The sequence below is a fragment of the Mytilus galloprovincialis genome, chromosome 8 (assembly GCF_965363235.1).
Source record: "Mytilus galloprovincialis chromosome 8, xbMytGall1.hap1.1, whole genome shotgun sequence".
Lineage (NCBI taxonomy): Eukaryota > Metazoa > Mollusca > Bivalvia > Mytilida > Mytilidae > Mytilus > Mytilus galloprovincialis.
The window spans coordinates 88,550,330-88,622,418 of NC_134845.1; the positions used below are offsets into that span (position 1 = coordinate 88,550,330).

Below are 72,089 nucleotides of genomic sequence, written 5' to 3' on the forward strand. Positions count from 1 at the left end.
AAAGAAGAAGATGTTGATGTTCAAACGAAGGTATTGGGAGACAAACGTAATTTTTTTTTATATTTGTAACATGAATGGTAAATTTTCCTTTGATCTTCTAGTGAGTTATATAACTTCTGTAATTTTTAGAGGAGTGGGAAATCAGATATAGTATCACGCCACTATTTGATTAACGTATCGAAAAGTGCTGTAAAGTTTTATTGGTCAGGATTTAATCTTTGACATGTGTCATAACCCATTAATGTTACAAATTATATATAGACACGCTTTACTCATTAACATATTTAATTCGTTAAAGGCGTGCTATATATATAACTTGTAGCATTACCCGTCATATGTTTTTTTCATGTTTCCTCCAAAAAATTTGAGTCTTTTTCATATATAATTTTTACTGTATACACATGATATTTCGACAATTTAACCTGCACCCACAAACAATTAAAAACAAATTAGTACCCCTTTTTGAAAATATAAAATTTGAATACCATGGTCAGTCAGTTCAAGGAACTATTAAGTACAAATATAAACAAGCATATGTGAGAGAAAAGACAGCTGGTTGCACGAACACACATTGAATTGAGACAAGAGCAAGTGGCGCGTGCATAACATGAAAAACAGAAAAAAAATATCCAGTGGCAAATATCTGACACATATTAAATCAGTGACAGAGTATGTTGAAACAGGTAGACACTGTTATGATAATTCAATCCATATACTTTGAAGTAAATATATTCACTACAGTACCTGTTTGTGAACTAGCATTATGATAACATATATTGTATTCAAAGAAGGTTTTGAAACACTTCATGATCAATTGCGGTTATTGAGGACCAAATTTTGAAGGCTGATATCTTTGAAGAAATGCTCAGACTGATCTGAAATTGACAGAATTTCTGATTTAAAAGATGATGAATTGATTACCCAATACAATGAAAAAATATTATAACAAATAGGGAGAGGGGGAATGACTAATGTGTCCCTTAATCAATTATGCCATCAGATTCAGCATTTTGTCAATTTTGTGCGTTGTTTATTTTTTTTAAAATAGACTATGTGCAAATAAAATGTTAGAATTGTGACTTTCAATTTTTACCCCTTCCATCAAAGATTGCAAACAGAGTTGTATTTGACCAACATAACTATAGTAATTTTGAATACAATAATGATTCAAGATTTAGACACAAATTTGAAAGATAAATCGATATTTTTTACTATATTATTTATTCAGAAGTTGTGTAACTAACTTTTTGGAGTAGTATATATATCGTCTGCTTTACATGTACATGTATAACCTTTGCGGCATTTTTATGTTAATGCCAGATCTTCCATTGCTGCTCTTTAATTTTTCAAACTGGCTTTTTCTAGACTCGGGAAAGATTAAGATAAAATTGAGATTGAAAATGGGGAATGTGTCGTGTTGACCAAAGAGCAGAAAACAGCCCAAGGCCACCAATGGGTCTTCAACACAGCGAAAAAATCCCGCACCCGGAGGCTGGTTTCAGCTGGCCCCTTAAAAAAATGCGGACTAGTTCAGTGAAATGGACGTCACACTAAACTCCGAAACATATAAAAGAACTAAAATTAAAAAAACATTCACTAACAAAGGCCAGAGGCTCCTGACTTGGGACAGGCGCAAAAATGCGGCGGGGTTAAACATGTTTTGTAAGAAGTAAACCCTCCCCCGATACCTCTAGCCAATGTAGAGCTTATCGTATTGTATAGACGTCTGTCTATAATTGGTAGAACTCGTATGTTTACCTCTTAGAAAAGTTGTCTTTTTAGTAATTTTGTGCCTTTGGATTATCATCTGAATTATTGCTTGATTGTTGTCTGCTTAACGTTCAGTGACAAACATTACATGCATAGTCAGGACGATTTATCCCATCGACTTGACGTTCAGTGGCAAATATTACATGCATGGTCAGGAAAATTTATCTCATCGACTTGACGTTCAGTGGCAACTATTACATGCATGGTCAGGACAATTTATCTCATCATTTTGACGTTCAGTGGCAAATGTAACCTGCATGATCAGAACGATTTATCGCGTCGACTTGACGTTCAGTGGCATATATTACATGCATGATCTGGATGAATTATCTCATCGGCTGGACGTTCAGTATGCAAATATTACATGCATGATCAGGACGATTTATCTTATCGACTTTACGTTCAGTGGCAAATATTACAACATGATCAGGACGATTTATCTCATCGACTTGACGTTCAGTGACAAATATTGCATTCATGATCAGAACGATTTATCTCGTCGGCTTGACGTTCAGTTGAAAATGTTATATGCATGCTCAGGACGATTTATCTCATCGACTTGAACCATCATATTCGCATGCCCTAAAATACATTTTTGTTTTGTTTATCTATATCAATTGAATAAGTCAATATCATAGGCTGGACAAGCATTCTGTTATTAATTAAACAGAGGAAAGTTCACAATGGGAAAGTTAAAATCCTCACGTTTGTCATAGATATGAGTTTTGTCCAATTCTGCCAGTCTTGCTATGAATTAAGGTAGATGCCATCATGGGGTGTCTACATTATAATCCATAGAATTTCTTAATAATTTTCCAAAATGTAGTTTATATATCCTGCTTGTTTAAGAACATTAATAAAAAGAATAGGTCACCGGACTTATTTTCACACTACATGTACAAGAAATGTGCGTGTATGCATGTATTGTAAACGTATCAAGTATAAAGGAGGAGATGCGCTAAGCTTTTCTTAGCAAAAGATGAAGTTTTAAAATATCTTGTTTACATTCTGTATGTGCCTTCGGACGCATGCGCATGAAATTTATAACGTCTTGTTTTCATTTATAACAGCACTGGGTCGATACCCCTGCTGGTGGACTATCAGTCCCCGAGGTTATCACCAGCTCAGTAGTCGGTACTTTGGTACTAACATAATTTGGCTTTCAAATATTCAGATTCGAGCGTTCCTGATGAAGGTAAATCCAGAAAAGCGCTTCGGACGCATGAAATTTATAACGTGTTGTTTTTTTGGTTTTTTTTTTTGTAACGACACAATCAATTGTGCCCACATATATGTATTAGCTATGCACACTGAAATATAAAAATGTATACAAAATACCGAACTCCAATGTAAATATAAAAAGGTGAAACTGACAAAACAAAACCATTTTGCAAATACTCGATTATATTATTCAGCGGAACTCATGGAAAACAACTATCTTATATTCTTGACTTGTTACTGTAACAGATAATTCCGAAAAATGGTGGGTTGAACATAGTTTTACAGGTAGCTAAACCTTCCAATGTAAGAAAAATGAATACGGCTACTTCATTCTTCGTTTTAGTATAATTGATTTGCTTACACTTTGTAATATAAGTAGAGGAAATCAATTTCACAAATTCTTCAATGAGAAAAAATAAATAAACTAAATCTATTAATATTAATTTTTCAGCTTTGACACCACAACCATTACGTAAGTATACTCTCTCGAAATAGGTTGGGGTCCGAGTGGGGGAGGAGGAGGGGGTATATTAAAGGTATTTAAAGCAACAGTTTCAAGTCCCAGACTTTATTCAATAATTATACTAGTTATAGTCATTAATTTCATTACGGAAATGATGAGGATAGTTTTAGACGCGTTGTAGTATTTCTATACAAATATGCTTATCTATTTGGTTTTACATTATCCGGGTTTGAAAGTATGATTTCTTCTACTGTGTTTCACAGTTGTTTGTAAATCTTTAACTATTAGATAAGTTATTGCATCAATAATAAATATGCAAAAGATAACGAAAAATGCAGTTATTTACCACCTCTTTCAAAAACAGTATGATGCTAAAATAAAACATAAAAAGACAAGCGAAAAATAAAAATATCATGACCAATTCCTTTTTGGGGAATATAGGTAATTTATTTCAAGAGTACTCCTTTAATGAAAAATTAGAAATAACGCTTTGATATTGTAATGTATCTATACACATAGGACAATAAATTTGATTTGCCCTATTGTTTATACTTCAATGGACTTAAACATGGAACCATTTTTTTTTTCTTCCGCTTTAATACAGGGGATATTTCTTTTCCAAAATCAACTTTAAAATTTGTTTCTCTATACAAATAAAATGTTCTACCGTCACTTTGTCATACATTGAATCACCTTGTGTTCTTTTGCAGCTGCAGCATTATTGAGAAAAGCTGAAGTGGTGAGGGGAAGTGAATAAAAGACGGCAAAGTATTGCAAGAAACTTTAGAAAAGCTCTTCAAGGAACTTATCATCTTTCCGTTGATTTTATAAGTCGTAAACCATAAAATCACTTAGAACCTAAATACGTATAATGTTGTGAGCTATCATTTGGTCATCTGTTAAAGGATATGAATCTTCGGCGGATCAAAAAGGGGGGATGGGGTTCCGGAGGTTGAAGCCCACTTTTTTTCTTCAATTTGTTTTTTAATTTTAATTTGTATTTTGTGGACCTTTAAAATCGAAGTTATGAAACAGGAAATGTATAAAAATATGCATTGAACACTTACTAAGCGGTCATATATCAGTTAAAAACGAAAATTTATAAAAATAAGAAGATGTGGTATGACTGCCCATGAGACAACTCTCCACCAGAGACCAAATAACATAGACGTTTAGTCTGGCATCGTTACATTATTTCAGCACAACTTCAAACAGACAAAATTACACAAAAAAATCTTCCTAATACCCACGACAAATATATTTATCGCACATCGGATAAATTATGACGTTATGATTGGTTTAACGCCGTCACGTGGTGACCCCCTATGGATCCGTATGGGGTCAGTAGCAAACTCCGAAACAGTGGTAACGTCTTCCTTGCAGTAGGCTATGTCTATGGAAGCACTCTCAACACAACAATGAACAATATATTATATCAAATCTGAACAAAGACATCACATACACGAACAAATCATAATGACAACATATACAATTATTCATTTCAAAACTACATGTACGTCATAGTTGACTTGAAGAATATTTCAATTAATTTACTTGAAATTATTGATAATATACTAGGTAATAAATGTTGATAAATGAGCACATATGTAGTGCATACAGTACATTAGATTCAGTATATGTACAAACTGATAAATACATCTCTAATACTTGAGTTCATAAATAAGTAATAGTAGTATACAGGCAGTCAATTCGTTCACAGGCGCGGATCCAGCCATCATGCAAAGAGAGGTGCCAACACCCGGAACACCATAAAATGTTCACATAATAAAAAAAAAAAAAAATACGTTCAAACCTATGATTGCGTTGGATAAAAACCGCAATTTTATACGTGTGCATGTAAAACAAATTTCGTTGTAGAAGGGTCTAAAAACAGCACAAACAACATTTTCCAAAAGACCAAAAAAGTGAAAAAGTCTATTTAAACAAAACGCATTTGACTAACAGGTCGAACAACTGGTGTTCTTAAACCCTGCTGACAGCCATTGGCGATTGCCAAATAAAATTGATCACGAGATGTAACAAAATGGATCTTAATATAAATTTAATACTAAACAGAAAACGATAAACTTGTGACCAAGATGTCATGCCACAAACACAAGGTGTCAATATTTTTTTTGTACACCAGATCTAGATTTCGACAATATATATATATATAAATAACAAGTCTAAAAGGGTACAACATCACCAAAAACACAATAAAACGAACAATATGTTAGATATTTATGATAACAGATATCCTTCCTCGGTAATTGCACAATGACAAATGAAACATGTCAATTCAAATTAAGACTCTATCAAAATCTTGAAATTTATACAATTTGAGCGAACGCTGGAACAATTTTTAAAATTTCCAAACACGGCGCAAAGACTACAAAGATATGCCAAAATAAAATTTACGATGTGAACTGGCCCAACTCTAAATTCCCAAAGGTGGTGACAGTTGAGATGTTAAACAACTGCGTGGGAATACAGTCCCAATAAACAGTCCTGACAGATCTAAGTTGGTATAATATTTAATATATGACAACGGTAGAGCAATTAATATTGCAACAGAGACTGCGTTTTAAACATCCCAAAAATATAGTAATTAGATGATAAGAAAAATTAGTAATAAATTTTTACTAAGGTTAAGTAATAGAACGTGGCTGCGTATTTACACATCCCTGCCAACTGTAATTAAAACTAGTATAATTCAAAACTTCCTGAAAAGAGTAAGAGTCCAGTACGGAAGCCGGAGTTACTGGACACAAGTGATGGCAGGAAATTAGTGATGGTAGGGAAAATGAGTTCTATGTTTTTTCGTTAATGCCTTCAATGGGAAACTGTCCTGATCTTTCTTATCCAAAAACTTTCCCGAGCAAGTCTGTCGGCCTTTGACCAGTCCTCGTTGTGATCTATGATGGTGATGAAAAGTGTTTTAAGATCAGCATGTGACGACTTACGGGGAGGTCGGGCTTGCAGGTGTAGTCACTACGATGACCATTCATGCGCTGCTTATCCAACGCAATCATAGGTTTGAACGTAGTTTTCAATTTAGACTCGTTTATATTTTTTCGTTTGGGCTTGTACCATATTTTCCCTCCGGTTTATATGATCCGTTCATCCTATATTGACTCTTAAAATTCAAGAGTCGATCTGAAATTGAGGGTAAATTATATGGCCTTCCAAATACCGTTTCGATCCATAACATCACTGAAGAAACATATATTGTCGAAATCTAGATCTGGTGTACAAAAAAAATATTGACACCTTGTGTTTGTGGCATGACATCTTGGTCACAAGTTTATCGTTTTCTGTTTAGTATTAAATTTATATTAAGATCCATTTTGTTACATCTCGTGATCAATTTTATTTGGCAATCGCCAATGGCAGTCAGCAGGGTTTAAGAACATTAGTTGTTCGACCTGTCAGTCAAATGCGTTTTGTTTAAATATACTTTTACACTTTTTTGGTCTTTTGGAAAATGTTGTTTGTGCTGTTTTTAGACCCTTCTACAACGAAATTTGTTTTACATGCACACGTATAAAAGTTGCGGTTTTTATCCAACGCAATCATAGGTTTGAACGTAGTTTTCAATTTAGACTCGTTTATATTTTTTCGTTTGGGCTTGTATCATATTTTCCCTCCGGTTTATATGATCCGTTCATCCTATATTGACTCTTAAAATTCAAGAGTCGATCTGAAATTGAGGGTAAATTATATGGCCTTCCAAATACCGTTTCGATCCCTAACAAGACTGAAGAGACATATATTGTCGAAATTCCAGATCTGGTGTACAAAAAAAATATTGACACCTTGTATTTGTGGCATGACATCTTGGTCACAAGTTTATCGTTTTCTGTTTAGTATTAAATTTATATTAAGATCCATATTTTTACATCTCGTGATCAATTTTATTTGGCAATCGCCAATGGCAGTCAGCAGGGTTTAAGAACATCAGTTGTTCGACCTGTTAGTCAAATGCGTTTTGTTTAAATATACTTTTTCACTTTTTTGGTCTTTTGGAAAATGTTGTTTGTGCTGTTTTTAGACACTTCTACAACGAAATTTGTTTTACATGTGTTATATTTCTTATTTTGCAAATTCGATCCACACGTATAAACATTGCTGTTTTTATCCAACGCAATCATAGGTTTGAACGTAGTTTTCAATTTAGACTCGTGTATATATGTATATTACATTAATTTTTAGGATCCTTTACTATAGATAATTTAGCTGATCTGTAACAATAACATCTTCATGCCTTATATATCATGTACTGTAGTACGCCGCTAGATTAAAACTGACGAGGAAAGGTAACACACGGCCAGCGAAAGCTCTTTTTATGAGAGCCCAGGTGGTCGTGTGGTCTAGCGGGACGGCTGCAGTGCTGGCGATTTGGTGTCACGATATCACAGTAGCATGGGTTCGAATCCCGGCGAGGGAAGAACCAAAAATTTGCGAAAGCAAATTTACAGTTCTAACATTGTTGGGTTGATGTTTAGACGAGTTGTATATGTTACAGGGAATTTGTGTAATCAGTGGTTTTGTAAAATCACTGAAATTTCAGGGAATTTGTAAAATCACTGAACTGATTAGTGATTTTATAAAATCCCTGATTTTGACTAGTGATTTTACAAAATCCCTGAAATAATTAAGATCTTTTTTTGAATCCACTGATTAAATTCAGGGAATTTGTAAAATACATTCATTCATTTTTATTAAGAATTTCTGTGAAAAAAGACTACAACAGTAACACTGAATAAGTTGAGGTTAATCTAGTCTTTATTTTAATATTAAGTGAGCGATTTTCATGCACAAAACAACTGACATACTGTAGAAAAATGGCTCAGGCACAAATGTCTTGAAATCAAGAGCAAACATACACAGAAAAGTTACTTCAAATAATTGAGGTAAAATTAAAGTGCAACATATGGAACCAGGGAAAATATGATAAACATTTTGGAATATTTTGTCAATGAGCCACAGAAAGAAGACAAAACAAGCTCTTATCACTACCGTGTTTGAAAGAAAGTTACTGTTTGTTATAGTTTTTCTGTATATTTACTGTAGAAAATAAAACCAATTATATCAATTATTTTAAATCAAATATAAAAACTGAACATTAGGTTGATTGCTGTCATTAGAGAAGAAAAACACATATGTAAGGTATAAGAAATTTAGTGGTTTAGGGTATGTGATCCAGTGGCAAATATTACATGCATCAGATCAAGAGCATCTTATTGCTGCATGAAAATTGATTTATAAAAAGCAAATAAGTGTTGTATAATTAATTTGCTGCCTACAAAATAACATTTATATTCATAAAATAATAATAAAAAAAGAAAACAGAAAATATTGGTAATAATACTTTGTTTTGTACTTGCATGTTTATGAATAGGTTAATCTAACCAAGCAAAAATAAACAAAGTTTAACCTGGCTACTTTGGTCATTTATCAGACACATGTATTCTATCACAAAGTGGTATAACTTTGAATAAGTTTCTTAAATGTCTCAACTCTTTTAATTCAAATAACATAAATATTTTGTTGATAAATGAAGGTATGAAGTTCTTCAATGTAGAGATTTGAAAAAAATTGTTAAAAACGATATTCATCAGATGAAGATGTTTTAAAAATATTATGTATGTCTTGAAGACATGTACAGCATAGTTAAGAAAATTCACATATCAATAGCTTATAGTGGTAGGGATGTCACCCAAACTTGTCTTGCAAAAATAAGTAAATTCAGAGTGGTCTAAATACCCGTTTATATGCCTTATAGTCATTATCATTATACACAAGTTCTAGCTCATAGTGTTTATTAAACAAATATATTTCTAAATCATTAGTGATCATTCATTTGGTCTATCTTTATATTAAGAAAAACACACTTCTAATAGCATGTTATACTTTATTGTAATCAGGGGTTTTACAAAATCCCTAGCTCTATTTTCAGTGATTTTGTAAAACATTATTATTCGTTGGATACCATTTTTTTTTTATTTCATTGATACAGAGGAAACCATGAATTTAAAAGTTTAATGAGTTACAAATTTTCTATAGGAAATATAAAGACTTTTACAAAACGACCGAATCAAATATCCACGAAAATGAAAATATTCCTCATTCCGCAATCCAGGAAAACAGATACCCACAGACATAAATAAATCCACAATAGATGATCTCCCATCCAGACCCTCTACATTGCATGAATTAGCAACACGTAATAATCAATTTTAATTTCGTCCTATTTTTGGAATTTAACATGGGATAATTTATTTGAAAATGTTTTACCTTCTCATTTTATGTCTCTTACCAAGGTACAAACAGGGAAAAAAAATGCTAAACCCCTTTATCATCGAACATTTGGCTCCTTTATAAAACAATCATTAGAGCTGAGGGCAGAAGTCTTACTTTTCTCGATGTGTTCAATTCTTATAGAATTGTAATTTTTTTGCTATATTATGTTTGTTTTTGTTTTTTTGTCACAAAGTAATGATGTTTATATGACAATAAAGGTATTAGAGTAGAGGCAGCTAAACACATGTGGCCTGGAGATATTTTAGCTATTCAGAAACTTACCAAAGATCTTCCTAAAGGAGGAAAGCCGTTCATTTACCACGAAGTAATTGATCAAAATGACAGTGCAATTAAGGTGAATGAATATTATCCAAATGGTCGTGTCACAGAATTTAGATTCTGTCAGAAAATTGCACAAGGAGCACGTTACTTTGGAGAATTGGGCGGAGTCTACGATCCAGGATGGGGCATGGCTGATTCTGACCACGTCTTCGTTTTTGTTGACAACCATGACAACCAATGAGGTCATGGAGGCGGTGGAAATAGAGTCACGCATAAAACTTCACGTGATTACAAAATAGCGGTTGCTTTTATGTTAGCAAATGACTATGGATTTCCTCGAATAATGAGTAGCTATTACTTTGGTGACGATTCTTCACCCCATAACTCGGATTATAGTATTAAAGATGTCACAATAGAAAAAACGGTTTGTGTGGGAATGGTTGGGTATGTGAACACCGATGGAATCCGATTGGAAACATGGTTGCCTTCCGAAATGCTGTTGCCGGAACATCGAAAATGCACTGGAAGGACCAAATGGTCAGGTTTCCTTTGCCAGAGGGAACAAAGGATTTTTCGCCATGGCCAAACAGGGACATATGGACGAGACCTTACAAACTGGACTCCTAACTGGGAAATTTTGCGATCTTATAACTGACTTCAAGAAGAAGATAACAGTCGATGGAAGCGGAAATGCCCATATTGTTATTGACAACAGTGAGGAACCAATACTTGCCTTTATCGTTGGTATGATTAATTACTAGTAATTTTAAATCTGGATATGACTGGCCATTAACATGTCGAAGACAAACATAATAAGCGAACAATTAGACTAAAATGTATGTCTTACAATAAGAGCAAGACACACATTGGTACGTAACAAAACAAAGATAAAGAATTCATCCTGTAAAACATTACCCCAAAAATATTTCAAACGTGGCCACATACTTAACTAGGAATGATCAGATAATTATAACATACATGACAAAGTTTAGCTACATGTAAGTAATAGATATACATGTAAGGTAAGTATGCGCAATGGAGATAAACACAGTCAAGTATTTGAATAGTAACAGTACATTTTTGAGGTAAATTAATCATGATTTATCAACAAATTTGTATATAGGTGCAGATAATACTGAACCAATATATGACAAATTTAGTTATTTTTGTAAAACCTATGAAACGTAATTAAAGTGTATTGCTAGGTGTATTCTCCCGTATATTTTGCCAGGTGGACCATCTACTCATTCAAATACAGGTGTTCACTCCGGTACATCAAATACTAACAGTTCTGGTACCGGCAGCGGTACTGGTAGTGGCACCGGAAGCGGAATCGGAACTGGAATAGTTTCTCCAACAAACGGACCAGTTCCGAAAGGATTTCATAGAACCATAATTCTTTTCGAGGGACGAACAGCTCCTGGACAGGATTTGTTTATAAGAGGTGGAATAGACGAGGATCACAGGCAAGGTGAGTCAAATATTGATATATGGAGATGTGGTTAGAGTATGAGACAACTCTTCATCCAAGTCACAATTTGTAAAAGTAAACAATTATAGGTCAAATAAAATTGAGAATTGAAATGGGGGGGGGGGGGGGGGAGATATGTCAAAAAAACAAAAAACGACCTAAGAGCAGACAACAGAAAATTTTAGAGGCCCCAAAATGACTCTGTATTAACTAGTACTAGTGTAAAACCATTCAAACGGAGAGGCCAACGGTCTAATCTTTTAAAAAAGTTTCGAAAAAAAAATGTTCCGAAAAAATATTTTTCACTTCAAAGCCATTTCTCAGAATTGACCTTTGTCGTTGAAATTATACATCAGTGATCGTTTAATTAATGGACTATAAAATAATATGATGCAGTGTTGCCATATGTTGGTCCTATTGAAACTGATCATGGATATCTTTCCATTCGTTTCACGAACATAAGAAGAACGCAGTATACGAATTACAATTCTCCGTTACAGCCATTTTTTCTTCAATAAAGCACCGACGACAGCTAATTCAATTATATAACTATCTGATGGAAAGTGTCAGAGAGTAGATTTAATGATTGAAGTTAAGTCAAATAATATCTCCTGCAAGTGTTTGTCTTCATTTTGCAGGATGCCAACATACAGCTGCGGCCAGCGCATGCGCAATTCCAATAAAAAGTCATGATTTGGGATCCAGTGATCACTTTGCCAAATACAATGCCTGGAGACAAGGGGATTCTTACTTAGACTGGTATGGAGCAGAACCAGGACAAGGAGATTATCATGGTCAAACTCCACAAGGAACACCGGCTGTTTGGACTACAAACCAATCCGGAAAACCCGGATACAATGAACTCAACACGTAATTATAAACTAGTTTGCATCTTTCACCCTAGCTTCATTCGATTGAGTGATAGCTATTAATTAAACGTCCAATGGAAAATATTTCTTAATAATGACTTTTTTTCAATGTTTTTCATTGAGGAACCATTTTTGGAAAATTCTTATTAATTCAAATTATTTAAAGCATACTCGAGATATTGTACGATTTCTAAAGGGAGAGTGAATACTAGTTAGTCATAGTGATTACTTTAAGTCACTGGAACTCATTTCATTGCAATTTTCCAGTTTATAAATGCAACATAAAATTTTCTGTTATTTTATAATTAACGAAAACATATGATACAACTGCAAACAATTCAATCAACAACTTCGATTGCTTTTTATTAAAGGGAAACCACTCTAAATAGAGAGACCACGCCCACTGGTCATTTAAAACTTGTACAAGTCCGTTAACGATCGGTTTTCTTAACCGTTTCTTTCTGTTAAAGACCGATGGAAAACAATTGTTTGTTTGGGTAATACATGTTATAAGCCTTAATATGTTTAAACCATCTATGCAATCTAGAGCCTTTGAATATAGTTATTAAGATGCAGGCTTGACACAATGGTACCAGTGCTACCAGAAAGGTTTGTCCTGCAACCAAGATATATATACCTTCTGAAAATGACGGCGTAGGATATATATATGCTTGAAATTATGGACCATACCCCATTGATGGCCTTTGGCTGTTGTCTGCTCTTATATCGGGTTGTTGTCTCTTTGAAATATTCCCCATTTTCATTCTCAATTTTATATTTATTCTATAGATACGGAGAACATTTCTGGTTAGTAGATATTGAAATGGACTGCGACAAAACTGAAAATGGATGGTTTGAGGTCAAAGCCGTCATCAATAATAACTGGGAGAACAATGTTCCCGGAAACTCGTGTCACTATGGAAACGTTCCATATAGAAGCCAAAACCACTGGGCAAGATGTGGAATGAAAAACGTGCTTCATTTTAGTGCAGTCAACTGTGAAATATCTGAAAAACCAACAAGTTAAATTAAATGAACATAATACAAATTAAATTATGTTTCCTTTTTATGCTATCTATAAAACCAAGCAAATCAAACTAGGCTTTGGGAATCAGGTTGCAAAGTACAATTAAAGACTAAAAAGCAGTACACAAAAATGCGAGGACAGGCCTCAGGTGTCAAACGTTTTAAACAAAAATTAGGAGATATGGTATGGTTGCTAATGAGACATCTATCAACAAGAGTAAACATGGAGTTGTAGTACTATAACTATAGGCTATCATATGGCCTTCAAAAATGGTCAAAACTCAAACCGAGTAGTGGCTATAATTGTGAAACACAAAATAAAGGCCTAATTTGTAAAAGAATAATTTACGAAAAACAAATATGGCAGACATGACTCATTCAACCACTGTACTACAAATATACAGACTCCTAACTTGGCAGAAGCATACATATAATGTCGGCAGGTTAAAACTGTTTGTGATCGCTGAATCCTCTCGTACTTTGGACAGTGGTGTTTAATACATTAGATAAGAATAAACCTTTATTTAAGATTACCTCAATTTTAGACAAACAAGTGTACTGGTATTAATTCACTTTTCGTGTCACTTACTGGAACGTTCAATATAATGAATCAATCAAAGAGGGTCTGAATGGGGTTTACAGAATAGAGAATAATGGACGAAAAGAGCAAAACAACGGAAAACATAAGAAAAAATGGAGTGCGCAATTATAAAGAATAAAGAATAATGGGCAAAATGAATAGAGAAAAGAGAAGATGGTAAAAAAATAAAGAATAAATAAATGATGCCACTCAATCAATCTTGAGTGGCATTTAGAAACAAAGGACTAGCTACCCTGAGAAATAACAACACATATCACAAGTGGTCTGAAACAGGTGGTTAGTTCAGGCATATTCAGTCCGTCTACACTTGAGATACCTGTCCTTTAAAAATCGCCGACTAATTAATTGATTTAAATGCCATTTGCGTAAAATGTAAACATGTCTGTATTAAGGAGTAAAAAGAACATTTGGTCTTTTTGGAGTTAGAATCATATGTCTGGGTATGTTGTGTGTTTAACTTACCTTGAGACCAAGCATGTAAGAACGTGCCTCAGAAGGTCGATCAAGTAAAAAGGCATTGTTCATACTTATTTTACATTAACATGACTGTTCTCTTCCTAGTCATTCATTCAAATTTTCGCTATATAAACGTTCAAAGGTTGTCAATTTATCAAATGAGTGTTGAATGCCCTTTCCGTATAGTCTCTTTCTATGCATTAGAGTTTCTTGAATAGCTTTTGTTTACACTAGAAGAGACTAAAAAAAAGAGGGGGGGACAAACATAATAAACATCTACAAATCACTCTATATCTTTTGATAAATTTGATGACGCTAAACTATATCATATAAATGATACTAACAATGTCATATCGAAATCGCGGGGACACTATGCAATAAAGACACATCAAATGTCATGACACATGTGCATTTAACAAAACAATTCGAACATTGATTACAAAATCAAAGCATACAACAACACGGTTATTAGTCTTAAAACGGGAAGTAATTAATAAAAAGTGCGCCGGTAGTGAAATCTTGTCCTGTGTACATGTACTAGCCACACTATATACTGATTTGTCATTGGTCAACCGCAGTAAGAAGTCAAATTAGTAAGGGATACAATTGTGTCAATAAACATAAAACTCGTGCCAAAGTATGAAAAGAAAGAAATGGTAGTCTACATGTAAATTTGACAGCAGCAAGGCGACAAAGCATTTAAGCAGTGGAACATGAAAAATCCTTTTTTCATCAAAACAGGAAATTAGTTGTACATGAAGGGTAAACCTGTCCTATTTCTTCTATAAATAGACAGTGGTCAAGTTTATTGAATTAAATTGATAATGGAAATTGGGAATGGCAACCCGATCAAATAGCAGAAACTAGCTGAAGTCTACCAATGGGTCTTCATCGCAGAGAAATATCCGCAACCGGAGCGGCGTGCTTCAGCTGGCTCGTATAGTTTGGTGAGACGTCCTTATCACTGAACTACAAATGTAGTACACATTTTTGTTTAGAAGCCAGCTGCTGCACGCTTCCGAGTGCGGGATTTTTTTACAGTGTTGAAGACCCATTGATATAGCCTTCGGTAGTTTTCTGATCTTTGGTCTGGTTGTGTCTCTTTGACACATTCCCAATTTCCAATCTCAATTTTACATACATGAGAGCATTCGTAGTTATTGAGAACTAAAACTACGCCAATAACAACGTATAACCAAATTATGTACCTACATGTATGTCTAAGAAAACAAACTATCAATCAGCGTTTTTTGAATAATTCAAAAACTTTTACTTTATACCAATAACTTTTTTGAGTTGACGCAGCATATCACGCATCATTAATCTATCAACGGAAAGCCTTTCCTTTTTGCGTGTAAATATGAAAAAGAAGTATAATTGCTCAGTTTTGCTTTTTGAATCTGAAAATGATTACCAAATCGTTTTTACACTTAAAAATCGTCTGACAATGAAGTTGACATTTACGTCCTATATATTCAAGTCATTGGACTCTATCACTGATAAAGCATTACGCCTGTCTTGAGGCCGTTACATTATCAGGTCACAGTGGGAATTCTACGTGCAGACGACAGTAGACAATGTTTACCTTTGGATTTGTACATGTAATAGTGATATATTTGCACATAGGTAAATGATATTTTCTTTGATATTTCGACTGATAAACTTTTGGCCAAGAAGATAAGTTTTAGCAAATTTTATATGATTTTTGTTTATTTAAGTTTTGAAAAAAAACGAGTCATGTTGGAACTATACTATAGTAAGTGGCTGCCTTATCTGATTATGTTTTATTGATTTATCTGACAAATGTAGTGTAAAGGCAGAACTACATAGATTCTGAAAATCTTTATTCGAATCAACTTGTTTTGGTTAGGCATCGACACAGTGGTCACAAGGTAACGGACTTATCTCGATTACGAGGTTTCGAACCCATCCGGGTCAAACCAAAAATTTCAAAATTCTAATGTGATGCCTCTCTGCTAAATACGTGATAGTTAACAGTAAGAAGAAAGATTAGCTGGCTCGGAGTCAGAATTATGTGTATGGGTAGGATGACACGTCTGAAAGCGGACTATTACAGTGTGAACAAGAACATAAAAAATATCCGGCTCAGTGTGTCGGTCCAGTACAAGGCAGAGTTTATTATAATGCCTAAAATGTTTTGATGTTCCCGTCCTTTAAATACAGAGACCCAAATGGCATAGATGTAAAAACAAAATATAGGTCTCCGTACGGCTTAAAGATGAACATGACACATTCATCTCCACGAATTTAAATATTCAACAGCATATATGTTTTTTTCTTTAGAAGTGTTAGCAAAATTACGAATTTAAATACTCAAGAAAAAAAAATCAACACTCAATTGACAAACAAAATAAATGGTATTAATGAAAGAAATGAAAACTCTTCCTTATTTTATTCCATCACATAGCTACCATCAAAACTCAAGATGAATATAGAGATCCTCATTGTGATGGAAAACAGGTCATAGTTGAATTATTCGAATGGCGGTATGCTGACATTGCTAATGAATGCGAACGATTCTTAGGCGACAAAGACTTTTGCGGTGTCCAGGTTAGTTTTATTTGAGAGGTACACTATTTTGTACAGTATTGTATTGCATTGTATTATACAATTACTGTCTTTTGGTGAGGTAAATGTGTAGTTTTATTGACTTTTGAAAAACTGATATTCACTAAGGTCAATGGCCGAAGTGAATATCAGGTTTTTCAAAAGTCAATTAAACTACATATTTACCGAAACAAACGACAGTTATTGTTTTATTCCATGGAAATTATTTAACAAAACAAATTGTGTCAAACTTTTTTTACAAAAAATATACATGTAAAAAGCACGCGATGTATTGTATTGTATATTGTATATTGTATTGTATTGTATTGTATTGTTATTCTTTCATATGTTCTCTTCTAACGAAACAAGGAGATGTTGCCAATGGTATATCTAGAAACCAACGGTCAAAGAAAAACAGCCCCTACAATAACATAAAAAAAAAACACCAAAAAACGACGGATATTCAAATTAAGTCTATTAAAAAATAAGAAAAAAACTGATCGAGCAAAACAACCCCGATATGAAGAAAAAAATAATAGGATGTATAACGTACATTGAGAAATACATGTTTTACCTATTATTTAGTAGCATGCATTATATACTACTCATGTTGAGCAGTAACTGCTTACCCTGCCGGAACACATGAGTTCAACCCTCTTTTGTTTAGAATTTGCGTTGTTCTACGTAGTGTTTTGTTGACTTTTCGTCCTTTTTTTTTCATTTTTTATTTTCATGACATTGTCAGTTTTTCTTCGACATATAAGTTTGAAATGTTCACTTTGTATCTTTAGCTTATTTGTATATTGACTGACTAATTTATTTCAGGTTTCACCAGTCACTGAACATGTGGCAATTTTTGATCGGCCTTGGTATGAGAGGTACCAACCAGTCAGTTATAAAATCGAATCGAGGAGTGGAAATGAAACTGAATTCAAAGATATGGTAGATCGTTGTAAAAATGTAGGAATCAGGTACATATTATCTTAATAAAGCACGTGATATGAACGCATGCGCACAACACGTATGTTGACACCATCCATCATTTATTACATCCAGACCCACCATGTTTTAGTATATCATTAGTTTAAAGTTAAGGTAATTTGTCTAAATTCGTTGAGAGAAGTATATAAATTCACAAATCCGATGAAAGTTACTATACACAAACATACGTCTTGGTTATATGAAATGAAATAGCAAACGACTATCATATAATTAATAAATAATTCAAATATGTTTTTATGTAAATACTAATATACTCAACAAATAGATAACAAACCAAATCTTCCTATTTACCGTAGCTTCAGAATATCGCAATTTTGCTAAATATTTCTAAGAAAATATATACAGTGTATTAAAAGATTTATATTATATCCTCATACATATAGCAGCATAGTGTATTATTAGTCCACATGTTTATAGAGAAGTTCGTTAGAAGAGTTTCATTCAAAAGATTGAAAAGTCAAAAGTCTGAGATTTAATCAATAACTTCAAATCATATTCCTAATTTGCTAAAAAGAAAACTTTCGATTTCAGTTTTCAATAATTTGGAAACATTTGTCGTTCTATTCACAGAATTAGACAAGAACAAAGTTTGAATCATTTCATTCACTTTTTTTTAAAATGTTCACTCCAATGATTTTTTTATTTTTTTTTATTTTGGTGCGTTTATTCAATCGTGTAGTATATCATTGTTATGCTTTCAATTTAAAAAAAAAAAATACTTGGAAAATGTTTCAGGATATTTTTTTGTATAATCATTTCATTATTCATCCTGATTTGAAATGGGCATTGCAAGACATTCCTTGTTATTATCAAATTGAAAATAATATTGTAGAATCTACGTTGACGTCGTTCTAAACCATATGGCTGAACCTAGCATGAATAACAAAGGTATTGCAGGCTCAACTTTCAATTCAACAAACCTTGATTTTCCTGCTGTACCATACAATAGATCGCATTTCAATGCCCGGATGAAGTGCCCAACACAGGATGGACAGATTCACAGTTATAACCAACCTGATGAAATCCGGAATTGTTATTTAGACAAATTACCAGACTTAGATCAAAATCAAACATTCGTTCGCAGGAAGATTGTTCATCTACTGAATCACTTGATAGATTTAGGAGTTTCCGGGTTCAGGGTTGATCGTGCAAAGTTTATGCATCCGAAAGACATTTTAGCCATTGAGAAACTTACAAGAAATATTACAGATGGCGGGAAACCGTTCTTTTTCAATCACGTCGAAGATTACAACCAAGATTCAATCAAAAGTAGCGAGTACTATCCGAATGGACGCGTCACTGAGTTTCAATTTGGTAGGAAACTGGCCGCAGGAATTAATAATTTCACGTTATTAAATGGTCTTCAATATCCTTCATCAGGAATGGCTGACTCATCCCATGCCTTTGTTTTCGTCGATAACCATGACAACCAAAGATCCGATATAAGTAATATTTTAACTCATAAAACACCGCGTGAGTATAAAATGGCAAATGCATTCATGTTGGCGAATGATTATGGATTTACTCGAGTAATGAGTAGCTATTATTTTGGCGACGATACGAATTTAAGTCCACCACAATATACAAATAATAGTATGAAAGATCCTATAACATCTATCAAACAACAAGGTACATGCGGACATGGTTGGGTATGCGAGCACAGATGGCCTTCAATAGCTAACATGGTAGTTTTCCGCAATGCTGTAGAAGGAACGGGGAAAAGACATTGGATAAACCAAAACAATCAACTGTCCTTTGCACGTGGTACAAAGGGATTTTTCGCCATGGCCAAAAACGGCAAAATGAATGAAACTTTAGATACAGGACTTCCAGCGGGAGAGTACTGTGACCTCATTACCGACTGTAAGAAAACAGTTATTGTGGAAGCAAATGGATTCGCACGCATTGAAATTGACAACGCTGATAGACCAATACTAGCGTTTATAGTAGGTATGTCTATTTCTAAAGTATAAAAAAAACAATATGTATATCAATTACTATGCATAGTAACATGTTGCTTAAAACCCCGTTGACATTTGCGTTAATGCATGTATAAATAAAAAAAAATATCCTTTATTATTGGTTATAAATTGAATATGTACATGTTCGTACATATATACGGATCCGGAGACTTCTGTTAAACAAAAATAAATCACATAAAGTCAAGTTCTATATATTTATAAGATATATTTACTACATATTTCGAACCATACAGACATATAAAAAGAAGATGTGGAATGATTGCCATTTAGACAACTCTCCACAAACGATAAAATGACGCAGAAATAAACAACAGTTTCTATAGATCACCGTACTACAGTCTTCAAAAATGAGCAAGGCCGATTCTGCATAGTCAGCTATGGGTAGACGAATGTAAAACAATTGAAACGAAAAAACTAACAGCCTAATTTATGTACATAAAATGAACGAAAAACAAATTTGTAACACAACAAAAAACGACAACCACGGTGGTGTCTATTCAGTATTGTGCCTGTCTTTCGGTATTTATATTATATTTTTATACTTAACAAAATAAGTGTGACTGAAATAAATAAAATTTTAAAAGAGGAATTCGATACAAAGCATGCTAAGGGGACTTATAAACACCATTAGATTCAGAACTGACTACATCTTGTTCAAAATAAAAATTGACGAAACATAAAATTGTTACAGTACAGAGAACACTAATATTATCACAATGTTAGAAGTGAACAAAGGTGCCTCAGAAAGAGATGCATATATATTCCACCAACTACAAGAATCATTGTATCCCTCGTAATGCTCAATTAAAATCAAATGAAAATGTCACGTCTAATCGATAAATGAACCGGAAGTTGGACAATATGTATTGTCATAAAAAATATTATGGTGAATGAATATATTTTTTAAATGCATTTGACACTGTCATGTTTGTTCAGGTGATGTCAACCCTTTTGACATAACAAGGGCGGATCCAGCCATTTTAAAAAGGGTGGATTCCCAACCCAGGACAAAGGGTGGGTTCTAACTATATATCCCCATTCAAAAACATTGATCGACCAAACATACCCTGGAACCCTCCCCTGCATTAACTATGAGAAACGATTATACGGAATACTCAAACATGGCGATAGATACACGAAAATATAAAGATGTTTCATCATTGAATTAATGTGTTTTGAACTTCTGTATATTGAAATTAGAAATCTGGTACTTTTTTTGTAGATGGTCCACTTGCAAAGCCAAATACGCATTTTGGATTGCATACGGGAAATGTTATAGGCGGAGGAAGTTTCAGTAGAAGTACAACTAAAAAAGAAACAACGACGGTATCAGTCTCGTCGACTGTCACCGGTAGTATTACTACTACAGGAGCAGTGACTGACACCACGTCACGTGTTGTGACAATGAGCTCTCCCATAACTATTCCTAGCACAATCACCACTACGATGTCATCTAGTTCTGCGACTACAGTGCGAACTTCAACGTCTTCACCAAAGTGTAATGACACTAGGAGGACTGTTATTTTTTTCCAAAAGAGCACTGTGTCTGGACAATACGTTTTCATTCGAGGTGGTATAGATGAACGTCACAGATCAGGTATGTAGTGTATTTAAGTATTTTTTTAAGCAACCGGGACGGATCCCGCCATTTTCTAAGGGGACGGTCCCAATCCAGGATAAAGGAGGGCTCTTATTATGCTATGTGTCTCAATTCAAATGCATCGTTGTAAAAGGGGGTTCCAAACCCCGTACCTCCTCCCCAAATCCGTAAATGAACAGTAAACCAATTAATTTGGGTTTGTTTATCATAGGGGACACTCATTCGATTTTGTTTATGAAGGACACAATGATTTTGATGATTATTATCCTGGCTTGGACATGGATATACACAAGCAGTATTAACAAGAGATCTAACATATTATTTATTCCGCGAAACAATAAATTGTGGTATATGGCCCCCTTTTGTCGACACACGGCTACACAAAAAATGGGAAGAGGGTTTTAATTTTTATATTATTTGATTTTTTAGGCCAATTGTCTGTTTTCTAATATATGTGTTCCCATGACTCCCTTTTTCTTGTAATTTAAACATAGGTCCTCATTATTCTATATTTTGATAAGCGTTTGTCAAAATGTGCCTTTTCTTGTTTGTTTTTTTTTTTTTTTTTGCTCTACGTTTTAAACCAACTATAGACAGTCTAAATAGAATTGAAAATAAAAAAAAAGTGGATTGTTTCATTTAAGTATTGACGTATTCACCATATCTCGGTGTGTTTGGGGAACGCTTACCAGTGTACACAAATGACGTATGTATGCAGCAGTTAAACTAAGCAGCTAATTACCGAAACATTGACATTTTCCTCGCAGTTTTACATATATATAGCACATGTTTAGGCATTACATAATTTCAGTAACAGCAGCTGCTATTTTCATTTCTGAATAAGAATGAACGCAAAATTAGCTAATTTTGACTTGTAATTTGCTGGTTTTTTTCAATTAATGCAAGACGTTTGAAGAGTTTCAAGTATATTGGAAGAATATTAAAGGCTTACTGACTAATATACTAATATTGTGCTGTTTCACTCTCATCCAGTACGAGGCTTGGTTTCCAAAAACACGTTTAAATCAGTCACATTGTCTATAAATTTCCCCAAAGCAGAAAAATGTAGAACATACTGAGTGTTTGTCAATTAACTCTGCATAATTGTATTTGTTGTTTTGTTTTTTAAACGTTGTTATTTTCGTTTGAATTGTTTACATTGTGTCGTTTTGTGGCCTTTCATAGTATCCTATGCGGTATAGGATTTTTCTCATTGCTGAAAGCTGTATGGTAACTTATGGGTGCTAAAATGTACTTCATTTGGTCTCTGGTTGATTGTTTGCTATAAGGCAATCATGCCAGATCTTTCAGTTTTTAATTTAACTTCACCTTCAACAATGAACATTTTGGTCATCAGGAAAGGGAAAACACTCTATTATGAATTAACTCGCAATTTCAGTCATGTCGACATGTTTGAAGATCTTTTCCTGCTGATAGTGTTTTTGCTGTTGAAAGTGTCTACATATCTTTGTAACTATTATACTTTTCAAAATAATAGGCAAAACCTCCATACAAAATTATGTTAAAATCTTCTTAATGGACCATAATTTGTTGATAACAGCCATATGCCTTATTCTTTTAGTTTATCTTGTTGAGCATTTTAGTATTTCACAATTTTCATCTTATAGTGTTTACGTTAGTAGCAAAGGCGATAAAAATTGCTTAATGGTATAAAAATCATCTTGTAAGAGTAATAACCATCATCACAACTTCAGCTTTCTAAAAAGCTGTGAAATGCTTCGCTCTATCCTAAGTTAAGGTAAATTAATGTTAAGTATTGGAAATGTGTTATTTTTATATTGATTGATTGATGTAAAATGGATTTACTATAATGCGGGGTTCACACATTGCCGATTATTACTCCCGTTTGAGATCAGACAGCGATACGACACGAAAAGTGAAAAAGTCGGATTAGTATCCTCAATTATCTGGAATGTCCTATTATTGTCTGAACGCAGTCGTTTTAGTTCGTAACAGATTCCTACTGGTCGGGAAGGGTCCGAATAGTTCGGCAAAGCATCCCGACAGTATCACGAGTTGGTTGACCGTTATGGAATAACCGTTTCACAAATGATATCGGATATGTTCCTTACGTCGTAACTACAATCCCCTTCCCTTTCATGAATATGACCTACCGAATTAGACTATTTACCGGATTTGTAATCACTTAAGCAACACGACGGGTGCCACATGTGGAGCAGGATCTGCTTACCCTTCCGGAGCACCTGAGATCACCCACTGTTTTTGGTGGGGTTCGTGTTGTTTATTCTTTAGTTTTCTATGTTGTGTCCCGTGTGTACTATTGTTTTTCTGTTTGTCTTTTTTATTTTTAGCCATGGCGTTGTCAGTTTGTTTTAGATTTATGAGTTTGACTGTCCCTTTGGTATCTTTCGTCCCTCTTTTAGGTGCGTCCCGTAACAATTGGGGAAACTCAGCCGATTTTGTCTAGTCGGATTACAATCGTGCCTATGTCGTGACAGATTCTGCTGTATCGGATCGAATTCCTAACAATGTTCTGTGTATTCGGGACGGTGTCCTTTGGAACGGGAATGATCTGGAGAAGTCCCGACAATAACAGAATACAATACGACTGAGACCAGACAAAGCCGTTTGCAATGCGATAGAGCGGACCGTGATAGGATTACGTTCCGACAGTACATGATCAACCCGATTATGCCGACAGTTTTCGAACGGATAACTTCCGTCAGCGTCGGTTCACTGTCTTGTCACTTTCTGATCTCTGTCGGATTACATTCGGTAGAATCGGGACGCAGTCGTGACAGACTCGGTCGAATTTTACCTGGCGAAAGATACAAATCGAATTTCCATCCACGATTCACAGGATCTTGATCAGACTTTTGACAAATTTTAATCGGGAATGGTCCTGTCATGGACGGCAGTAAAAATCGTGAATGTGTGACCCCAGCTTAAAGGTGTGCGTTATACAACCACATGTTTGTAAATCGTTTCTTGCTGGTCGTTTTCCTCAATACATAAAGGTTTCTCGGTATCTATTATATTTTTTTCTTCAAATATTTGACAAAAATAAAAACAAAAAAAAAAGATACAATTTGACATGTAAGGCCACTAAGTCATATTAAAAGTCGTACATGGACTTTAATGGAGAGCAGGTTGATCACAGGCGACTACTACGACAGACGACGGACGCTAATTGATGAGAAAAACTCACTTGGCCTTACGTTCAGGTGAACTAAAAATCACAATTTTTATATGCAAAACATGTGACCTTCTCCATTATACAGTAAATACTGTCCTCTCAATTGAAAGTTATTCTACAGGTTGCAAAGATGTTCCAGTGGCATCAGTCAGTAATTGTTCTATACCAATACAAAGCCACGATCTTGGATCAAGCGGACATTATGTCGCGTATAATGCATGGCGAAAGGGAGACAAGTACTTAGATTGGCATGGACAGGAGCCTAATCAAGGTACATTTCAAGAAAAAGGCGCTCCTGGAACACCTGCAGTCTGGACGACTAACAACCGAAATGATGGTACTAGATACAACAAACTTAACACGTAAGATCTTACTTATTACAAACAACTGTATTCATAGTTTAATGTATTTAGTTTAAATGTTTAATGTTATATTTGTAATTCTCATCGGATTTTGTCAAATGTGTTGACGTCTTTTCTATTATATTTATGTGTTATAGAAAGAAAAAATAATCACCGCCTTCATTTATTAAATTTAATTTTGTTCAACGTAATCTGTACGATAATTTACGTTCGAAGTTGGATTCATAACAAACTGGACATATATATATTATAGTTAATTGCTATTAATAAGTTTTGCGATATGCATTGTGTTTAAATGTAATATCAGTATTTAGTTCTATTATAATCTTAAATCAATCCTAATTCTATCTTACTTTTGAGATATAGTTTTTCATATATGACGTCATTTTTGTGCTGTTTCAGAAATTTCATAAATTCAAATGTGACGTATTTTTTATGCCTTTTCACCATTGTATGTGACGTCATTTTTATTATTCATTGCGTTGAGGCCTGGACTGAGTCGGGTGTGTCTATTCTGTGTTTGTCTTTGCATTATGTATTCGGGTTTTGTTTTCTGTAATTAGTTAAAATACTTCAGTTTCATTATGTATATCTTTTATATTCATTTGATAAAATTTACTGTTTGCAATAGCATTAATTGCTCTAAATAATAAGGATGTTCTTATCCCAAGCATAAAAACATAGCCGTATTTGACACAACCTTTTTCAACTTTTGATCTTCAGTGCTGTACAACTTTGTACTTTTTTCAGTTTCGATCTTTTATATCTGGGCGTCACTGGGGAGTCTTGTGAGGACGAGGCGAGTTTTTGGCGTATTGAATTTTAAACCTGATGCTTTTTGTTATCTATTAATCATGTGTTTTTTATCTAATACGTTCTCATACTTATTTGTATTGTAGTCCTGTAATATTATGTTGTCATTTCAATGTTATATTTAACATTGCCATTAAAGTGCAAGATTTGGCATGCCACAAAACCAGGTTCAACCCACCATTTTTTCCTTTAAAAATGTCCTGTACCAAGTCAGGAATATGGCCATTGTTATATTATTGTTCGTTTCTGTGTGTGTTACATTTTAACGTTGCGTCGTTTGTTTTCTCTTATTTTTTTAGTGTAAATTCACATTGCGATAAGACGTGTCACGGTACTTGTCTATCCCAAATTCATGTATTTGGTTTTGATGTTATATTTGTTATTCTCGTGGGATTTTGTCTGTTGCTTGGTCCGTTTCTGTGTGTGTTAGTTACATTGTAGTGTTGTGTCGTTGTTCTCCTCTTATATTTATGCGTTTCCCTCAGTTTTAGTTTGTTACCCCGATTTTGTTTTTTGTCCATGGATTTATGAGTTTGAACAGCGGTATACTACTGTTGCCTTTATTTAGTTAAATTTAAAGATAACAAAATATCATTCGAGACCATGTTCAAATAAAAATTGCCTATCACTGAGGGAACAATCATTTAACTTCAAATATGGAGGTTGAAGAGATATTTTTAAAAGTTTTTCAACATTATCAATCAAGTTAGTGTTGTTCGTGATGATGAGGTTGTTGACCATATAATTATTTCATATCATTAAATCGGAAATTTATGTATCCACCACAAATACATTTTCAAGAAAATTTAGTATGGATTTGAAATTGGATATTGAAAAGATTATAAGACAATTTAAAAACGATTACCTGGTTTTACGCGCTTTCTTTGCAAATGGTCACCTAATTTGAAATATTTCAATCAGTACTATTATAGAAAACAAATAGTTTAGACGTTTCACCAACAAAAGTTATTTAATCAATACTAGTAGGTTATTATCTAACAATCAAGGATTTTTATTCACCCTATGTATTGCTAATATGATAATCACTATAAAAGCTGACTGGTAATTACATAATCAATTAAAAGAGGGACGAAAGATACCAAAAGGGACAGTCAAACTCATAAATCTAAAACAAACTGACAACGCCATGGCTAAAAATGAAAAAGACAAACAGAAAAACAATAGTACACATGACACAACATAGAAAACTAAAGAATAAACAACACGAACCCAATCAAAAAATAGGGGTGATCTCATGTGCTCCGGAAGGGTAAGCAGATCCTGCTCCACATGTGGCACCCGTCGTGTTGCTTATGTGATAACAAATCCGGTAAATAGTCTAATTCGGTAGGTCACATTCATGAGAGGGAAGGGGATTGTAGTTACTACGTTAGGAACATATCCGATATCATTTGTGTAACGGTTATTCCATAACGGTCAACCAACTCGTGATGGCGTCCGTAAAATTTACGAAGGGATGATTTCAACTTCACCATTTGGAACTCTTGGTTTAATAGCTTCCTTGTGAGCAGTAACCCTCTATCAAGAAAATCATGATAGGAAATGCAAGCACGGGAATATCGTATCAATTGGGAGATATATACCCCGTATCAGGTGCTGCTGGAATGTTGCTACTTAGAAGTGGAACGTTCACAATTGGAAAGCTGAAATCATCTCTTGTCGTAAAGTTTTGTTTTCAACCGACCCTCATTTTCAATTTCTAGATGTAAGTCAAGATATGAAACCGACTTAACTGTATCTGTAGTATCCTTTATCTCCAATTCGATGGGATAGATGCGTTCCACATAGTCACCAAATTTTGAATTGTTTAGTGAATGAACGTCATCTATATAGCGGAAAGTAGAGTTAAAGGATATTGCTAACTTCTTATCTTTCTTCCTAAGAAGTTCCTGCATGAAGTCAGCCTCATAATAATAAAGAAACAAGTCGGCGAGTAGAAGGGCACAGTTTGTTCCCATTGGAATGCCGACAGTCTGTTGAAAAACACGTCCTCCGAACGTAACAAATATGTTGTCAATCAAGAAATCAAGCATCTTGATAATATCGGTTTCAGAGAATTTTTTGTTTGAATCAAAATGATTCTTTACAAAGTATGATTTATCCCTCCCTAAGACAAGATACTTGTATCTACGTTGGCCATTCTTTTTTATGAAGCAATTAACCTATTGTTCCGAGCTATATACTATATTTGTAAGCTTATTTTTTCAGATTTGGAGAACATTACTGGTTGGTGGACATTGATATGGATTGTTGCAAGACAATAAACGATTGGTTCGAAGTGAAAGCTTTCATGGATAATCATGCCAACAATAAGAATATACTTGATAAGGGAATTTGGGAAAGTAATATATTTCAAGGATTTAGTCCTTGCAGTGGATCCGAAAAAACACCGTACGAAAGCGTCAATCACTGGGCTAAATGTGGAATGATGAATGTCTTTCATTTCAATCAAAAGGCTTGTCAAGTATATCCATTAAATTAGTCCTAAAAGATACAGTTTATAGTGCTTTATTACATATCAACAGATAATGCACAGTTACCTTGAAAAATAAATTGATCATTATATGGGTTTTATGTTAAGCGGAAATAAAATAGCTTTCTATTACGGATCAATCGACTTCGCTATCGCTTTTTCAACTTTTCCAATCGCTCATTTTTAGTTTTCTATGTCGACATATATAGATGAGGACTGCTGCTGTTTTAATCATTTACCGCCCTTCTTCAACATGCTTGATGTGTTTGAGCTTTTGATTTGGCCATTTATTTTTGAATTTTACGTGTTTGATTTCCCTCGAAGTTCAGTATTTTTGTGATTTAATTTTGATTTTACTCTTTTTTATGTTACAGTTGACCATTTTTTATCTGTTTTATTCAAGGAAGTACTTGTATGCCATGATAACACCAACATTTTCCTCTCGTTTATTTTTTGCATCCTCTGCCGAAGTGAAATTCACTGTTTTATTTTATGTTTAGGGTATTTTGAACATGAAAAGTTTTGCGGGTACCCTAAAAGAACGGTCGAAAACACTAGTAGGTATACATGTATATCATGGTGTGATTTTGCACAAGTTGTCATTTAAAATACCCATGTAGGTTAAAAGTATAGAAGTACAAAAGTAAAAAGTATTTTAAGATTTTAAAGTAAATCTGAAATATCATGGTACATTGTACATATCTAATACTAATAGCCTGAATGTTAAGATAGAATGTTTTTAATTTTCGATAAGGCGAAAATTCTGGCAAGATAACAAATTTTGCCCAAAAAAATAATTGTCGATTAACATGATTAATTCCTGCCAAAAATTGCTTAAACAATTATAGGTAATATATCTTGAAAATTGCAAACTTTTATCGACTTTGATCGCTTGAAATTTAAAAAATCTAAACAAGTTGGATTGCAAGGCACAAAAAAAAAAAACGAAAAAAAAAATGGAAAAAAAACATCACCCCCCCTTTACAAATTCTTTTACAGACTGTCTTTGCATTCTTTTTATGTGCACAAGTCAATATTGTACTTCCCCAATAAAAATACGGAAAAACATTCTCCTCAGTATGTGTATGTACCCTTGAGGTGAATTGACATATTACGATTATGTATTGGTTTCTCTCCCCACACTACAAAATGCCCCTGTCATCAATATCGGACGCTATTATGATTCAATATTTGGACAGTCTATCACTATACAAGTACTATCTTTGTGCTAATTTAAATTACAATTAGCTTAATTTTGTACTAGGATTGATGTTCAGATCCTATCTTCTAGAATAGTGCCCTTTATATTGTAAAAAATATGCATCACTTGACAGGAATACATCAAAAATGAATACAAAAACATTCACATCCGATAAATACATAATTATTAATAAAATAGTACAATTCGACATGTAAACCACAGAATAACAATGGACATCTTAATATAATTTACGACACTACACAAAAATCACTGCCCCAGGAGGGTTGACCGCTTACCAAGATGTTTCTCCCCTAAACATTTTTTATTTGCCCGTCAAACAATTGATAACTCAAGTCTAGTACTGATAAAAATGACATTATTGCACATCGGCTAGAAGTGAGCTTCTTTCTTGGATAACAAATTACTTTGGTCTCAAAACAGAAAAAAAAAACGGATCAGAAAACCGGTCTTAACGAACTTTAACATGTTAATTTTAATGACCAGTGGGTTGTTGTTTCTTTGTTTAGAGTTATGTCTCGATGCAGACGTCTAGAATATAACGTAACTGGAAGGCTCATCTGCTACAGACTACTCATTAACAACTGATATACTGAAAATTTGCAATTAAGGTTCATCTGAAAGAAAGGAAAAATATTTGTTTACACCAAAAAATCTACTATGAGTATTAGATACACAGGTATGTTTGTACTCAGAGTAAAATTAGTGGTGTAAATACGGCCATATTAGCCAAAAGATAATGATGAAACTTAAATGAATAAACTCATCATAGATAACAGGATTTAAATTATATATGCACGCCAGACGCGCGTTTCGTCTACAAAAGACTCATCAGAGACGCTCGAATCACAAAATGTCAAAAAGGCCAAATAAAGTACAAAATTGAAGAGCATTGAGGAGCAAAAATTCCTAAAGTTTTGCCAAATATAGCTAAGGTAATCTATTCCTGAGAGAGAAAAGCCCTAGAATTTCAAAAATTGACAGTTTTGTTAACAATGATAACTCATGTCAACACAGAAGTGCTGACTACTGGGCTTGTGATACCATCGGGGAATTAATGACTGCGAATTGTAATTATCACTATTACTGGTCTTCATTATTTCCTATAGAAGTCATACAATAACTCGAGTTTGGTTTGAACCATTTGAATTTATAAGAATTTGAAAAATATGTTCCTTAAGCATAAACTCATCATAGATACCAGGACTAAATTTTATATATACGCCAGACGCGTGTTTCGTCTACAAAAGACTCATCAGTGACGCTCGAATCCAAAAAAGTAAAAAAAAAAAAGGCCAAATAAAGTACGAAGTTAAAGAGCATTGAGGAGCAAACTTCCTAAAAGTGTTGCAAACACACAATACATGTTGTTATTGACAAACTTGTCATTAGCGGAATACATGGACTGCCAGTTTTACAGTTGTTACGTCTGCGGCAGCAAAATGACCTCGCTTTCTTATTCAATATCACTGTCCTGTAGACAGTCGATTTATCACGATAACTATTATATACTTCTTTTTAGATACATTATGTGAATGTTCAAATGTGCGTCGTAAATGACAAAACTGATTAAATATCTATTCTTCGTAAATGTGATACATAACAAACCCTTAGTACGAGATACATTTATCATTCGAAAGAACCTTAAAAAAAATCTACCACGTCGGTGTCTTTTTGGATTTGCTATTTGGTATGGGTTTCACTAAACTTTGTATTAACTAAATTGTACGTCATCTGGTATCTAATGGATAGTTGTAATAATAACTATACTGACCGACTTTAGAAATGCAACACTAAATTACATAATACCCATTTTCAAATATGCCATTAGTGCTACATTTGTAAACAAGCGGATGAACATATGTTTCAGTCATTACTTCATAATATATTTACAAAATTATAGTGTAAGTTTAATCGATTACGTCATAGGTTATAATTAAATCATTGGATATTTACTAAAACGCCGGTTTTTACCATAATCAATGGATGTGTCACGGTCGAAAACAATGACTGTCTGTAACAAAAGCCAAAAAGATTGTCAGGGCAACCAATTATGTTGGGCATAAAAACAATCGGTTTTGTACCTTCTAATTTTGCCTATGTCCTAACCTATACAGTGAGTTTTGTGAATTTTGTTATTTTACATTAGGGCTGTAAATGTTTTTCCGCATTCGATTTTTCTGCATTTCAGTTTATTGGAAAAATGTTTTACATAAATCTGTCTGCCATGGCATTTGGTGATTTGATAAGCAATTGACATAATTATGTCTTGCAAATGACGTTGCGTAATCAAATTTATTGACTTGTCGTTGTCACTACATATTGATCTGGTCATTGTTCGTGGTTATTAACAAATCCTCTCTACCTGTATTGTTGTTGGAAAAACATGTAGACGATTTTTTGACGTTACATCGTCTGGTTAAAGCACGTTCATATTTTCCTGCCTGCAATATTCAAATGGGCTGATTTAAGTTATCGTTGCTTAGTCTCTGCAATATGCATATGCCATGTATGCATCAGTTTTATACTGATTTAAATGTGGATATAGATTGTCAGAATTGTTTCACGAAGTAAAAATCTTATATAACCTTGGATATATATCTGATAGCTAATATTATGAACTGAAGTCAATCAGATTTGATCATACATGTATGTATGAGACATGTTCCTCTTCTTCATATTGAACAGATATATCATGATAAGGAGGGTATTTGCGAAAAATACCAGTCGAGAAAATGTTAAATTTCGCGAGCTGTAAGACGAGGGAATTCATTTTCAAGACTGGAATCTTTTGCAAATACCCCTCAAGAACATGCTATATCTGTTTAGTTACACCGAATGTTAACGTCCAAAAACGCATTGATGTTCGTGAGGTTACAAGCGTCCAGTCGGATAGAGTATTTTTGGCAAATACCACGGCAGAGAGGGTTATCATTCGAAAATATTTTAAACTCTATCACGTCGGTGTCTTTTTGGATTAACTATTTGGTATGGGTTTCACTAAACCTTACATTAACTTAATTGTACTTCATCTGGTATCTGATGAATATTTGTCATAATTACTGTACTGACCGACTTTAGAAATGCAACACTAAATTATTTTTTAATTCCCATTTTCAAATATGCCATTAGTGTAAACAAACGGATGAACATATAGTCCAGTCATGACTTTATAATATATTTACAAAAATATAGTGTAAGTTTAATTGATTACGTCATATGTATATTTAAATCATGGAATAATTACTGAAACGCCGGTTTAACCATTATCATTTGATGTGTCACCGTCGAAAGCAATGACTGTCTGTAACCAAAGCCAAAAGGATTGTCAGGGCAACCAATCATGTTGGGCTTAAAAAAAAATCCGTTTTGTACCTTCTAATTTTGCCTATGTCCCAACCTTTACAGTGCGTTTTGTGAATTTTGTGGTTTAACATTATGGGTGTAAATGTTTTTCCGCATTCGATTTTTCTGCATTTCAGTTTATTGGAAATATCTTTTACATAAATCTGTCGCCATGGCATTGGGTGATTTGATAAGTAATTGACATAATCATGTCTTGCAAATGACGTTGCGTAATCAAATTCTTGACTTATCGTTGTCACTACATATTGATCTGGTCATTGTTCGTGGTTATCAACAAATCCTGTCTACCTGTATTGTTGTTGGAAAAACATGTAGACGATTTTCTGACGTAACATCGTCTGTTTAAAGCACGTTCATGTTTTCCTGCCTGCAATATTCAAATGGGCTAGTTAAATTATCGTTGATCAGTCTCTGCAATATGTCTATGCCATGTATGCATCAGTTTTATACTGATTTAAATGTGGATATAGATTGTCAGAATTGTTTCACGAAGTAAAAATCTTATATAACCTTGGATATATATCTGATAGGTAATATTATGAACTGAAGTCAATCAGATTTGATCATACATGTATGTATGAGACATGTTCCTCTTCTTCATATTGAACAGATATATCATGTTAAGGAGGGTATTTGCGAAAAATACCAGTCGAGAAAATGTTAAATTTCGCGAGCTGTAAGACGAGGGAATTCATTTTCAAGACTGGAATCTTTTGCAAATACCCCTCAAGAACATGTTATATTTGTTTAGTTACACCGAATGTTAACGTCCAAAAACGCATTGATGTTCGTGAGGTTACAAGCGTCCAGTCGGATAGAGTATTTTTGGCAAATACCACGGCAGAGAGGGTTAAAAAAGGCATATCTTTTTGGCATATACCCCGGCGGCGTTAAAAAATTAACGATATTCATGTGATAACAGTTAATTCTCGAAAAATACACTGGCTATCAACCAATCAAAACCAAAGGATTCTTACATAAGGGGTAATTAGAATATAAATAGTCATTACATACGTTATAAGGTTCATATAAGTATTTCCCACTGACAATAATCCTAAAATTTGTAAAAATTGAATGCTCTTCAATTTCGTACTTTATTTGGCCTTTTTAACATGTTTTGATTAGAGCTGCACTGATGTCTTTTGAAGACGAAACGCGTGTCTGGCGCAAATATATTATTTCAATCCTGGTATATATGACGAGTTTGTTAAACCGCATTATAAGGGTTTTTTTCTGAGTCATCTTCACCAACATGTAGAGTCAATATACTACTTCTATTTCAACAGCTAAGTGTTAATGGTTTCTATAAAAATTCAAATGATATATTTAAACCGGCCTTTAAACAACGTATCATTTATCAAACATTTTACGATCTTTGCGGATTAAGGTCAAGGTAAAGATAAAATATTTTGTATCACTAATGTATTTACTCTTATGTGTTTCAAAACGATTATCCTAAATAAACATTCCCCATTCCCATTCTCAATTTTATAAGTGTTATCTCTTATACAGTGGTTACAAAGGTTAACATTTACCTCACATGTATTTTGACAACGAAAGACTGTCTATTTGATAAAAAAAAGCCTATTATGGATAGATAAATACGAAGTTGATATTTAGAAAAAAAAAACATTTTAAAGAAAAAAAAACAGTGACAATGGCACAACATTATTACTTTGTGATGTTTACAGTTTTATTCAGCAGTTTAGATATCCTACAATTTGAAACGCATCTGTTTTTCTTATTGATGTTAAGGCTAATAATCATCAAGTTACAACTGATCCGCAATCTTCACAACAAGAACAGAGGATTATTTCATTCCAAAGAGATACGAACCTGCTGAAACAGGAAATGGAAATCTTAAAACAATCTCATCCAAATTATCCGTCTGAAGAATTATATCAAATAAAAAGTGTTATAATGAGTATCAACGAATTAAAGAGTGAAGTAGTAAGTTTACTAATTGCAAAATCAGATTTGATTGAGGAATTAAAGCAAGTCAAGAAAGAAATGTACAGGACCGGAAATAAAACTGCCTAACTAGAGATCAAATGCGCTGCAATTCAGAAGGACCTAAGTCAGCTAACAACTAATAAAACAAAGGAACTGGACAACAGTATAGACATTCGTAAAAAAATCAGTTTCAACGAACACAAGTTCAGTGAACCAGAAGATTTTGTATACAGACGCTCAACTCATATTGATGTCGTTTACAACGAACTCGTGCTGTCAGAATGTCAAAGTATTATTGAATAAAACCCATCTTTTAACTTCACTTCCGCCGAAAACAATGCGTCCTCTTACAACCACTACTAGTAAAGTCAACAATGCAATGATCGCGAGTTCTGTATTTCAATTGCGGACTACCTTTGCGTCAAAGAACTGCAGTGATACTAGACGAACCGTTATTTGCATTCAAGAATACGCTGTGTCTGGCCAATACTTGCTTATAAGAGGGGGGGGTAGATGATCTGTAAGTAGCTCTTTCCACTTTTCTATTGTGTTTTTTTTCTGATTATTATTGTTTTATCTTCTTCCGTTGTAAAGTTGTTTCTCAAGCTATCGCTTACATTTTATTTGATATTGAACCGTTATTGCACTTTTGAAACTGACCCTGTTTAACCGAAAACAATTTATTGTAAGAGTTATCTCCACAACACTGTTTTTCTAGTATGCGCGTCTCCTTCGCAACCGTCGAAGATAATGACAAAATTATTTCATCAATTTGCTACTTATATTATCAGGATGTTCAAATGCTACTTGACCGAAGCTGTCTGCAAAGTCCGTATATGTGTATGAGTTATTTTCCCTTGTGTATTTAAAATAAGTAAAATTTGATTGTAACAGGTTTATCAGAGGGGGACTATATGGACGTCCCAGATCAGGTATGTTGCGTATCTGTAGTATTTATAACCAGGATGTTGTGTGATTTATAGAACATGCTGTATTGTGCTACATATGTTGTAGTTCTCCCTGCGATTGTTTTAACATTGTTTGTCATTTCTTATTTCGTATTGAAAAAAAAATGGCTACTGATATTCAAATGGATATGCACTATTTTCTCTAGACGTAATTTTACAGGTTGCAAAACTAATCTTGTTGCATCCATCAATAATTATATAATACCAACAGAAAGAAATATCTATGTTCTACAATTTATCTTTATGCTTCTCAATTCTATGAATTTGTTGCTCATTGCTCTCCTCCTTTCACTATTTTTTGTGTTGCTATTATTCTCTATTCTGTAAACCCATCCTCACTTATGTTCTTATATTGTGCAACTGTCCCAGATTATGGAGAGGGTTTGAATATTTTAAACATGTCATCTATATTTTGCTTGCAAATGGTCCAAGTCAGAAGACTGAAATAAAAAAATGAATGTTTGTTATCAGTTGCTATATATGACATTTGATATTCGTCCCTCCAACTGAATCAATTTAGCGCCAGCTTTTCTAAAGTGTTACTGTTGTATACTTACTGCTTTATTCCATATGTTGTGTCCCTATGCCAGGTTTTTCTTGGTCGTGCTCTGTTTCTGTTTTCCCTGAGGGGTCCAAGTGCCTGCCTTGAAATGCTGATTGTTGGTTTTCGTAGTGAGTGGCCTATCATTTACCCATTTTCTTTTCTTGATTTGGAAGTCAGTAGGTTCTTGTTCAGCTCTTTTCCATTTGTCTTCATTTCTGACTTTGTCGAACCAGTAGTTGATGAATCTTTGGATAAGATTATTTTAGTTGTTCTCGAAGTTTCTTGTTCATACAAGAGCACAGATTTAACGTTTGAGTTCAACATTTTGATGTTTGTGCTTCTTGAGATGTTCCTGACAGTCCATACTTTCCCAACAATGTTAAAGATGACTCTGGCTTTTTATTCTTGCTTTGACATTAGCGTCTGTACCCCTTCTATGTCGACAAAAAAACTGTGACAATATGATGGCTTAAAATATATATATATAAATATATATTATATATATTTATATTTATATTTAGGATTATATATTCTCAAAAATGTTTATTAAATTGAATAGAATTCAGGGGAATATCTATTAAGAAAAACATGACCTTGTAAAAGGTTGTTCAATTGACCTCTATAGGTTATATATATATATATATATATATACATGTTTACATTCAGACCAGGTGGTGACATGTAGCAATTAGTTAAAACACGAGAAATACGTGCATTCTTTGACCATCAATCTCCAGGTTGGTCAAAACATGTCAAAACATGTCATTTAGAGACAACTTAATAGATATTCATCCCTGTATCTTTTGATTTAAGACTATAATAGTCAAATTAATAGAAACCTTGACACTGTTTATTTTCTGTATATATACTGATGCATTTTACTGTATAGGGGGGACAGTCCGTGGACACTGGTCCAGACGGGCTTTAATAAAATGCTATTCCAAATAACCATGTGTTGTGTTACATGTGGTTATTTTTGGTTAACCGTGACCAAAGGATATTAAGGTAAAGTGACTTTTTATTTGATACTCTTTACTTAATTTCTCAAAATGGCTAGACAAGAATTCAATATAGGGTCTATTTTTCAAAATTTAGTAACAAGTTCAAAGTCTCACTCAACATGTATTTAAAAAGGGCATTAATTCGATTGAAAGCTTTGATGGTTCAATATCAGAAAAAAAATAGGATTAGGTGCATCAGATCTGAGCACAATTGTTCATGTTCAAGATGATGACGTGGATTAACTCATTAAAAGAAATGTTTTGTTAAATTATGCTTGTTTTTTTAAGCGAAAATGTAGATATTTATTTTTTTTATAAATCAATGGTAAAGGTTTAATTTTTTTATTGATATTTTTTTTATGTAATCATTATCATAAGGGTGAAGGTACTTATAATAGGTATTTGATTGTTTTAGTCAATATAGAAGACTGGCAACTTTGTTAGGTATTTGATAGTATAAGTCAATATATAAGATTTGCGTACATATTTTAATGATATAATGAGAAGTTTTTATATGCTGTTTTATAAAAGACAGAATAGATATTTAAATAAGAAAAGAAAAACAACACTTGACTGAATATTAATATTTAAGAATTAAATAACAATAGGTAAACATGTTTTAAAGATGTTGGTTATATTTTAAAGTATTTAACTGCATGAATAATGATAATATTAAAACATTTAATATATCTTGATTTTGAATATAATAATTTAATATTTTATTCATATTTTGATCTGTTTTCTGAAGAGACAATCTGTAATTCTAGAATATACGCGCCTATATACATTGGTATAAGAAAGTTTCATAAGAACACTTTTGGCGACGGATTTAAGGGTATTTCTGCGATGTTAAAATCATATGGTTGCTTAAATATGGTTGACGCAGTTTGGTAAGTGCGTAAGCACATTTGTTTAGAGAAACAAAATATTCTATGGTATTTAGAATCCAAACCTTTATTTTCGCACAGTTATTGTGGTATTTTTAAAGAATGGCAGACCTATCTTCAGAAGATAGCACACGAATGATAAAAAAAAATGATAATTGTTTAAGTCCACTCTTAGGGAAATGTAAGGTTTAATAAGTTTTAAAAGTATTGACAGTATTTAGCGATAGATGAAATATATGAATATTTATAGAGTACATAAATCTATATTAAGGGTTGAAAATGGAAATGTTTTCATAATAAAACAATTTAGGACTTAAAATATGGAAATAAGTATCCTATGATTAATCGTTATAAACAATTATAACGCGATACATCTTCCGCAAATATTTTAATGTGATACTGATTGAATTAAAAGAAAATTAGCAAACCAAGAAAAAATGAGAAAACATAGAGGAACATAAGGTCATCTATAACTTCCGGTTTAAGTGAAATGACAAATGATAATAGTTCCGATGGGTATAATTTAGACCGCAGTCAAAAAAATGTCTGTTGATGAAATTAGAATACCAAAGAAAAATAAGCGAACTGTTAAAAAGTCTGAAAAGAAGGACGAATTAATTTTAAGTTTTCTCTCAAACATTTCTAGTTATCTTAATAAAATGCACGACTAACATGTCGTAGATGTAGGCTTCGTGATGATTGTTTTTTAAATTAATATATGTGTATATAAAATAATTTTGTTTTGATTAATCATTCTAATTCTCGCTTCAGATGGATCGCTGAAAAATTGATTGTTTAAAGAATCCTATAAATATCAGTAATCTCTGAATCACAGCTTTGTTTATGAAAAAGGAAGGAAAGTGTTGGTTGAATGTCAAACCTTATTTAAATAATTTTTCAGTCCTAACTAGAGAAAAGTTTATCTTATTAGTTTATTGTTTTTATATTTGAGTTTATTTTTATTTTTTGTTCTTATTTAAAATAGATAACATATCGATAATTTATTTTTTTCAAATTAAAGCAGTTAGAACTTGAGGACGACTTTGAACTATCAAATTTAGTAAATGCATTAATTCATTTTGTTGCTATATTTATAGGTATTTTGTTATTAATCTATTCTTAAGTTTAATAATAGGTGTTTAGCCAAGAGAATTTAGTATAAGAGAGATTCAAATAGTCACACGATACCTTGGTGGCGATCAAATGGTGTCAACTAATGTTGAGGGCGATGGTACTGCCTACAGAGATGTTAAAATAGCTTCTGCACCATTACTAGAACCAGCCACTAAGAACCATTATCCAGTATTGGATATTGGCTTTGATTTGGACACAACGCAGACGATTAGATGTACATAAAACTATACGATCACATAACTTATATTGGTAGAGGGAATCGTTCTACAGCATCACAGGTAGATTTGCCTGTAATGTTTCAGCCGGTGATAACTGAGCAACCTAGTCAGGGACTCTGAATTAACAGAGTAGGTAAGCTAGGTCAGTTAGGAGTAAATCAACGACAGATGGTGGATCACATGCAGGTTGGATTTTCGACGATGAATGGTGGATCACATGCAGTTTGGAGTCTTCGATGATGAATGGTGGATCACATGCAGGTTGGATTTTCGACGATGAATGGTGGATCACATGCAGTTTGGAGTCTTCGATGATGAATGGTGGATCACATGCAGGTCGGAGTAATTGCAGTACTTCTAAATGACGGGAATTGGCGTGCAGATAAACAAATGGATTGTTGGAGTTGACAACGACGATCAGAGGAGCAGTTCACTGGAGTCGGAGTTATGAAGACGGTCCGCAGTTGATGGTTGCGCCTTTTTCTAGAAATAAGAAGTTCCGATATTTGATGTTACGAACTTAGTTATTCACACAAGAATTGTACGAACTATACATTGCTGAACATTTAGATGTTGTTGAACTTTTGAAATGATTTTGTTTATGAATACTTTTTGTTGTTTTTAGGGAAATTGCGAGCATTCATATTGTCACCGATTTTAACTAAAATATAAAATTATATTTCTTAAGAAAGGGAGGAATGTGACAATATGATGGCTTAAAATATATATATATAAATATATATTATATATATTTATATTTATATTTAGGATTATATATTCTCAAAAATGTTTATTAAATTGAATAGAATTCAGGGGAATATCTATTAAGAAAAACATGACCTTGTAAAAGGTTGTTCAATTGACCTCTATAGGTTATATATATATATATATATATATATATACATGTTTACATTCAGACCAGGTGGTGACATGTAGCAATTAGTTAAAACACGAGAAATACGTGCATTCTTTGACCATCAATCTCCAGGTTGGTCAAAACATGTCAAAACATGTCATTTAGAGACAACTTAATAGATATTCATCCCTGTATCTTTTGATTTAAGACTATAATAGTCAAATTAATAGAAACCTTGACACTGTTTATATTCTGTATATATACTGATGCATTTTACTGTATAGGGGGGACAGTCCGTGGACACTGGTCCAGACGGGCTTTAATAAAATGCTATTCCAAATAACCATGTGTTGTGTTACAATTTCCTAGATAAGTAAACTCCTCTAGTTCTTCTATATTGGTGCTTTTCATCTTTATTACTTTACTTTCGGTATTGGTCTTCATTACTTTTTTCTTTTCATAGTTCGGTTTGAATCCGAGCTTTATAGATGTTGAAGAAAGAAATATTTTTTTCTTACATTTGTTGTTGTCCTGAATTCTCAAAATCCCAGCCTGATCATCCGCTTGTAAATCAAGATTTATGCTTTTATTTCTTTTTTTACCCTTTGTCTAACTTATTTGTGAGTTTTGTTGTAGTCAGTTTCAGCATAAGCTTTTGATTATCTAGTTTTGCTTCTATTCAGTTTTTCTTTTTTCTTTTATAGTTTTCTCTCATTCACTTTTCTAAGGTTGACTGATGTAATTCACTCGTTTTCTGTGTGTTATTTTCATTTAAAGATTACAAAATATCGTTCGAGACCATGTTAAAAAATCAAATTGCCTATCACTGAGGGAACAATCATTTAACTTCAAATATGGAGGTTGAAGGTATATTTTTATAAAGTTTTTCAACACTATCAATAAAGTTAGTGTTGTTCGTTATAATGAAGTTGTTGACCATATAACTATTTCATATCATTAAAACGGAAATTTATGTATCCACTACAAATATATTTTCAAGAAAAATTTAGTATGGATTTGAAATTGGATATTGAAAATACTATAAACAACAATTTAAAAACGATTACCCGGTTTTACGTGCTTTCTTTGCAAATGGTCACCTAATTTGAAATATTTCAATCAGTACTATTACAGAAAACAAATAGTTTTGACGTTTCACCAACAAAACTTATTTAATTAATACTAGTAGATTATTATCTGACAATCAAGAATGTTTATTCACAGTATGCCTGGTAATCACATAACCAATTAACCCATTGTTCCGAGCTATATACTATATTTGTAAGCTTCATTTTTTTCAGATTTGGAGAACATTACTGGTTGGTGGACATTGATATGGATTGTTGCAAGACAATAAACGATTGGTTCGAAGTGAAAGCTTTCATGGATAATCAAGCCAACAATAAGAATATACTTGATAAGGGAATTTGGGAAAGTAATATATTTCAAGGATTTAGTCCTTGCAGTGGATCAGAAACAACACCGTACGAAAACGTCAATCACTGGGCTAAATGTGGAATGATGAATGTCTTTCATTTCAATCAAAAGGCTTGTCAAATATATCCATTAAATTAGTCCTAAAAGATACAATTTATAGTGCTTTATTACATGTCAACAGATAATGCACACTTACCTTGAAAAAAAAATTGATCGTTATCATGATTAAATGTTGTTTTAATTTAAGCGGGAAAAAAATGCTTTCTATTCTATGCCTGTCAAACAATTGATAACTCAATTCTAGTAATGATACAAATGACATTATTGCGCATCGGTTAGAAATTAGCTTCTTTTTTGGATAACAAATTCCATTGGTCTCAAACAGAAAAAAAAACGGACCAGAAAACCGGTCTTGACGGACTTTTACATGTTAATGACCAGTGGGGCGTTGTTTCTTTGTTAAGAGTTATGTCCATTAAAAAAGAACGCAATCGCGATGCAGACGCCTGGAATATGACGTAACTGGAAGGCTCGTCTGCTACAGACTACTCAAATGAAAACTGAAAATTTGCACTTAAGATTCATCTGAAAGAGTTGAAAAATATGGCCGTTTTTACACCAAAAAATCTACTGTAAGTACAGACAAACTGATGCATCTAGGAAAGTTTTAAGGCATGACAGGACCTAGATATTTAAAAATAATATGAAGTCAGAAAATTAATTACTTACCTGGATTTTGACGTGCATTTTTTCCAGTCTTCAGAATATAACAAAATTAACAAACATACGAGTTTACTTTGATATGGTTCACTCAGTTACACTGTGTAAATAAACTCATCATAGATACCAGGATTAAAATTTTATATTTACGCCAGACGCGCGTTTCCTCTACATAAGACTCATCAGTGACGTTCGAATCAAAATCACCTATTGTTTACAAGAGACAACAACCAGACCATAGAACAAACAACAGCAGAAGGTCACCAATAGGTCTTCAATGTAGCGAGAAACTCTCGAACCCGGAGGTGTTTTTCAGCTGGCCACTAAACAAATATGTTACAGTAAATTTGTATAATCAGGGATTATGTAGAAAATCCCTGATTTTTCAGGGAATATGTAGAATCACAGAAATCATTAGCAGTTATATATAATCCCTGAAAATGACCAGTGATTTTACATAACCACTGAACATTTTAATAATTCTACATATTCCCTAATATGATTTCAGGGATTATCAATAATTTAAGGATCCTTTGTTTGTTAAAAAATAAACAATATAGACAAATTATAATTTTTTTCTTACATATTCCTTGCCAGATGACATAATTCTGCTTTTAAACACAGAGGATAATCTTAAAGATATAACCAACACAGGGTTTCGAGATAAAATTGAAGACTTCAAAATTAATAATAATCAACATTCCCTTTATAGCGATAACTTTACATGTATTGTTTGTTGCTTAAAAGCCAGCGTCAAATAGATATTCGTGTTCTTTTTGTAAATCCAGAGCTTGTTATTTGTGGTAAACATGGTAAAGAAGATTACGGAATATTTGTTTTGTGATTTAGTTTTTTTGTTTTGTTTTTTTTTGTCAAATGAACAAGAAAATTTAAACTGAGAGAACTTAGGCTTACGCATCTAGATGTCATGACGATAATACAGGCAGAACTAAGAGATGGCTTTACTGAACATTTTATTTTTCTTAGGCGTGTCGAAAAATTTTATTCGATATGTAAGGAAAATGTTTTTTTAAATGTGGATATTGTGATAGAAACAAATGTGAAGCATATTATTTTAATATATATGATACAAACATTGTGCCTAACATTAAAAAAAAATGGGGTTATCATTTTGATATATTGTGCTTAACATTTTATAATATATGTTTATAATGATGTTTTAATATGATTTTACAGAATAAATTGTTTGACTTTGATTCATTTTCTTTATAAATAAAACTATTTCTTCATTTCACTTATTATGTATAATCCCTAACGTTTTTTCTAGTGATTATACATAATCCCTGAAAATGTTGGTGATTATATATAATCCCTTAACTAGCCAGTGATTCTACATAATCCCTGAAAATTTCAGGGATTCTACATAATCACTGATTATACAAATTCACTGTAACTTATATACTAGTTTTTTTTTAGATTTCAACCCTCCCCCAATATACCTCAAGCCAATAAAGAAAAATAAACGCATAACAATACGCACAGTAAAACTCAGTTCAAGAGAAGTCCGAGTCTGATGTCAGAAGAGGTAACAAAAGAAAATAAACAAAATGACAAGAATACATAAATAACAACACTACTAGCAGTTACCGACATGCCAGCTCTAGACCTCAAATAAACTGACTAAAATATTATGTCTTCATCATATGAATATCAGGGACAATCCCTCTCGTAAGAGGTTTGTTATTATACCAACATAAAGTTTATGAGAAGAACATGACCCGTGTCATGCCAACAACTGGTTTTAAATAAATGTGTTTAATTCCGATACGAAGACCTTATAAGTGAATCAATTTTAAAGCCAACATATGCAATCTTTAATGACCTGACAACAGTATCGTAACTATATCCATTCTTAATACATTTGTAAGTCTGTTTAAAGGTTTTGTTAGCTTCTGAGGTGAGTACCGACATTTTGTGCTTTGTAAAGAATATTACCATAAAAGATTGGATGTGAATTACCTTAACGTATAAGAAGTCTGCATGTTGAGTTATTCTTACGAATGATGTCAGTGTACATCAATCAATTCTTAAAAAACAAATGTTTCACGAAGAAAAAACCTTAGATAAGCTTGAATATCTATAATATGATAGCTTATGAATTGAAGTTAATCTGTTTTGATCATACATGTATGTATGAACCATGTTCCTGATCGTCATATGAATATAAATATATAAGGTTTCATATAAATATTTCCAACTGACAATATCCGTAAAATTTCTATAAATTGAATGCTCTTCAATTTCGTACTTTATTTGGTCTATTAAACATGTTTTGATTTAAGCGACTTTAATGAGTCTTTTGTATACGAAACGCGTGTCTGGCGCCAATATATTAGGCAATGTGTTTTTTTCCCTGAGTCATCTTCAACAACATGTAGAGTCAATATATCAATTCAATATCAGCAGCTAAGTGTTAATGGTTTCTATGAAAAATACTAAATCTATATTTAAACAGGTCTTTTCATAACATATCATTTATCAAACATTTTACGATCTTTGCTGATTAAGGTCAAAGTTAACATATTTTTGTATCACTAATATATTTACTCTATTAGTTTCAAAAAGATGATCCTAAATAAACATTCTCATTTCCATTCTCATTTGTATTACACAATTTTGTTAGTGTTATCTTATACAGTGGTTACAAAGGTTAACATTTACCTCACATGTATTTTGACAACGCAAAACTGTCTATTTGATAACAAAAAGCAATATTATGGATAAAGACATAGTTAGTTGATATTTAAAAAGAATATTTTAAAGAGAAAAAAACAGTGAAAATGGCACAAAATTATTACTTTTGGATGTTTACGGTTTTATTCAGCAGTTTAGATGTCCTACTACGTTATACATCGGCATTTCTTATTATTATACTTCACGTTAAAATGCGATATTTTGATTGGCTAAGACGAGGGTGTCAATTTACTCTATCACATGGCTGAGCGGGTGACAATTTTTTTTAATGTTACCCTCTCGTTTAGACCAATCAGAAATCGATAATTTAAAGAACAATGAACTGAATTTACATCAAGGAATTAAATACAATGCTTAAGTTCTACGTTTTGTCTCAGATTTTATTATCGACTGTTAAAATAAGTGAAATAAAACTTTTTGGCTTTTCTTGACTTTTGTTGTTTTTTTTCTAATGCCCGTAACGTTGTTATGACCGTGACGTCATAGAAAATACTTTTAAAATAAAAGTAATCTGTAAAAGCCAATAATGATAGGACATTCAGTATAATAAATTAAATAACACATAGCTGAGAGGGTGATAGAGCAGATTGGAACCCCTCGAAAAGACATTGTCAACCTTGGCTTCGCCGCGGTTGACAATGTTTTCTCGGGGTACCAATCTGCTCTATCACCCTCTCAGCTATGTGTTATTTATATATTGATGTTAATGCTAATGGTCATCGTGTTACATGTAACAAGATCCGCCATCTACACAACAAGAACAAAGGATTATTTCATTTCAAAGAGATACGAACCTGCTGAAACAAGAAGTTGAAATCTTAAAACGATTTCATCAACAATACCCGTCAGAAAAATTATCTCATCAACAATACTCGTCAGAAGAATGATCTCATCAAAAATACCCGTCAGAAGAATGATCTCAATTAAAAAGTGTTATAATGAGTTAAAATGAAACAATGCACGAATTAAATAAAGAAGTAATACGTTTACAAGTTGCAAAGTCAGATTTGATTGAGGAATTCAAGCAAGTCCAGAAAGATATGTACAGGACCGGAAATAAAACTGCCGAACTAGAGATCAAATGCGCTGAATTTCAGAACGACTTAAGTCACCTAACTACTTATAAAACAAAGAAACTGGGAAACAGTATAGACATTCTTAAAAATTCAGTTTCAACGAACATCAGCACACTGAACTATCCTTTCTTAAATTTTACTGACGCCATCACAACTTGGTTGACAAGTTGGCATACAAATTACGATAGGGATTTTTTTTACAAATTCATCTCAGGTTATCAATTCCTGTGGTAGAAAATCATTAGTATTTTAAACAAATTTTCTTTGAGGAACATTAACAAAAGGTGCAATAATGTTCTTAATTTGTCCCTTTTATGTTTCTAAAATTTGAACTTTTGATTTAATATTGAAATCTTTTCTGTCTAAAAGTTCAAATTTTGTAAAATAAAATTTAAAAAATCAAATGTTTTTCACCAATGACGTCACAATACTGACAATTAGACATAAAGACAGACACTTTGACACGTTGTCGTGAAAATACACAATCTTTGTCATACTTTTTATTGTTTTTGGACCAGCAAAAATTAGGCAATGTAAGACCCGACCAAATGCTTGTCTGTATCTTATGGTGGTCAGTTAATGAACAAATCCGTTTCATGTTATTGTTTGCTTTTGTAAATAAATTCATCATAGATACCAGGATTAAAATTTCATATTAACGTCAGACGCGCGTTTCGTCTACAAAAGACTCATCAGTGACGCTCGAATCCCAAAATGTTGAAAAGGCCAAATAAATTATGTAGTTGAAAAGCATTGTACTTTCTTAAAAAATCTTCATAACAGAGAATACATATACACATTTACGTAAATGTCAAATGTTCCGTAAAAGTGCTTAATATCAGGATGATATGAAAACTTTATCAACTGCTTCTAGTTGTTTTCGCATGCATCTCCGTAACGTTACCGGTAAGGTCACCAGTGCTTTGATTGCTTGCTCTTGTGTTCAGACAGCTATTTCTTTAACAAAATGTGGTGGTACTAGAACAACAGCTATTTTCTATTCTTGATTTATCAGAGAGGGATTAGATGAACGTCATAGATCAGGTACAGAGGCTGATTTATAGGGTTTCTCAAGGGGACGGTCACCCCTTTTGTTGGAAAACATTGGTTGATTACATAGGCTCACACTGAGAGCATGACTGGAGCGGGCTCCTCTTAGGCAGTCAGTTGGTCCCCTTACGAAAATTTATAGGCATGATTCGTATCTATAGTATTCATTATCAGGTTGAGTATGTGTGTGTAATTTAAATAACGTGTCTCAACGTGATCAAAAGCAAGTAGTTCTCCAGGTATTCTTACACTGTTCATCGATTTTTACTTTGCCATTTTTTGTTTAATCATGGATAAAAAGTACCTTTAAACCATTCATCGGGGAGAGATATAATAAAACATGGCTTAACAACTTTTTGAATTATAAAGTATTAAGAATATCAGTGTTCTTTACTAATGGAAATAGACAACAGCAAAAAATCAATTTTTGTGATGTTGTTGCATTTATAAATACATTTACAGCTGATATTAACTTGTATACATATATCAATAATTGCTCTGTATGTTCAGCAACACACATCCATGAATAAATGTTAAATCTAAATTAAAAGCACCAAGCTATGATCCAGCAGACATGAGACAACGTACAATGCATGGAAACATGTAGAACATTTCCTGAATTTGAGATGGGTGTAAACCTGGCCATAAGACATTACAAGGACATCACACTTACGCTCTATGGATCACCAATAACCCAAAATTAAATACATCTAATGAGTGAAGCCTTTTAATGGTTCTTTCTTTTGTTGTAATATTACACCACTGTTCAATTTTAAGAGAAGGGTTGGGATCCTGCTAACATGTTAAACCCCGCCACATGCTGTATGTATGTACCTGTCCCCATTCAGGAGCCTGAAGCTCAGTGGTTAACTTTTGTTGGTGTACACATATTTGTTTTCCGTTCATTTTTTTAACATAAATTAGGCCGTTAGATTTCTTGTTTGATTTTATTTTACATTTGTCATTTCGTGGCCTCTTAAGCTGCATGACTATGCAGTATGGGCTTTGCTCAATGTTGAATTATTGGGACAGAATATAATATCGTTATAATTGAACAAGGAAAGTGCTGGGTCTTAATCATTTCTTTGTAAGAAATGTGAAGTTAAAAGATAAGAAGCTCATGTATAAACTAACATTTATAAGAACACAAGGTATTAGTTTTTTTCAAGGTATATAACAGCATAGCTTCAGTGGATGTTTAGATAAAGCAACAGTTCTTAGTCTTATAATAAATGATCTTAAATCCCCCCCTCCCCCCCCCCAAAAAAAAAGAAAAAGAAGAAAGAAAGACAGTACAATGTCATCTTGGAAGTTTATTCAATACATGTTCTATCGAAATTGACGCCGGACGCATGTTTCGTCTTTGAAACGCTCATCAGTGACGCTCGAAACCAAAAAAGTTAAAAAGCCCAATAAAGTACGAAGTTGAAAGACATTAAAACCGACATTTCTTGAAGTTTTGACAAATACAGCTAAGGTCATCGATTCCTGAGTTAGATAATAAGCCTTAGTATTTCAAATATTAAAAATTTTGTAAAAAGTTAATTTATAATATGACCATATCATTGATCACTAATGTCAACACAGGAGTGTTAACTACTGGGATGGTGATACCCTTGGGGAATATAAACTCCAATAGTAGTGGAATGCACTTGCATTTGGATTACACAATTTAGGATTGTTACATGATTTCATGTTCGAAAAAAATAAAACAAGTACGGACAAGACAATTCCTTCTAAATATTCCGATTTCAAAGCATAATTTTTAAATTTGTTTTTTACTTGAAAAGTATATGTTTCCCCTTGTAACTCGTGATGTTTCATAATGAAATGCAAATATATAGAACTTAAATGTCCCATATACTTAAAGAGTGTATCAGAAATGCACTTAAAATTATAATGATTCAATTTCAACATACAAATGATACAGATGAAATGAAGTGCGTAAGTGAAGAAGGTAATATTATTTCTAAATTATATCACTGTTTTACAGAACTACCAAGGACACCTCCAACGAAATGAATATTCAATTTTAGGTAATAAATTCATGTTGGACTACATATCCATTGTAGTCCGGCCGATTGGTGCAGATATAGAGCAGAATTGCTCACTTGATGAGGAAAGCATGAAACTTTGCATAGTAGTTCTTGATTATATACCCTTTGATTTCAGCTATGGACCCACTCTGAAAAATACAATATGGCTGCCATTTTCAAGATGGCGGAAAAACGGTATAAATATCAAGATTGTCCTATAGGTATTCTATATAATTTTGAAAATTAAAGTAATGATTCTTTAAAAATGGACTTCATGTTCTTGAATTTGTTATCAATTAATTCTAAAATATTAAAAAAAATATTTGGTTATTTCTATAACACATTCATTTGCAAATGTGGCTGCATATACAAAACAAAAAGAGAAATTCAAAATATTCATCAATATGTTACATGTTATGGTTGGAATGAAATAGGTTGAAACGAGTCGATTGAACGTTAATATATGTCGGCTAAATGTGGTGGAATAGTAGGTAACTCATCTGAACTTTGAGCCAGTGCCGAGGGCACCTTGTCTCATGTCTCTTCAATGCCACGTCTTACGTCATTTATCGAGTTTTCATCTGCCGTACCCCCTTCATCGTCAAATTATTCTATGTAATCAATAGGTGTACCTTTCTTCAGGGGGATTAGACGATTGCCTTCACTTAAAACGGTTAAGTGGCAACTATTTCCTTTTCCAACTACGTGCGAAACAAATTCGCAACTATTCAACGAGCATGGTCCTAGAATGCACTCCTGGTCAGCACTTTTATTAGTGTTAATGGTAACAGTCATTTTTTAGTTTGACGGAACTGTGATGGTTCGTTTTATGCAAACTTGCTGAGTTGAAATCTCGTTTTCATTGTTAACAAATGCCGCATTTATCACTTTATTGTTGATGGTAATTGTAGGAGTACTTAGGTTTATCACTGCGCTCAGTGTGTCCAAAATATCTACTCTAAGTATAACAACATTTTTTTTGCAGAAATTAATTTCTCATTTACTAATGTTATCCTTGCAGCAGTTTCCACAATCATGCTCACATTGTGGTCATGTATAGTACCTCTTACTGCTAAGCTCTTTCACATGGTTCGTCTGATGACAATATCTGACGAGGACGTGGGCATCTGATCGATTTTGTGATGAGGTGATGTTTCATGGCCAATATACTTTGGAATCGTGCGTTGGCCTACTGGCCCGACCCATTGCTGTTTTAAGACTCTATTGTTGGGGTTGCACTTTAATTTGCTCCATATCCTGGTGAAGGTGACCATTGTCTGAAATAACCGGGATTTCTGGATTTTGTCCGTGGAGATGCTAGCCGTTGTCTTTAGGGACCATATGATCTCTAGCTTAGTGGGGGTGTTGCTGATCGATAGGCATTAAGGTTGGGTGTATTTCTATCTTGCGATCTACCGCGATTGTATTGCTCAGGAGATCTTCCAAGTGTATATTGAGCAGGTGATCTTCCATTTAACTGGTGATCTTCCATGATTACTTGATTAGACTAACCGAGGTTATATTGATCGGCCAGTCCACGGTTATGCTGATTAGTTGAAAGCATAACATCAGCTAGTTTTGTGACAGTTTGTGTGAAGTTATGCACCTCATTATCCAAAGGACTGCTTATATTGCTTTTATCAGCAAAGTAGACTTGTCGATGGTCATAATTGGCACTTCTTCATTCATATATCGCCATTTGGTTTTCTATTAAGGTTTTCAATTGTTTTAACGCCTTGTTGAATGTTTCTGGGTTCCTCTCTATAACATGTCTTATAGAATCTTTGTCTTTACATCCTCGACGGATTGCTTCAGTTCCAATCTGGTTTGATCTTTCTTGCTGAAGCGCTGCTCATAATGAATGCCTTTTTAAGGCCTTGGAATCATCATCTGTGTTTACCTTGCGAGCGTACTCAAAGCCAACACCAGCCTGGTAAACTTCGGCCTACACACATTTTCCCTGTTTTACCATTGTCATCTACCGACAATTCGTTCAAATGGTTAAATAAACGGCGCCCAAGTCATGGACCCTCTTCAATTGAGCTTTTGCATTTTTGGGAGGTGGGCTTCGGCTCCGGTCCGTTGCACCAAGATTTTCTTGCCATCGGGTATATTCTCTCTCCAATGAGGAGTCTGAAGAAGAGGTGTTGCCACACTCTTTTGGTTTCCTCTGCCCTTTCCTGGATCGGTCAGTGGAGTCAGCTTGCTGTTATGGGAAGCCTATTAGAGTTCCAGGAGCTGACGAGGTTGTCATAATTGGAGTAATAATTGTGGGATTTGCCATTGACTCGACTGGGATGATACCGTAAGTATAGGCACTGCATTCAGCATTGGAGAAGCTTGATAGAATCCACTTGCAGCCAATTGTTTCTGTAATGGTGTGCTGCTCTTAACTAAATATTATTGACTCATAGTAGATGGTAAGTGTGCGTAAGAAGACACATACGCCTTTTTGCTGGTATCCTTGGTTAGTACTAGAGGTTTATAGTATTTTCTTAAATAGAGATTGTTGTTGAATAATTTGAACTGTCTCGTGCAGGACTTATGATGAAGACACCTTCAACAGAGTTGGTGCGGTTGATGGTTCATGCGAACTACAATTGGGCAAAGACCCAAGGCATGGATTTTTTGTGTACTTTTGGTAAACTTGCGTTGTACTGGCTATGGTCACATTTTGGCTTAGATGATGTGTCCATTGCAGGAATTTTAACTTCTTTATTTCGATTGTCCAATAATTCATTTACAACAGAAGCCAGTTGTCGGAAGGTGTCCTGCTGTTCAAATGCACTTTCAAATTGAACTGTGTCTCCTTTCTCAGTTGTCAGCTTGTCCATTCATCTCACCACAACATTGAATATCGTATTGGTCTCACTATCAATTCCGCCAAGCAATCATTACTAGCCTTGTGGTCTATCATGTTTTTAGACTGCTGAAGTTGCCGAGATATTGCTCTCATCTGTTCGTTATTAATATTTATTGCCTCTTTCTGTTCAGCTCAAAACTTAATGAGACCAGCACATATTTTATCAATTCGCGCTTCGCTGTGTTTTATATTGCGGTAAATCTCAACTGTTCTTTGAGCATTAGATTTTCTATTTGCTAAAAATTCCTGGTACAATAGTTTAATAGTCATTTCTGAGCTGTCCTCTGTTAAAATGTCTGCCGGTGTGGGTTTCTCCATATCCCCAAGTGATTCAGTTTCTGCCATTTTAATGTTCTTGTCCAGTTTTGTCCTCAATTCCTGCCATTTCACTGATATGTGTTTAAATGATTCTCAATTCACAGTTTGATATCTCAAATAGCAAAATATTGCGACCCAAGAAATAAGATAGGCACTGAATAATATCTTAAGGCAGATAAATCCCAAACCACAGCTTTTATGTGTGACCCAAGGCAACAAAAAGTGTAGCATTTAATGTAAGCTACTACTGCAGCTTTTTATGAAAGCAACTACTTTGTGTATGAAATGACAAGGAAGGCAAAATCAAAAAGGAATGAACTGGGAGAGATACTATAAATGACACTTTACATCAATAAAATGCTTATATTCAGGTCAATTCTCAATAATGAGTATTTGCTTATTTTTCAAGGCGGCCATTTTGAAAATAGCCGCCATTTTGTATTTGAAAGATAGATCAACCATAGATAACCACACCAAGTCATTCAAATATGTAAATCTTTGTGCTTCTAGCATCAAATCCACTGTGGTTTGTGCAATATTGGAAAATATTTTAGAACGTACGGCAGCCATCTTGAAATAAGCCGCCATTTTGAATTTTGAGGTTGGGTCCATAGCTAAAATTGCACAGTACACAAACATGTACCATCATGCAAAAATTGGTGCTTTCCTCATTCTTTGAGCAATTTTTTCACCGATCAGCCGGACTATTGTGTCTCAGATCTTTTTATTTGGTCAAGTTTACTATTTTTAGTTCTATGTGAAAAAGAAAATAAACTCATCATAGATACCAGGATTGAAATTTAGTATTCACGCCAGACTCGTGTTTGGTCTACAAAAACTCATCAGTGACGGTCGATTAAAAAAAATTTAAAAGGCCAAATAAAGAACGAATAAAACATTAATACTAAAAAGAGAAACTTTTATTGTATGTAAAACAATTTGGACACTCATATACAATTAATACTTGCAGTAAAACAACACTGATAACAAAATCTCAAAATCTGATTCATACGAAGCGAAAGGTGTTTTTACAACATAAAAAAAAAGATGTGCTACTAGTTTCTAAGTGAAAAAAAGAATACGTAGTTAAGAAATATTACAAAAAAAAAATAATAGTAATAATCAATGATAAAACACAAGCTGTTTTACTATTTGTAAGAGTTTTGCTGTTTCTGCCAAAGATTTACAAAAAAAAAACATGTCATGGTAAAATGTTAATGAAAATATGTTATATGAAGTTTACAAAAAGATACACCATGACTCTGCAAGAGATACGTGTAATTAAGAACCGTCCTTCCAAAACACAAATAAAATTGTAAAGAAACAGTATGGAATTAGAGAAGGAATATTGATTCTGATTTCAGAAATTTCCGTATCTTAATATAAGTCTCTTAAAATGTTCACTGATCTTCCTTGAAACTTCTTTTAAAACATAAGTTGGTATTTCCCATGTCTAAAGTGACAAAACGGGTCTAAGAAAGACAATTAAAATCTGTTATAAGACTTTAATTATTAAATTCGTAGTTTCAAATTCTTTTGACTTTCATGATCTGGGCCATTACTTCTTTAAAATCAAATTCATTAGCTATAGTGGTTGTTCCCTGTAATTCTAAATCGACTGATAGCGCTTTCTTTATATCGTATTTGCTTGCAGTATATATCATCTTGTGACGCATAGGGCTGTCTTCTGGTAACCTGTAAACAAAATGGTAAATTTGTATTTCACACCAACTAAACCATGTAAAAGGTATGTTTTACGCTAGAAATTTAATTACAAACTGTACTTATGCTTTTGATTTGAACAACTCTAAAAGACCGAACAATAAGTTTTTCTGTCATATTTCCATAAGTCTATATTCAAATTGTTCAGTGGCTAATATAAACCTTTAAAAACGCGAATAATTAAAATCAAACCTGTATTAAGCAGAAACCTGCGTTAAAAGACCACCAATTTTATATCCCTCTGTAGTATAATTCATATAGATTGAATCTGTATTAAAAGAACCACCTGTCTTAAGGGACCACGTTTTGTCCCTCCATTAAGTGGTCGCTTCAAACTGGTTTAACTGTTTTTGCAAGTACTAGACAGTTCTGAAACACCTGCAAGCTAAAGTATGAACAGCACTGATTTTACTATAAGAATATATATGTAACACTCCCAAATGTGTCCAAGTCCCCAAAATGTGTCTATCCTCCCTAAATGGTCCGATACATTCAATATTGCCCGAAATTGTCCGATTTTATAACCCTGAAACGTGTCCGATAATTGTAATTCGCCGAAACGTGTCAACTAGTAAACTCCAGAATGTCTCATGTCTTTTAGCGCAAATACATGTATGTCCTAAATGATATCAATAATTTGTACGGCAATTCTATGATTGGGGACATAGTTGATGAGGTGGTCATTTTTTAGCATTGGTTTGTTGTTAATGATTTATCATGATTGTAAATTTAATTTGTATTATGTGAATTAACTTATGACTGAAATTGATTAATGTCCAGTTGCAAGTATGTCGTGCTTGTCTAGATCGAACATACAAATAATTCTAAAACAGTTGAATTAATTGTTAACTATGTAAATTATTTCGTTCTAATACACTCCGATTATGCCTTTCATATTAATCCGAATGTTTCACAACGGGCTTTCAGGAGAATTGATCTTTTTAATGACCCTCGTCTATAATGTCGAATCTAATAACCTTACTTTATCAATTGGCAGTTAACAGAAGTGCAAAAGGCAGCTGAATTCCTTTATTATTTTTTTCTAAAGTACTAGCTCTCCAAAGGTCGAGTTCATGCTATTTATCAAAATGAAATGGTTTCCTCCTCCTATTGTATTCAAAATGAATTGACAAAAAGAAAAAGCGCTGTATCATTCAACATATGATACAAATAGAAAAACAAACAGTACTTAAATCAGGTTGACATATTTATTGTTGTCATAGTGATTAAGATTATTACACAGTTTTGACTGCTGTACCCCTTTTTTTTTTACATTTTACCCAATTTACTTGTCGTTTTTTTTTGTTCACACATTGCCGTCAATAGAATAGGGTTTGATCCGACTGTCGGGTTTAGCTACCAATAAAACCAGGTTTAATCCAGTATTTTCTACATAAAGAATATATTTAAATTCTCAAAATATTTGAACTCCGCGGAAAATTCAATATGGAAATTCCCCAATCGAATGGCAAAATCAAAAGCTCAAACGCATCAAACAAATGGATAACAACTGACATATCTTTTACTTGGTACATCCATTTGGGTATAAAAGGATGGATTTAATCTGGTTTTATATCTAGCTAAACCTCTCACTTGTTTGACAGTCACATCAAATTTTTTTATATTGACAGCGAAGTGTAAAAATGAGTAATAATGTCAAGAAAGGGTTACAGCAGACAATAATATCAGTTACATAGTGTGCTAGTGACCTTATACGGTATATATGGAGTCAGTAAATTCCATAGGGGTGAGAGCGAAGCTCGAATCCCCATATGGTATTTACTGACCCCATATATACCGTATTACGTCACTAGCACACTATGTAACGAAATTATCTTACCGACTACCTTAACATGTGAAAATTAGACAAGTGACCTATCAAAATGAGCAAGTCTTCGATACTGTTGCCATTACGAAACTAGCTACTTCCATTGATCCTTCAAAAACAGATGCAAACAATGACAACTTGTTAGGTTTGAATGCGTTTTATGATTTATTTCCATCTTAATCATCAATTTCCTCGTCTGTTGAAACCTTTAAGAGTTTTTTTCAGCACCGATTTGTTTTTATAAAGGGAAGTAACACCACTACTAACCATATAAGAAGTGAGACCCGCCTCCCTTTTACCTAATATGGAATATAAAGGGACGTAACTCCACTTCTAACCGTATATGAAATAAACCCCGCCTCCCTACTAACCTAATATCAAATATACACGGTCTCAACGAGGGCGCTTTTAAACGATAATATTCCTAGAAATGCATAGGAGGTAAGATAATATTAGTTTAGTTACATAGTGTGCTAGTGACCTAGTACGGTAAATATGGGGTCAGTAAATTCCATATGGGGTGAGAGCGAAGCTCGAATCTCCATATGGAATTTACTGACCCCATATACCGTATTACGCCACTAGCACACTATGTAACGAATTTATCTAACCGACTATCTTAACGTGTAAAATTTAGACTAGTGACCTATCAAAGTGAGCAAGTTTTCAATACAGTTAGCATTAACATGATTAAGAAACTACTTCCTTTGATCCTACAAAAACAGATGCCAACAAAATGTGTTTTATGAATTTATTTCACTTTATCATCACTTTCTTCGTCTGTTGAAACCTTTAAGATTTTTTCTCAGTACTGTTTTGTTTTTCTAAAGGGACGTAACACCACTACTAACCGTGTATGAAATAAGCCCGGCCTCCTTATTACCTTATATGGAATATTAAGGGAAGTAACTCCACTACTAACCGTGTATGAAATAAGCCCGCCTCCCAACTAATCTAATATTAAATATACACGGTTTCCACGAGGACGCTTTTAACCAATCGTATTCCTAGAAATGTATAGGAGGTAAGATAAAAAAAAATACGTAGTCAGGAGCTTCTTGTCGCAGTAAGTATTGTAGTTTTTTATCTTTATTTTACTTCATTAATATGTTTTGGAGTGTATTATGAGGTCCATTGTTACTGAACAAGTACACAATTTTATTTAGGGGCTAGCTGAGACCACCACTGGTTGCGGAATTTCTCGATGCATTAAAATCCAACTGGTAGCCATCAGCTGTTATCTGCTTTTTTTCCGGTTGTCTTCTATATGACAAACACGTATTCCTCATTTGCATTCTTTTTTAAGACAGTGTACATCTATCAGTGTTAGTGTTGAATAGAAGGACATTTAAAAGAGTCAACTGTTTTCCACGAAGTTACACTTTAATTGGTACAATTTCACGAATGATTACACTTGGTTTAAATACACATACCAAGAAAAGAATACGATTTTATTCTTGATTGTGAGCATCAAACACGCCGTATCGACAATCACCCACTTCTACTAATTCCTGGAGGAATCGTTTGAAAGCTTCGTCTGAAAAAAAAGGTTTTTTGAAATTGAATTATTTATAGAAAAAAGTCATATAAAAAACGGGCAACAAAACTCACGTCCAATAAAAAAAAATTAAGGCCTGGTTCAAAAAGGGATATTTAAATTATAAACACTGAAAACTGAAAAGTAACAACTGAGCAACAAAACCCTGACACAAATTGAGAGAAAAAAAAATAGTTTAATTATTATAGATGATCTCATTATTATTGCTACAAAAGACCTGTATACAATATCAAAGTAGTCTCCCAATCACAGATTCATGGACACATAATAACACAACCAAAATTCTTTTATTATTCAGTGCAATCTAAAATCATTTCACTTTTGTTTGTGTGTTTTGTAAATCGGTGGCTTTGAAATATTTGGTTTCTGGTAAAAGTTAATCCAGAAAAGCGTCTCTGATGTGCAAACATAAATGAAGTGTTATTTTCATTGTTCAAAGTTGTTTTTCTTTAATATTATATTACATTACGTGCATTGAAGGCAAAATTATCAATGAAAACACATTACATGAAGGTTTAAAGAATACAGACGTAAAAACAATTGTTTATATTAATGCATGAGGAAATTACATGTACCTGACAACAAAAATCCTTATCATAACAAATGTTAGATAATTTAAACATAAACACTAAAGGCCTAAATTTTGTATAAACCAGAAAACAAAAACATATACAATATAGCAAAACGAACGACAACCACTGATTTACAAGGTAAATTAATAGATTTTTCTTTTATAGGCAATTGAAATTTTTTCATCGTTTATGCTTTTATACATTGTTGACAATAAATAATGTCCATCTACTCCTATCATTTGGCTTAGCATTGACAAAAAAGTAACTATATCATCCGATCTAAAAGATTTACATGAATGAGTTTTATTTTTCAATTTTCTCTGTTAGTATTACAAGTCTTCCAAGTTATAAGAATTTTTCTTTTATTCTTATAAGTATTTTAATAATAAAATGAACGGTACCAATTTTCTTGCACCAGATACGCATTTCGACAATACATGTCTCTTCAGTGATGCTCATGGTCAAAATATTTGAAATCCAAAGCTTATATAAAGGATGAAGAGCTATAGTCCAAAAGGTCCAAAAAGTATAGCCAAATCCGTGGAAGGAATCAGAGCTTTGCATGAGGGAGATACATTCCTTAATTTATAATAATTTCTATCATTTTGTAACAGCAAATTTTAATAACACAAAAAATCCGTATTTTCATGCCAGTACCGAAGTACTGGCTACTGGGCTGGTAATACCCTCGGGGACTAATAGTCCACCAGCAGAGGCATCGACCCAGTCATAGTAATAAAATTAACGGTACCAATTTTCTTGCACCAGATGCGCATTTCGACAGTACATGTCTCTTAATAACATGTTTCACATCAACACATTAATTATCTTTAATCACAAACGCTGTACGTTTTATTTGATTTTGCCCATTTATTTGTATTAGATAAAAAGGAAAAAAATCATTGATTGTGTACAAAATAAATATTCTCACCTTTTCAAAGCAGCATAACCCACATGTGCTGTGCTGGTGCTTTTATAGAAGTAACAGTAATAGTCGTTTGATAGACAGTTGGTAGACAAAGTGATGGGTGTTTTTCTTGAATTAGGCTACAGCTGACTCATCATATTTTCGATGTTTTAATAGATACAACTTTTATTGATTTTGAAATATAAAAAAAGTTATTGTGGTTCAGTACATTAAAGATAAAAAATATTTATGTTGTTGAAAATTAACGCTTGCACGTTTGGAAGAAATTAAACTGTTAAGGAATTTCAAAGGAACTCAAAAACCTTCAAATCTGATTTCTATAATAGAAATTGATTAGTTGGTATCGAAGCGTACACTTGCATTTATATTAAAGGTAAAGGTAAATAATCAGCTCATGGTTCGTAGTTCACATAATATGTGCCTTTTTTCAATTTACAATTGATATGTGAAGCCGTTTTAGGTATGCTGTTAAATTTCAAAGACGTTTGACTGCACTTAAAAACACGAGAGGAAACGAGAACGATTTTTAGGACATACAATAAAAAAAGTGTTAATTACCAGAAAAAAAAAACCAAAAAAAAAATGATGAATTCAAACTTTAGCCTATCCAAATATCAACAAAAAAATGAATAAAAATCAACTATGATATTCATGACTTGATTAAAAGAATTTATCTAAAGAAGAAAATGGTGTGTAAAAACTGGTTTTCGAGCTAACCATTTTATCATGCACTTCAACACTTCTCGACAAGACTTATAATGGTCGTATGATTGTCATAAATATTACGACATCTCACTTTTTTTTATTTGATCATGCAACATGCAGATCCAGGATTTTGAAAAAAAGAGGGACCAAACTATGCATCGTTTGAAGTGGTATAAGCTAAAAGTCTATATATTTACCATATATGTAGCTCTTCTATAAGAACCATTTCTGCAAGGACGCCTCCGGGTGCGGGAATTTCTCGCTGCATTGAAGACCTGTTGGTGACCTTCTGCTGTTGTCTGTTCTTTGGTCGGGTTGTTGTCTCTTTGACACATTCCCCATTTTCATTTTCAATTTTAGCATTTCTTGCTCTCGTTTTGGCAGTTCATTCTGTCGTTTAATGTAATTATTATTTATTTCTTCTCCACTTCGTCATTTAAAATGAATCTCATGCGACGTACAATTTGGATTCCTTTTCCCTGTAATGATAAATTTTAATAAATATTTATCATCTTTTTGTCTTTATATATTAGTTCATTAACGTATATCCACGGGCATTTCTTTAAGCGGGTATTCTATGTACCAAATCTTAAAAGTGTTCCCAAATAGATAACACTTCGTCATAAAAACACATGAGTTATAGAGTTATATTACATTCTATGGCATAGCGTATTATAGTCATAAGATTTGCCTTAAAATGAATCGAAAAACAGCCCCTGGACTTTCACAAATCCATTAATAAAAATGTGTACTTATCAATTTCTGAAAAACTGACTCAACAGGTTTTTCCATTTCATTCCTTGAGTGTTGCAATGTTTTCAATTCTTTTGGAAATAAATGATGTCAAAGAGTGGCGTCGTGTTAAAGGACTTTTTAATTTAATTAAATATTATTTCTGAAAAAGGGGCAAAAGATATCAGAGGGTCACTTAAACTCATAAATCGAAAAATAAACTGACAACGCAATGGCTAAAAAAGAAAAAGACAAACAAACAACAAATAGTACACACGTACAGTAACAGCATAAAAAACTAAAGACTACGCAACACGATCCCAACCAAAAACTTGGGGTGATATCGATCTTAGGTGCTTCGTGGTGTTTTTACAAACCCGGTAAATAGTCTAATTCGGTTGATCACACTAGTGAGAAGAGAACGTTGTTACGACATAAGGACCATATTCGGTATCATCTGTGAAATTGATATTCAATAACGGTCAACCAACTCGTGATGACGTGCGTAAAACTTGCAAAGGTATGACATCAACTTCACCATTTGGAATAGTTTCCTAGCGACCGTTTTACTCCACATAAAAGATCTTATTCTAACCCGCAATAGTTTCATTTAAAAGGGGACATGTGTGTGGTCATGTGTGGAACTCATTGGGTGCATCAATATTTTTTCAGGTAAATGCCAATACTTTAAGCGACATGTATTGCAAGCCATATATAATTTTGTTTCACTACTAATGGGTGAAGGAGGATCTCAACCAGGGTTTCAATTGAACTGCAGATTTATTTTGACTAAGAATTATATTTAGATTTTAGGTTTCTGTTTTGAACTAAATTTGTATTTGTAAAATTACATATATAAAAGCTCTTGTATACATAGCCCGACCAAAACAGCTTTTCTGTTCTGTGCTGTATACTGAAAAACGTGTTGGGCTAACAAATACTTTATTTAAATTTTCGTTTTGTTGCATTTCTCTAAAATCAATTGATTAAATTGAAGAAACAAACTGTTTAAATATTTTACTAAAAAAATTGATCAGAAAGATTATTACACATCGGCTTGGGGTATGAAGCCTTTCTGCTTGGTGTTTATTTTTTTTTATAATTTAATTTTTCTACGGACACTAGCTTTATCCAACAATAAAACATGACCACCATGTAATCGCACAGCAGTGTAGAAAGCTTTGTTAACCACCATTCAATAAATCAATTCTTTGAATAGTGTTTTCTATTTTGACAGATGGGTTTTGCTCCTTGTTTAAAAATCATACAGAGCCATATATTGTACATCATTCGGTCGTTGGTCACAGTGGCAATAGAACCATGTATAAAGACAGCTTTGAATATGCAATTCCCTGCTTATTTTTCTCTCAATACATGTACCACATTCTGATAAAAAAAAACATGTATAAGAAAGTAGATGCTGATCTCATAAAAATGATGGTCAGATAGTATGGGAAAATTGAATGAATTCATACCAAATATGATAGTCCATGAGCAAATGCAAATGTAAATAATATTTCAAATCCTGCAACCTTAACAATTTTTTCATGTGATGTACACATTTAATGAACATTCTGTGTCACATTAAAGCACACTTAAAGTCCAGAATATTTTTTTCTGTGCCTTCTCTTTAAGGTATAGGAGACATGTATATATGGGGTGTGGAGTTTTTTTTAAAGAATATATAATAATAATTTTGCAGATTAAACGGTAAAGAAAAGATGCTATTTGAATAAATGAATAGAGAAAAATTCTCTAAACAATTAATTGACCCCTCCCCAGCTCAGACCCTAATTTATTTGTGACCTAAATTTATATAAATTAGAAAAGTCATTAACTGGGACAACTGTTTTGATTATCTATATTTAGTTTATATCAATAATTGTTATATCTTTTATAATTGCAATAATAACCATCAATGATGTGTTTATTTTAAAGGATAAACTGCATAAAATAAGCAGACATCAGTTTACGCACATGTTGAATTGAATATGAAAAGTGATAAAATTCTCATCTTTGTAAGCTTCATATAATTTGATAATTAAACTATAAATGATTGTTCTTCAATAAGCATTACTTGGTACTTTCTGAAAAAGGGGGAGTGAATGTTTTTGCGGGAATACATGATCAGAAAAAACTACCTAGCAATATCAAAGTTGTTTCATTTAATCCAAGTAATTAAAAGTACACACTCACTGATTGATTGGTTTGAAATTGTGTATTAAATGCGACAAAACTGACTTCTTTTCCTTCATGTGGTATGATTTCCAATGAGTCAAAACTGTCCATCAGAACCAAATAACATAGAAATGTTTGATTTGTTACAAGAACGTGTTTCACAATCATTAAAACTAGGGAATGGGTGATCCTATTGATGAATCTTATAGCTAATTTGTATGTGAAAACATGTTATCTTTCCTGACACTTTTGCTTTTGTTTCACATTTATTTGACTATTTTATGTATTATGTCTATTTAGTTCACGCATCATTGTAAATATTCAGCGCATGTTGGCATGACACGGGTTATTTTCTTCCAAATATTTTATGATAGTATGATACTTATTGTAACGGGAGGGATTGTGCCTGATATTCATATGATGAAGACATAATCTTTCAAGCAGTTTAATTGAGGTCTGGAGCTGGCATGTCAGTTAACTGCTAGTAGTCAGTTGTTATTTATGTATTATTGTCATTTTTTTTAATTTTCTTTTGTCACATCTTCGACAGCGGACTCAGACTTCCCTTGAACTGAATTTTGATTTGCGTCTTGTTATGCGTTCACTTTTCTACATTGGCTAGAAGTATAGGGGAGTGTTGAGATCTCATAAACATGTTAAACCCTGCCGCAATTTTGCAAATGTCCCAAGTCAGGATCCTCTGGCCTTTTCTAGTCTTGTATGATTTATAATTTTAGTTTATTGTGTATAATTCGGAGTTTAGTAAGACGTCCATTATCTCTGTATTAGTATACATATTTTGTCAGGGGCCAGATGAAGACCGCCCCCAGGGGCGGGAGTTTCTCGCTACATCGAAGACCCATTGGTAGCTTTCGGCTGTTGTCTGCTCTATGTTCGGATTGTTTTCGCTCTGACACATTCCCCATTTTATTTCTCAATTTTATTATTCTTATTGTGATACAAAAATACAACGTCAATATATTCAAATCTGAGTAGGTTTAATAGCCTATTAGCAGTGATTAGTAAAACCATTATTAAACATACATGCTTGTAAGAAAATAATTGCCATGATTCTTTACTCTCTGAACAAATAGTTTTAATCTAAATTCATTACCAATTAACTTTTGATTAGCTTTAATATCACTACGTGCGACTATAAAGTAAATGTTCAACAATATTATAATATTTGAATGCTTTAATACATTATGCAGACTTCCTACATGTCAAGTCACGGGGAAACAGCAGAAAAATCCAGTGAATAAAAATTATGCAAAAGAAAATATAAATGCATTATCAAATCTGTTAAACAAATGAACACATCAAAACATGTAAGAAATAGGCAATGAAGGAGATACTGTTTAAAAAACAAATACTATTAGGTATTTAATCTGTATGATATTGAAATATTTGCATCAATATAGATTGACAACTTTTTTATGTAAATTTAACATTTTAATAATTATCAAGCAAATCCTATTAATAAACAAGAGGTCTTTATGTCATTTGAATGAAAATGGTGATCAATTTAAAATTTGCATATCTGAAATGGATAATGTATTAACTAAGATGAACAATATCTCTCATTGATTAAAAATCCCAGTAGCCTGTTAATTAAACTATGACTAAGCATATGTAATTTGTTTGTATATGCATTTATTATTTTTTTGTCATTGTGTGACTGATATTTACTCATAAACTAAGAAAATAGCTAGGAAAATAGTACAATTTGTGTTACAAATCCAAGTTTTATATTCATAAAATTCATGCTCAAATCAAAATGAAAAAAATATATATTTCTGATTTTGAAACAATGTCTTTCTCTGTTTAAAAAACATCAACACTGTTCATTTGTGAGGGTGGTGTATGCAAAATTATTAAGTTTAAGGAAGGCATACTTCGTTTTTGTTTATTGCATACACTACACCCAAGGAAAATTAAGGGGGGGGGGGGGTATTTTATTATTATTTAACAGTAAGCTTGGAAAAAAGTCTAATATTGTAACAATCTTTCTCCTAGCATTGCTTTCATTTAGCTAAATTTATTGATTGATTCATAAGATCAACCGTTTCCGACGTCGTTTATGGAAAAAAAACATTTAAGAAATATGAATGTTTGATTCGCTTTCAACAAATTCAGTTAGAAGAAATGGGTACGGGTGGTAAAGAGTTACAATTAACAACGTATTTGCCTCAAAATGTCCATCTTTCCATTGTGATTTCCATTTGCCGACTTCTGTGACAAGGTGATCAACAGTTGATGACGAGTGTGACGTGACAAGCTAAATATTGACGTTGATGAATTTTAGTATTTGGCAGGAGATCCTGGTAAACCACAAATCTGTTCTAATCTCCTTTGGTTTTAATCCAAAGGATGAAGACCAGGATATTCCATCCTTATATTGGATTCCTAAGCTTCACAAGAACCCTTATTAGGAAAGGTATATTGCAGGTTCTTCCAAGTGTTCCACTTAACCCCTTTCTAAAGTTCTTACTGCAGTACTCACTGCAGTCAAAGAAGGATTTCAGAAATGTTCCAAAACGGCATATTCAAGAAGTGGTGATAATCAGATGTGGATACTGAAAAATCAAAACATTATACCAACATTAACTTAGATTTTTCAACTCTCTACTCCACTATTCCACATACATGACATACTAAACTTAAAGCTCGACTGAAAGAACTCGTCAGCTTATGTTTCTTTAACAAAAAGAGTACTAGACGTTTTAAATGTATAGTTTTGGGCTGGAATTCAGCTGACTTTGTGAAAAATCATACAGAGTCAAGGAAAAAATATACCGACGAGGATATCACTGCCATGCTGGACTTTTTAATTGACAACATATTTGTTGAATTTGGAGGTTTGGTTTTCCAACAGACTATTGGAATCCCAAGAAGGTATGGATTGTATGTGTCTGTTCCACGTCAAAAACTGGTAATTCAGTGGTTGTCGTTTACTGCTGTGTTACATATTTATTCTTCGTAGTAAAGTGGAAAGACCTATAGGTTTTGTTCTGATTATTATTATTATGTTTTTTTTTCTTCCGCCAACTTTTTTTTCCTTCGCTGTTTTTTTGTTTCGCAAGATGTCGCTTAGATACATTGTATGTGATATCGAACAGTTAATACGCTTTTGAAACTGACACCGATTTATCTCCCCGAACACTGTTTTTCTTGTTATTACTTATATTTCCCAACCGTAAAAGAAACCGACAAATTTATTTTACCAAATTGCTCGTTGCATCCTCAGGATTATTTGATTTATTTTGACCGAAGCTATCCGGATACTCCATATGAGAGTTATCCCCCTTATGTATATGATATAAGTGATATGCATTTCTAACTGGTAAACCATAAGTGATCGATACCTATGGTCTTTTGATTTCATATCCTTGGTCCAAAAAGATGAAAATAAGGTCATGGTCAAAGGTCAAGGTCATATTCTTAATTTTGATTTTGGCTTATTTTCACTCATTTTCATTAACCTTATAAGATATCGACAAATTATTTAATCTACTAAATTGTTAGTTGCAACATGTCGTAACATCTCAATTTTGGTTGAGAGGGTGCGTAGACAATAAATGGGAGTTTTCACCCTTCTTATATTTAGAATTATGCGTAAAGTGATGTCATTCATTCAAAATCTTTTGATTTGAGGTCCTTGATTTATGACCTTGAAATAGAGGTCAAGGTTATTGGTTCATTGGACGTTCTAGATTTTGACCATATTTATACATCATAAAGGAATAGGAACTGACATTTTAAGCTAAATTATCTTGTTTTCCTATCAAAAGATATTGTTAGTGGTGGAAAGACCTTCAATTGATCTCTGAACAATTGGTTTTTATTTTTGTACTTAGATTAGTCCGCTAATATAGCTGACTTTGTGGTATGGGCTTCACTCATTGTAAAAAGCCATAAGGGAACCGATAGTGTTTCTGTGTCCTTGGGTCTATTATAGAGAGTTGTCTCATTGCAATCATACCACATATATCTGTATTGCAACACGGCTCCAGGAGTATACCTGGAGTATAACCGAAACACTTGTAACACTGATCCAGGAGTATAACCGAAACACTGCTCCAGGAGTATACCTATCAGTCAAGCCATCAGACTAAAGCGAATTTTCTCCTCGGAATCCGAACTTAACTATCGTTTAGGACAACTAAAAAAACTGCTGAAATCAAGAGGATACAAAACCAAAAACATCACAGACACTTTTGATAAATCCCAAGAAAAAGATCGAGCTAGCCTCATGGAATATAATGATAAGACAACCCGTGCAGATAGAATTCCGTTTGCTGTAACCTTCCATCCGGATTTGACAAATATTTCATCTACTATCCGAGAGCACTGGCGTCTTATCGAAAATGACTCTTCCTTAAAAGAAATTTTTCCATCACCTTCTGTTATCACTTAATGCAGACCCAAAAATCTCAAAGACATACTTGTGACATCAAAAGTAAAGAAACAAGAAACTTCTAAATTTTGGTGTTACAAACAATGCGGTAGAAGCAATTGCAAGTGCTGTAAAGCCGCTAACACTGACCACTCTTTCAGCAGCACAGTAACAAAGCAGCGATACAACATCTATGTTACATCTAATTGCAAAACGGAAAATAGTATTTATATTCTTACCTGTGGAACTTGCAAGCTGCAGTATGTTGGTGAAACAGAAACTAAATTCAACATCAGACTTAACAATCACCAGTCGTTCTATAGAAAAGGAAGAAACTGTCCAATTACGAAACAACTCTTAAGAACATGACATACTTTTGATAATATCACCTTTCAAATGATTGCGGTAAACCAAAATTGGGATTCCGAGAGGAGAAAACAGAGAGAACGGTTCTGGATGCATCAGCTACGTACTCTTGAACCTGATGGACTTAATAAGAGAGATGAAAAACAGTTCTACCCAAAACCAAAGAAATAAACCATGAATTTCATTCTATTTAACTAAAACAACTATTTGTTTAGATTTGAAAATTGTTATACACAATAAAAGGCAAAAATATGTTTTATATGGACCATCAATCAATATGTTAAACTTTTACACGAATTTTGTGTAGCTCAAGCTACAAAGATATGTTTTATAATGCTCCGATTTAACCTTAGTAGATGCACACGCCCGATGAAGCTAATTTGTTTAACGAAATATTGCGTGAATAATATATAAAATATAACAACTAATTTTAAAACACTCATTATAATCCTGGTAGCTTTCATAACTATTTACACCACTGGGTCGATGCCACTGCTGGTGGACGTTTGGTCCCCGAGGGTATCACCAGCCCAGTAGTCAACACTTCGGTGTTGATATGAATATCCAAAATGTGGTCATTTCTATAAATTTCCTGTTTACAAACCTTTGAATTTTTTGAAAAACTAAGGATTTTCTTATCCAATGCATAGATTACCTTAGCATTATTTGGCACAACCTTTTGGAATTTTGGATCCTAATGCTCTTCAACTTTGTACTTGTTTGGCTTTATAAATATTTTGATATGAGCGTCACTGATGAGTCTTATGTAGATGAAACGCGCGTCTGGCGTACTAAATTATAATTCTGGTATCTTTGATAACTATTTACACCACCGGGTCGATGCCACTGCTGGGGGACGTTTGGTCCCCGAGGGTATCACCAGCCTAGTAGTCAACACTTCGGTGTTGATATGAACAGGAAAAATGTGGTCATTTTTATAAATTTCCTCTTTACAAACCTTTGAATTTTTGGAAAAACTAAGGATTTTCTTATCCCAGGCATAGATTACCTTAGCATTATTTGGCACATCTTTTTGGAATTTTGGATCCTAATGCTCTTCAACTTTGTACTTGTTTGGCTTTATAAATATTTTGATATGAGCGTCACTGATGAGTCTGATGTAGACGAAACGCGCGTCTGGCGTACTAAATTATCATCCTGGTACCTTTGATAACTATTTACACCACTGGGCCTATGCCACTGCTGGTGGTCGTTTGGTCCCCGAGGGTATCACCAGCCCAGTAGTCAACACTTCGGTGTTGATATGAATATCAAAAATGTGGTCATTTTTATAAATTTCCGGTTTACAAACCTTTGAATTTTTGGAAAAACTAAGGATTTTCTTATCCCAGGCATAGATTACCTTAGCATTATTTGGCACAACTTTTTGGAATTTTGGATCCTAATGCTCCTCAACTTTGTATTTGTTTGACTTTATAAATATTTTGATATGAGCGTCACTGATGAGTCTTATGTAGACGAAACGCGCGTCTGGCGTACTACATTATAATCCTGGTACCTTTGATAACTATTCACACCACCGGGTCTATGCCATTGCTGGGGGACGTTTCGCCCCGAAGGGTATCACCAGCCAAGTAGTCAACACTCCGGTGTTGATATGAATATCAAAAATGTGGTCATTTTTTATAAATTTCCTGTTTACAAACCTTTGAATTTTTGGAAAAACTAAGGATTTTCTTATCTAAGGCATATATTACCTTAGCATTATTTGGCACAACTTTTTGGAATTTTGGATCCTAATGCTCTACAACTTTGTAGTTGTTTGGCTTTATAAATATTTTGATATGAGCGTCACTGATGAGTCTTATGTAGACGAAACGCGCGTCTGGCGTACTAAATTATAATTCTGGTATCTTTGATAACTATTTACACCACTGGGTCGATGCCACTGCTTGGGGACGTTTCATCCCCGAGGGTATCACCAGCCTAGTAGTCAACACTTCGGTGTTGATATGAATATCAAAAATGTGGTCATTTTTATAAATTTCCTGTTTACAAACCTTTGAATTTTTGGAAAAACTAAGGATTTTCTTATCCAATGCATAGATTACCTTAGCATTATTTGGCATAACTTTTTGAAATTTTGGATCCTAATGCTCTTCAACTTTTTCTTTGTTTGGCTTTTTAAATATTTTGATATGAGCGTCACTGATGAGTCTTATGTAGATGAAACGCACGTATGGAGTACTAAATTATAAACCTGGTACCTTTGATAAGTATTTACACCACTGGGTCTATGCCACTGCTGGTGGACGTTTCGTCCCCGACGGTATCACCAGCCAAGTAGTCAACACTTCGGTGTTGATATGAATATCAAAAATGTGGTCATTTATATAAATTTCCTGTTTACAAACATTTGAATTTTTGGAAAAACTAAGGATTTTCTTATCCGAGCCACAAATTACCTTAGCATTATTTGGCACAACTTTTTGGAATTTTGGATCCTAATGCTCTTCAACTTTGTACTTGTTTGGCTTTATAAATATTTTGATATGAGCGTCATTGATGAGTCTTATGTAGACGAAACGCGCGTCTGGCGTACTAAATTATAATTCTGGTATCTTTGATAACTATTTACACCACCGGGTCGATGCAACTACTGGGGGACGTTTCGTCCCCGAGGGTATCACCAGCCTAGGAGTTAACACTTCGGTGTTGATATGAATATCAAAAATGTGGTCATTTTTATAAATTTTCTCTTTAAAAACCTTTGAATTTTTGGAAAAACTAAGGATTTTCTTATCCCAGGCATAGATTACCTTAGCATTATTTGGCACATCTTTTTGGAATTTTGGATCCTAATGCTCTTCAACTTTGTACTTGTTTGGCTTTATAAATGTTTTGATATGAGCGTCACTGATGAGTCTTATGTAGACGAAACGCGCGTCTGGCGTACTAAATTATAAACCTGGTACCTTTGATAACTATTTACACCACTGGGTCTATGCCACTGCTGGTGGACGTTTGGTCCCCGAGGGTATCACCAGCCCAGTAGTCAACACTTCGGTGTTGATATGAATATCAGAAACGTGGTCATTTATATAAATGTCCTGTTTACAAACCTTTGAATTATTGGAAAAACTAAGGATTTTCTTAACAAAAGCATAGATTACCTTAGCATTATTTGGCACAACGTTTTGGAATTTTGGATCCTAATGCTCTTCAACTTTGTACTTGTTTGGCTTTATAAATATTTTGATATGAGCGTCACTGATGAGTCTTATGTAGACGAAACGCGCGTCTGGCGTACTACATTATAATCCTGGTACCTTTGATAACTATTCACATCACTGGGTCTATGCCACTGCTGGGGTGACGTTTCGCCCTGAAGGGTATCACCAGCCAAGTAGTCAACACTCCGGTGTTGATATGAATATCAAAAATGTGGTCATTTTTATAAATTTCCTGTTTACAAACCTTTGAATTTTTGGAAAAACTAAGGATTTTCTTATCCCAGGCATAGATTACCTTAGCATTATTTGGCACAACTTTTTGGAATTTTGGATATTAATGCTCTTCAACTTTGTACTTGTTTGGCTTTATAAATATTTTGATATGAGCGTCACTGATGAGTCTTATGTAGACGAAACGCGCGTCTGGCGTACTAAATTATAAACCTGGTACCTTTGATAACTATTTACACCACTGGGTCTATGCCACTGCTGGTGGATGTTTCGTCCCCGAGGGTATCACCAGCCCAGTAGTCAACACTTCGGTGTTGATATGAATATCAGAAACGTGGTCATTTTTATAAATGTCCTGTTTACAAACCTTTGAATTATTGGAAAAACTCAGGATTTTCTTAACAAAAGCATAGATTACCTTAGCATTATTTGGCACAACTTTTTGGAATTTTGGATCCTAATGCTCTTCAACTTTGTACTTGTTTGGCTTTATAGATATTTTGATATGAGCGTCACTGATGAGTCTTATGTAGACGAAACGCGCGTCTGACGTACTAAATTACAATTCTGGTACCTTTGATAACATTTCACACCACCGGGCCGATGCCACTGCTTAGGGACGTTTCGCCCCGAAGGGTATCACCAGCCCAGTAGTCAACACTTGGTCTTGATATGAATATGAAAAATGTGGTCATTTTTATAAATTTCCTGTTTACAAACCTTTGAATTTTTGGAAAAACTAAGGATTTTCTTATCCCAGGCATAGATTACCTTAGCATTATTTGGCACATCTTTTTGGAATTTGGATCTTAATGCTCTTCAACTTTGTACTTGTTTGGCTTTATAAATATTTTGAT

At 33.5% G+C, this 72,089-nt stretch overlaps 2 protein-coding genes across 2 annotated transcripts; both read left to right on the forward strand.

Moving 5' to 3' along the window:
- The first annotated feature begins 10,602 nt into the window (after positions 1-10,602).
- Positions 10,603-13,432, forward strand: LOC143042769 (alpha-amylase-like). The gene is made up of 4 exons (XM_076215231.1): positions 10,603-10,783; positions 11,271-11,510; positions 12,149-12,380; positions 13,169-13,432. Exons 1-4 carry the CDS (start codon positions 10,618-10,620, stop codon positions 13,404-13,406), a joined length of 876 nt encoding a protein of 291 aa, XP_076071346.1. The 5' UTR covers positions 10,603-10,617; the 3' UTR covers positions 13,407-13,432.
- Positions 13,433-15,954: 2,522 nt separating this feature from the next.
- LOC143042759 (alpha-amylase-like) lies at positions 15,955-28,482 on the forward strand. Its single transcript, XM_076215219.1, has 7 exons — positions 15,955-16,088; positions 16,891-17,033; positions 17,856-18,001; positions 18,865-19,982; positions 21,237-21,611; positions 24,914-25,154; positions 28,197-28,482. The coding sequence occupies exons 1-7, from the start codon at positions 16,040-16,042 to the stop codon at positions 28,468-28,470; spliced, it is 2,346 nt and encodes a 781-aa protein (XP_076071334.1). The 5' UTR covers positions 15,955-16,039; the 3' UTR covers positions 28,471-28,482.
- Positions 28,483-72,089: the final 43,607 nt, after the last annotated feature.

Coding starts and splice junctions, on each gene's coding strand:
- LOC143042759 (XM_076215219.1), top strand. CDS start 16,040: ATGTTTACCTTTGGATTTGTACATGTAATAGTGATATATTTGCACATA. Junction 19,983..21,236: donor AATACTAGCGTTTATAGTAG/GTATGTCTATTT, acceptor CTTTTTTTGTAG/ATGGTCCACTTGCAAAGCCA. Junction 25,155..28,196: donor AGATACAACAAACTTAACAC/GTAAGATCTTAC, acceptor TTATTTTTTCAG/ATTTGGAGAACATTACTGGT.
- LOC143042769 (XM_076215231.1), top strand. CDS start 10,618: ATGGCCAAACAGGGACATATGGACGAGACCTTACAAACTGGACTCCTA. Junction 11,511..12,148: donor AGACGAGGATCACAGGCAAG/GTGAGTCAAATA, acceptor TTCATTTTGCAG/GATGCCAACATACAGCTGCG. Junction 12,381..13,168: donor GGATACAATGAACTCAACAC/GTAATTATAAAC, acceptor TTTATTCTATAG/ATACGGAGAACATTTCTGGT.